The following is a 72,089-nucleotide window of genomic DNA, read 5'->3' on the forward strand; positions in this document are numbered from 1 at the left end:
TCCGGTATGCCCATAATGCCTCGTTTAACTTTAAATGCCACATCCCAAGCCTCTCTCTTACCGTTTTCTCGAGAATGCCGATTAATACTTTATTGCTTGCTTTGGCCAGCCCGTTTGCCTGTGGGTAATATGGCGTAGACTGCTCAAGTCGGATATTCAGACTTGCCGTGTATTCCCTAAACCTATCGGCCGTGAAGATTGTGCCATTGTCAGTTATGATCGTTTCTGACACGCCGAATCTGGTCACAATATGTTTCTCTACGAAACTGCAGACTTCTTTGGCTGTTAATTCGGCGTATGACTTTGCCTTGACCCACTTAGTGAAGTAATCGGTTGCTACTATTATCCACGCATGTTTTGTCGCTCCCGACGATGGTGTGATTTTGCCGATTACGTCCATTGCCCATCCCTTGAACAGCCAGGGTTTAGTAATTAAATGGAGTAATTCGGCCGGGGCTTTCTGCATTGGTCCATGAATCTGGCATGGTATGCATTCCCGTGCGTATTCGATGCAATCCTTTAATATACTTGGCCAGAAGTAACCGTGTCGTCGGAGCAACCAACACATTTTGCGTCCTGATTGGTGAGCTCCACAAATTCCTTCATGTACCTCGGCCATCACTTGGGCAGCCTCCTGTGGGCCAAGGCACAATAGTAGTAACCCATCCTCACCCTTTCGGTATAATTCATTTTGGTATGACACGTAATTCGTGGCGAGGACCTTCGTTCTCCGATCGTGTTTCCCATCGGGGTTATTGAGGTATCATAAAATCATCTTAATCCAATCGTCTGGTTGTACCTCGACGACACATACTTCTAAGGGGTCTCCCTGTTCCAGTAATGATGGTAGTGACATCACCCTTGTGTGTATTACGTGATTACGCTGGAGAGTTTGCTGATTGACCAAGGTTGGGTATGATCACAGAACTGTGGGTGTTACCCGGCTTAGCTTGCCCTCCGTGAGTTGTGCTCCGGAGGTGATTTAGGCGAGTTCTTCAGCGTCCGTGTTCTGAATACGCGAAATATGCTCAAATGTGATTCGTTCAAACGACTCGGCCAAATAGGTGGCAACCATGTGATAGGGCGCCAAAGTACAACTCATGCAACGGAACACTCCGTTGAGTTGGTTAATCACGAGTTCAGAATCACTGAGGACGAGAACGCGAGATGGTCGTAAATTGTGTAAAACGTGGAGGCCGATGATAAGAGCTTCATACTCGGCCTGATTATTTGTACAGCTGAAATCCAACTTGAGAGAAAATACCAGCGGCAGTGGTCGGGTGACTGAATGGCAATACCAACACTAGCCAAGGTCGAAGTACTGGAACCATCGAAATGCATAGTCCAATGGTTATTGCGTGTTGTGACTAAGCTGATTTCGATGTCGCTACCCCCAAAACCATACGGAGAAGGGTGTTGGGCCAAAAAATCGGCGAGAGCTTGGCCTTTGACGACCTTTTAGGGTACGTACTGTAGATTGAACTCGGATAACGCGAGTCCATTTCCCAATTCGGCTTTTGACGATAGGCTGAGTGAACATGTAACAAATCACATCTATTTGGGCAATGACATACGTAACAGATGAGAGCATGTAGTGCCGAAGTTTTGATGCGGCGAAAAACAAAGCTAAGCAAAGTTTTTCGACGGGTGAATAATTGAGCTCCGGCGGATTCAGATTACGGCTGGGATAAAAGATAGCTTGTTCACGCCCCACATTGTTATCTTGCGCGAGGAAACAACCAATGGATTCAGCGGCTGTCGAAATGTACAGTTTAAGAGGTTTGTCGCGACAAGGTGGAACTAGTACGGATGGTGTGAAAAGGGATACCTTGATTTGCATAAATGCCGTTTGATGTTCTTCGCGCCATTCAAACTTGTCGGAATCCTTAAGTTTGAGGAGCGTAGAGAATGCCTTCATTTTGCCGGTCGAATTGGCGATGAAGCGGCCGAGAAAATTTATCTTCCCGAGCAATGACTGGAGCTGCTTCTTTGTTGTCGGGGGTGGAGCGCTAATGATTGCGCGAGCTTTATTTTCGTCGACTTCAATGACGAGATGATGCACCGAAAACCCCAAGAAATTCCCGACCGATACACCAAATGCGCACTTGGTCGGGTTCATTTTTAGATTATTCTTACGCATGCGAAAGAACGCTTGCCACAGATCATCTAGGTGCGTTTGGCGGCGTTTTGATTTTACCACCACATCATCGATATAAACTTCTACAATTGTACCGATTAAGTCGTGGAATATCGTATTCATGGTTCGTTGGTATGTGGTGCCAGCGTTCTTAAGGCCGAATGACATGACTACCCATTCGTAGGTGCTGAGTGCCCCTGGGCAGCCAAAGGTGGTCTTTTGGACGTCGGCTTCAGCGATAAAGATCTGGTTGTAACTGGTATGGCCGTCCATGAAATATAGTAGTTCATGATTGGCTGCAGCATCAATTAGCAAGTCTGAGATTGGAATCGTGTATTCATCCTTGGGAGTGGCCAGATTTAGATTACGGAAATCGATGCAAATGCAGAGAGCTCCACTTTTCTTCAACACCGGGACGATATTGGCCAACCATTCGACGTACCGAGCAGTCCTAATGAACCTGACTTTTAGAAATCGAACTAATTCGTCCTTGATGCCAAGTTGTACTTCGGTCGAGAACCGACGTGGGGGTTATCGAAAAGGCTTACACTCGTCCTTGATGCGTAGCTCATGTTCGACAAGGTTTCAGTCAAGGCCTGGCATCTCATGATCATTCCACGCGAAACAATCTTTAAACTCATGAAGCAATTTACAAAGCTCGACCTTCATAGGAGGTGGTAGTGACGCGCTGATAAACAATGGTCGAGGATCATCGACTGTGCCAACATTGATTTCTTCCAATGGGTCCTTAACCTGGGGCCGATTGTCTTCGAGTTCGACTGGTGCGGCCTGAACTTTGTCAAAAGATAGAACGAGACCGTCATCTGTTTCGACCAAAAATTCGATTAAGTTTATGCCGGAATGTGGCTGCTTGGCAATGGCGTACCAATGGGCCAGTAGATGTTCCATTGTCGATGAAACCGCGGCCTGACGCCTTTCTTGTTTGGTGGCGTCAATCATCAGTATCAGTAATTAAATCTGCCAAGCCGAGTCTCGCCAAGTCCTATTGGACGGTCTCGACGCCTACCTCGATAGCTTTCTGTATTGAAATTCTTGTCGGTCGTCCATCCTCGTTAAAACCCTAGAGGGTGATATAGCCGACGTGAGCGTCGTAATAGCGAGCCTGAATCATGTTGGTTTCAAATGGTTGATTGTCGGATGGGTGCACTACGACCGATTTGTCGTCCCAAAAGATGAGAACTTGGTATAGTGATGAAGGAATGGAACTGGTTTGGTGGATCCAATCGTGGCCGAGCAATGCATTATAGTCGGTCTTAGAGTCAATTATAAAGAATGCCGTATGTGGTGACGACCAGCAACGCTGACTTCCAACGAGAGCACTCCTTTGTTCTGAGACTTGTCGCCGATGAAGCTGGTCATTGTTATTCCTGATGGGATAAGCTCGTCATCAGAACGGCGTAATGCCTTCATGACGGTCATAGACATAATGTTGACTGTGGCTCCGTAATCGACAAACACCTTAGAAATGAGAAATCCTTCAATATGAGCTGTGACGTATAACGGCTTTAGATGTTGGAGATTAACCAAGGGGGAACGGGGGAATAGTTCGGCCAAAGCTGCCTTAAGGTTGTCACCTTGTCGGACTTCCTCATCGTCGTCGTTTGCGACGAAATCTACTTGTGTTGCTTCTTCCGCAACAACGTCTCCATCCAACAAATTTAACTGATGGGTGCTTGGCTAGAACTCCGCTGGTAGGACGTGGACCATATTGATCTCCATATGTTCGAGGACCGAGGGACCTATCGGGTCGTGGTCGTCGTCTCCCATAGAAGTAATCATAGTATAAGTCGTTGGAGCATCTTCAATTGAATTTTTTAGTGGCTCGGCATGAATCGGCTCCTGAAGCGTATTGACCGAGTCTATCTTATTCTGGCTATCTTCCTCGATCATGTTTACTGCCGAAGACTTATTTCGTTCTTGTACTTTACGGGCTCGTTCTTCGTAGGCGATGCGGGCGTTCCTTGTGTCCAGATACGCATCTAAACACGCCACCCATTTTTCTTCATCGGCCGTAAAGCCGAAGAGAGATACAGCTGAGAAAACTTCAAAATGATATCGCAAATGCCGAAGGTCTTCGAGTGAAAAAGGTAATTCGACGGTGTCGATATCCATGTAGGGATCGACCTCTAAACCGAGGACCCGGGCCTCCCGTATATGCTGGAATCTAGCTTTTATTGCAGGGTCGGAGGTTTTCTGGATAATTTGCTCAGCATCAGGGCACGTCAGTGCTAGGTCGAGGGCTTCCTGACACGCCTTAGGTAGTCTGTACAAGTCATTGGCGGAATACTTCTTATGAAATTCCCGCATGTACTCCAAGGATTCACTGAGGAATGGAGGGTGTAGATTGCGTCGTATCTTGATTACCGATCCTAGCGGTGGTAGCGGAAAAAGTTTCCTTTCGGCTTCTTGTTTAAAATGTTTGAGACGAGCTCTCGTCTCCTCAAGCCGAAGAAGGAGCTTGATGCGTTTCTCGGACTCTTCAACGGTGATCTCAAAGTCACGAGCAGCTGCCTTTTTTCCTCCGAGTAATTCGGTCATGATAGTCGGGGTCGGCCGATCGTCAACACCTCTTACGGCCTCTTTTGGTCGCCACCGGGTAGCAACATTGGCCTGCGCTTCTTGTCATCGAGCCATGCAATCTATTCGATGGCGACGACGTTTCTGAGATTTGGACAACGCTGTATATAGGCCGGTGAAAGAGTTGTAACTGTACCAACGTTGGTCTCGGGGCCTGGGCGGTTTGAAAGTTTTTCGATCGACTAACGAGCCCGAACTGCTGGCATTGCGCGAGTAATAATCTTCATTATAGAATGGTGCATCAAAGTCAAGACGTCACCTGACCGGGGTCTCCTTTTTTGTTTGTACATGTGGGCCGAGTTTCTCAAACACTTGGCGTCAAGGACCATTACTGAGTTCCTATGGCGATTTTGTATAGGTCATGGATGCTGGGCCTAAAGTTGGTGCTGAAGATGTCCTATTTTTAGGTTCAACTGGTGTTTTACAATGGCTGCATAAAACCATTGATTCAGGATCTTCTTCGGAACTCGAACCTAACATAGGTTCATTGATGGCCGGCCCCAAGGGCTCCGAAGGTGGCGCATTTGAAAATAAATCTATCTTTAGTCTTGTTTGACCATTCTGTTTACGGATATGCTGCACTGGGACGTATTCGGCCTTCCCTTTTCCTTTGTTTTAGAGAGATGAGCATCCACCATACCAATTGTTGTTGAGGGGAAGGGATTGACGTCGACCGCCATCTGTTTCTCCGGGAATTTTAGTTTTCCCTTCTCGATCCAATTCTGAATCGTGTCTCGGAATACAACACAATTATTGGTGGCATGCTTGTTGGAATTATGATACTTGCAATATATTTTGCCCTTCAATTCTTCGGCCTTGGGGATGTTGTGTCCTGGCCGAAGTTTGATGATTTTTGCCACCAACAATTGGTCGAAAATTGCGTCAGCCTTGGTGATATCGAAAATGTAAACTTTCGATGTTTTACTTATCTCTTCGACGGCCGAGCAGGTCTTGGCGTCTTTAGGATTAACTTGAGCTAATGCCTTGCAGACGTAAGGTTTATCTATCACTATCTCGACCGCATCCACACTGGCATACTGGGTGTCCTCGCTTTCGACTAACGCATAGCTAACCTTGGGATTCTTATATAATGTTCCTCGGGATGGTGACTTCGAAATCTTCTCTTCTCGGAGTAAATAATCATATTGTTCAACGTGTTGAGCAAGTTCGTACATATCTCGAATATTTGCCCCCAAGAACTTCTTTTTATATTCCATGTCTAAACCATTTAGGGTAATTCTGACGAATTCAACTTCTGGGAGAGGTACTCGGCACCAATTCCTGGCCGACTTAAACCTTGTTAAGTATTCCATTAGAGATTCATCAGACGCTTGAGCCATCCTAGCCAACGATGAGACGGACATTTCCATCCCTGGTCGATAGAATTGTTCATGGAATTTCTCGACCAATTCCTTCCAACTCTGGACGGAGTTTGGTGGAAGATTAATGTACCAAGCGAAAGCTGAACCTGTCAGTGAAAAGTTGAACATCCGTAGTTTATGGAAGTCATTATTGACATTTCCACACTGCGCCGTGCCGAGCCACATGTTCTAATGAGGATAAGGACGATTATATAGCGAACTGACTGAAATCAGGGATCTTGAAGCCTCGCGGGTATTCGAACCTTTCTACATAAACCGGGTATGGATGGATGAATTTTGAAAACTTCGGTCCCTTTTTAAGGGCTGAGTCGATCATTCTTTGGACCTCGGTCACATTGACGGATGCTCTTCTTCTCCCTGGCTTGGTCCATCAGATCTATTGCCTGGTCCGCCTCTTTTCTCTAAGTCGATTGGTTGTAGCCGAGCGAACCCTTTCTCGGCTTGTAATGGAACATTTGTAAAAGAAGGCTGCCGAGGTTGGCCGACCTGGCCATCTTCAAAGGCTTTACTAACCAATAGTTTAAGCATTCTGGTCTTTGTGTCGCTGTTGCTTCGTATTGCGTCTAGTAAATCATTCATCTTTTGACCAATCAACTGCTTGACCTGTCGATATTGTTCATCGAGTCGTCTTCGAAGAAACGACCTAATTGGTGGATTAGAACCCTCCCCATCATCTTCGTCGCAATCTTCCACTATTCCTTCAACGAAAATGTCTGCTATTTGGTTAGGGACTTTTGGGTTGTGAGGTTGTCCGCCGAGACAGATTTTATTCTCTCGGTGCGTTGCACTTGTAGCCTTGGACGGCGCAACAATGATCGAATTTTTCGCCGGATGCAAATCCTGCCCAAGGCCTTGCGTTGGTAAGTCAGTCGTTGACTTTCCCATGATTGTTTTCTTTTTTACAGACCGTGTCTCAGTGGTCATGAACTCCGAAGGTCTAACACAATGGTCCCACTAGGCGTGCCAAAATGTTGACCCTAAAAATTACAAAGCCTACGCGGCGTGCAGGCCGAATAACTAATAAGCTAACTAAGTCATTCGATTGAATGCGGGGTGTGCCAACTCGTCAGCCGAGGAGTAAAATTTGTTGATGTTGCGTTGAGCACGTTGCTGACTTCTTTATCTTGCTACTGCGGCCGAGGAAGGAACACTCTCGGTCTTTGGGTTCTAGAGCCTGAAGACGAGGCTGCTAGTTCTGCGAAGTTCACAAGTCGTCGGTGCCTGATTCGGTCACCGTGATTATATTCGTAAGAGTATAAGCACGTCGAATCGACATCAAACTATATGGACACAAATATTCAAAGGTGATGTATGTCTTGATGGTGAACGTCAAAATGCCGAACTCTAAAACTCACTTGTGAATATCCAATCATAAAATCACTCGGCGTCCGATATGCCAAATGTCGTAACTCGTAACACCTTACTTCGCCGAGACGGCTGATAAGATGACCCCTGCCAATAAGGATTCGAAAATCCTTCTCGGCCAAGACTTGGATGGATAACCAGTCGGCCTCGACGCGGTGCTGTTTATCCAAACTGAAGATGCTCATCAGTCAGCTGATTTTACGGCAACAGTGCTATTTATCCAAACTAAAGGTGTTCGCCGGTTGCCTCCACAGTGCTGTTTATCCAAACTGAAGGTTTGTTGGCGGAAAAAGAAAAGGAAAAATCTCAAGGTATTTGAGAGGTTTTGCGCAGGGCAATTGTATGTTGAATTAAAGGTCCTTCCTTGTTGCATGATTTCTTGTATTTATAGCACCAACTCCTTGAGACCGAATTAAACCCCTATCTGAATTGGGAGTCCTTACCTCGTTCTAACTTTGCTTCGAACAACCTTACTCCCATCAGGACTTTGAACTCACCATTCTTCGGGGCTTTATTCATCGCTGGCTCGAGAATCCTAGTTGTACCAGGATTTCCTCGGCCCTCCTTGCTTATTTGGACTATTCCTTCTTGTGATAGGACTCGACCATCCCTGCTAAACGGCCCGGAATCAATCAGGCAGCCCATAGTATTTGACACAGATTTGGGGCGAGCACAACCCTACACTCGGCCCAACAATATTATTTTGGGCCCAAACACACATATAAGGGTAAATGTTTTTTTTACCATTTGAGATAAAGACCTCTAGCACATACAACTTTGGTTTTGAAAAGAAAATTATACAAAGATTTAAGCGTAATCACATTGACTAAAACATGTATGTTCTTTATGCACTTAGTCACATTGACTAAAACATGTACGTTCTTTATGCACTTGAATTTCGTAACTGAGGCTTGAGGTTGAGTCCAACTTATTGTATTGGGTTGGGGTCGGATAGGTGGGCCTGCTTTATGTCAATTTTTCACAGCCTTCACTCACAAAATCCCAATTTTGAACCTTTTCCCAAAACCGCTCCCTCTCTTTATTCTCTCTCCGAAGCTTGGGAGCTCCAATGGCTACTAAACCCTAAAACCCACCCGCTTCAACCTCACTTCACAATTCATTCTCTCCATCGTTTCGTACGGATTCAACTCTCGCAGTCTCGGAGAAATGGATAGGAGATCAAACGGACCAACAGGACCTTCGAGCTCCGTTAATGGCGGCCCGGCCACAAGATCCGGTTGTCATGCTCCGCAACCCAACTACAATAGTCCAGCTGTTCAGGTTCGTTCTCTATTTATTTTCATTTTCCTTTAACATAGCTACTGCCTAAAACCCTAGGTTTTTTTATAGCCACGGTTTGGTTCCTGTTATCTGCGTTTTGTTCAAAATCCGTACAGGTATTTGTATAGGGCTATTCCGGTGACGTTTTGGTGGGTTTTGAAGAATTTCATCGGTGAATTATACAGGGAGTTTGGGTAGGAAAATATTGGTAATTTTGATTTATGTTTTTTTAACTGAGTGCAATGGAAAAGTTGTTGAGAAGGTAACCCTCATGTATTTAGCTGCATCGTATGAATAGGGTTTTAGAAGTGTTAAAAGGGAGTGTATGTGGGGAGTGGATTGAGGCGATAACCGATTGATGGGAAATGTCCGGTTTTAGGATTGCAACGTAGCACAAAATTGGGAGGTGAAGTAAAAGTGTTAAATTTAAAGCACTACCTTTTCATTATTTTTTGACAATTATTTTGATTCGCTAGGTTTGTTTGTTCGTAATATTCACCTTATTGAACGATCTGTAACGTTTGGAGTTATATGTAGTACTTTGTGGTTAAATAAGATCAGAAGTCATTTGTATGTTGCTTTAATTTTAATTTCAGGAAGCATTGGAACAGTTGGCATCTATTGATCTGATTGACTTATGCAATGAATCTAAAGTTGAGTGCTGTCGGGCAACACGAGACTTGAGGAGTTGTGGACGACAAGTAAAGGATGTGCTCATCTCATGTGGACATGCTTCATTATGTGCAGAGTGTAGCCAGCGCTGTGATGTGTGTCCGATTTGTAGAATTCCAATACCAAAGAGTGGCGCAAAATTATGCCGGCGCCTTTATGATCAGTGTCTAGAAGCTCATCTTATACCCAAAAGAGGTGATAAGAGACTTCAAGAGAAGGAAGATGGGGAGGAGCAAATATCTGCTGATGTCCAACGCCTGTATTCTTTATTTGATGTTGCCATGGAGAATAACCTAGTTTCTTTGATATGCCACTGTATCCTTTAATGATCTTTTGATTCTTTACCTTTTCTTCTTTGTTTTGTTTTATTTGTTCACGTGATAGAGAGTTTAGTTTTAAAAAAATCACCACAGCTTTTAATATCTTACAATTAAAGGGGAGTACATAATAAAAAGGTAAAATTATTGTTCATCAGGAGGTAAATTATTCTAAGGAGTAATTTGAGAAAACTGAAAAATCAACTGCTAAACAGATAACTAGGATCCGTGTGCGTCATAGGACATTCTGTCTTTCGTGAAACTTTATTGCCGTTTCTGTTAATTGTTCATATTTGTGTTGATCATTTCATGTTTTCTTTGACATAGAATAAACAGATGTTACAGATGTTTGTTTGGATGAAAGTGCAGTGTCCAGCGATCCTGTTATTGCCTTTTTGTTGGATGAAGTAGTTGTTAAGGATTGGTGCAAGCGAACATTCCAGAACATCATCACAGAACTTCAAGGCATTTGTATCCTTTTATCTTTCTCAATCCCCTAGTTATTTTTTGTTCATTTGTAATTTGCATAATTTGAATAATTTGTATTTCCTAATCTACTATCCTAAGATAATCTTGAAGCGGAACGGATGAAATCTATGTTGAGTTTACTTCTTAAGTTTTCTGCACAGTTGGCTGGCATATGTAATGTGATTGAAGTTTTGGATTCATCTTTTGAAGGGTCTCTTTCAGCTCAGCTTCATGACTTACACCAGCTTCAAGAGAGCATATTAAAGACAAAGCAGGTTGTAGCTATGTTTGTTTACATTTTTGTTTATCATGATCTTGTTGCCTGATTTTTATTTGTGAATATTGTGTCTGATATCATATTATACATGCTTCAGTTCTCTAAAGAACTAATAGTTTGTACTCCTCTATCCTTAAACTCTCAAAGAACTAATAATTTATTTACCTACTAATTCTGAAGCTATGGAAACACAAGAAGTGACATTCTGTTGGACTTTGTTTCATGGATCTTTAACTGTTTCTTTTGTTGCATCTATTACTTGTGCCTAAAACTTCCTTGCAGCAAGATCACTGCCTTATCAGTTTGGTCAAATGTTACATTTTTCTTCTAAACCGTTATCATTATGGATTTTCAAAGAGACTGGGTTTCCAATAGAAATCCGTATTGTCTGCAAACAATTTGTAATTGTTCTTTGAAATTTGGTTTTTGGTTTCAGCATATGGAGGTTATGATATGGTGTGTAAGACATGAGTTCCTTGAGAAAGTGAGGCCTCGTTATACAGATTTCACATCATGGCATTCTCTTGTTTGCGAAAGGAAATCTGCTGCAATTAAGCGTTCTTGGCCTGATTCAGTAAATAACTCAGAAGAGTCCAGTGGACAGGAAGGTACCCTATTTATTGAAGATGCCCTGGTAAATCTGGAGATTGAGCAGGGAAATACAGAGAAATTGGTGGAGGGATTAAAACTAGGATCTCTGCAGAAGGATGGAGTTTCATCAATTCTCAGGTCCAAGATAGAGGGGGTTGCAGGATGCTATCCATTTGAAAATGTTCGAGCAGCTGTTGATATACTTTTTCTGTGTGGTAGTTCAGATTTGGTGGTTGCGAAGCAAGCTATTGTATCCTTTGTTTTTATTTAAACTTTCGATATTTCTTAATTCTGCATATCCTGAATTGGGCATAAATCCTACCTCCCCTACCTCTAGGGATATCTGTATTTCCTTAATTTATAACAGTTTCTATATTACCTATTTGATCGGCACTGGACAATGCCTGATGAGCAATGGAGACACCTTCTAGAGGATTTTGGAGCTACCTTTGGCATACCCAGGCAATTATTACTGGAATCCTTAGTCTTTTATCTCCTGGATGATCACACAGATGAAGCACTGCAGGCAAGTTCTTTTTTTATTTTTTTCAGATGGTTAATGCTTTTGAATGCCTATTTTTCTTTTATTTAGTGACGTTAGTTTCATGATTAACCAATTGTATCAAGGTTTTTAATGCTGTTTATTTTTATATTTTAGGCATGGTTCACATGTCTATGGTCAGGTTGTGGCATTTCTTAAAAAAGGGTTTCTCTCCAGTCCTTGCTACTCTAGAAGGCGAGATTCCAACTTAAGAATCTCAATAAGCTTTTGCGTCAAATGAATTGACTTGTTTAACAATAAAATAAAAAAATGGATTTTTTTACTACAGCTGTTGTTCTACTGCTCGTTCATGTTCCAAGTAAACCACTTTTTATTTTTGTCGTTAAGATAATTAAGATGAATTGGTTCATGGAACGATGTTTATGATCCAAGAATACATGAAACTTTTGAAATGGTTATTGTTTATGCTTTTAAACTTGCATGAAGTGTCTAGTATTGCATCTTTTATTTATACTGGACAGTTCAAAATTTGTTCTTTTAATATCAGTATTAGATTATTTAGTCTCAAAGTATCATTTTACATAATTATTCTTCATAATAAATTTCTCAGGAAGCTTGTCACCTTCTTCCAGAGATCTCTGGTCCGGCAACTCATCCTAAGATTGCACAAGTACTTTTAGCAAGGGGAAATCCTGATACAGCTCTTTTGGTTTTACGATGGTCCGGGCGTGATGGTACCTCAAAGTCAATATCACTTACTGAGGCTGTTACTGCAGTTCGGGTGAGGGTAGAGTGTGGACTTTTTACCGAAGCATTTATACATCAAAGAATGCTGTGTACCAAAGTCAAGGAGAAGAAGTTGAAGCTTGGAGAATTGGGGGATGCAACAGATGATTCAAAAAGCAAATATAGGAGTTGGGAGGACTGGGTGGAGATATTGGTTAATGAAATTTGTTTCCTCTGTATACGAAGGAACATGGTAGACCGAGTGATAGAGTTGCCTTGGAACTCTGATGAAGAGAAACATCTCCACAAGTGCCTTTTAGATTATACTATTGATGATCCTTCCTCAACTATTGGAAGTCTTCTTGTCGTATTCTACATTCAGGTAATTCTTGTCCATGTTTATTGTTGGCTTCGGTTCAAATTGGAGTAGTTGTGATCAACATCTTGGTATTGCTATGTTCACTTGCATCTTTAGGAAAATCAACATGAATTTTATTGGTAGTTTCTATAGCTCATAATGCATCCGAAGCTTGAGATTAGTTGCTTATTTACTGTGTGGCTAGTGTTGGTGTGAGAGTTGAAGATGGCCTGCAAATGAAGGGATCACAGGGCATTTTTATTAGCTATGTGGCATTTTAGCAGGAGTCTCACTAACTGTTTTCAAAACTATTTTCTGGTTTTCTTATAGGAAAATGATAAATGCACACCTTTTTCTTCTCTAACACACCCCTGTTTAATCATGGTTATTGTTTTTGTTTGATTTATTCAACCCGATAGCCAGAAATACAGGGTGTGTGTGAAAATCAGTACCCTTCTTATATTATTAGTTTGTAGATTAGCGTATCTACTTATTTATCCAAGCTATATTTCAGTACTTATTCTGTTGAAAAAGTGAGCTTTGTGATCAGACATGCTGACATAAATTGCCCATTTCCCCCCTAACATTTCAGCGGTACCGGTACTTTGAAGCTTACCAAGTTGATCAAATACTTAAAAACCTGGAGGAGGAGTTCATTTCAAAGAATTCTGTCAGTGAAGAAGTTTTATCTAGAATGAGATCAATGAGCGGATGGAGAGCTGGATTAATAGTAAGTGGTTTACGTGTTAAGACTGTATGAGGACATTTTTGTCCCTTAATATACCCTAATTGGTGGAGTATTTGGTCATCAACTTTGTGAATTGCTTCGCTTATATTCTTAATTTTGATATTTAGAAATATTTTGTAATTCAATGTATGATTGAACTAAACAAAAGTAGGAGCCAATGTTAGCAATCTATATGACAACCTACTGGTCTTTTTGTGGTTAAACGTTTCTTCCTGCATTTGCGTTGATTCTAGTTGTCTTTCTTAGGGGAAAACATGTTTCCATTGATTGAAGCATGGTGGAGGTCTATTTGTGGGTGCATGGTACTCCTTGTTTTTCTTTTGTAATGCTTTGCTTTTGATGAACAGGATAAAAGCATGGAGTTGCTACCAGAAGTCCAACGACAGGAAGTAAAGTCTGGAAAGTTTCCTGAGGTAGCTGTTACCACCTCTAGTGAAGTTGAAATGGCACCAGCATCACTTCCTGAAGTGCAAGAATCACAATCAACTAGTATGCTGATTCCTTCGTCCATTGATTCTTCTCTTGCTTTATGGTCGGATCGTATGAATCCTTCCTGGAAACCGTCAATATCTGAAACGCCCAAAAAAAGATTTGGGTTGGTTGACAGTTATCGCTCTGAACTTGGTAACAATGGTTCTTCAGTTCTTCATGAGAAGTTACTTAGCAATTCTGAAACGCAATGGAAGCCTGATGATAGCATAAACAAGACTTTCAACTTTGAGGATGCATCAACTCCTGGAATTCATTGGGCTACTCCCCCCTCAGCAGTTAAGGACGGGAACAGAAGTTCATCAAAAGTACGTTCAAATAGCCATCTCCAAGACAATCAATATGCTAGAATGTCACCAGAAACGGAACGGAACAAGCTGTTCAATCCATTCCAAAATGCAAGTCCTTCAAAATTTTACAGCGCTGATTCTAATCCAGTAACTACACCCAGCAGCAACCATGGCCTGTTTAAAGATTCTGCAACAAACCTGCATCGGAGTGTGAACAGTAAGGGGTTCCAACCAGCTAGGGATGACCGAACTTGGAATATGGTTTCCAAGGATGACCCAATGGACGTTTCTTTGAGGTAAGAATTCAACAATTTTTGCACCTCTTGCCCCACTAAAGTTGGTTTGCTTGCTTTGTTTTAACCACTGTTGGAGAAGATTTATATTGATAGTGTAGAACTAATAATTTTGTTAGTTAAATCTCTATTTAATACAAATTATTTTTCTAATCTTCAGCTATGGAGAAAAGGGTCATGTAATTGAGGATGAAAACTTGAACAATGGATCGAGATGGAGGTCTGATGAAACTAGTGATGAGGAACAGGAGCATAGTCCAGAGAAAGCCATTGGGATCAGACATCATGCTGCTACCGCGAGGCGTTTACAAAGAAGGAGGTTTTCCAAGCGATGAAGATTATCCACCTGTCACTTTTTCTTTTAACTTAAAATGGAACTGTTGTCCAGCAATGGTCCTTCCTCAGTATGATTTGCAGACGAGGTAACCTTCGAGGGCTATACAGAACAAAAGTGGCTTTGTTGTACATGCCGGTTGAAGTTGAACCCTTTGAAAGGCAAGTAATTATAATGTACACAAAACTGTTTTATAGTTGTGCCGTGCAGCTAAGATGCATCTAATCGGATCGTCTAATTCGACGGGCCATTTCTTCTTTCTTCCTGAATTTGTTTCCATCAAGTTGATCAGATGGGACAGAGATCCCAGCCGGATCTCCCCCGCCAAGTCCTAAGGATCCGGAGATCCGGAACCTTGAAATTTGATTCAATGGTTAGAATTATTATCACTTTTAGAAGGGTCTCCTGTATGTAGCCGTTGGATCAAATTTTAAGGATCCGGATCTCTGGATCCTTAGGATTTGGTGGGGTGAGATCCGGCTGGGATCTCTGTCCGATCAGATGAAGTTGTAGTTTTTAAGCTGCTACGAATTGTGCAGGAGTGGGGATATTTTTGAATTCCTTGTTGAAATAATTTGATTGCTGAGAGCTTGAGGCAAAAAGGATTTGTAGTTTCTAACCTTACATATTAGTCGCGGGAATTAAATTCTAGTCTACAGAAGAAATACTTTAAAATAATTTGTTATATTATTCATCCTCATAGGTTTACAATATACAGGGACATACATCTTATTCTACACGGCCCCAATAACATTTACAATTAAGACATAAATCAACATATATTGCAACGGTGAGTCTTGTATAAATATGTATAAGTTTTTGTCCAACTTTTTATTTTACTTTATACAAAAAGTCACGTAACGGTGTATGTGGGTCGTAAGTAATTTTCGATTCTAAAACTCAATTAGGAACTTATGGTGCTCTGATTATTAAATTGGTAGGAGTGCTAAGATAAAAGTTAATAGATAAATCAATGTTAAACTTTATAAGCCAAGTAGAAGTAGGAAAGGTGGATGTGTTGCAGTCGATTGAAATTATGGTAATCATTAGCTTTCTTGAGTTTACTAAAACAGGAGAATTTATTTCATTTATTGACTTTCTGCGTGTTTATTAACACAAATAAAATAAAACAAATGCAAATTCTACGTTAAAATCTATAATCCTGTTCTTAAAAAGGCAAGAATCAAATCAACCAAAGTAAGCTAGTTGATCCAACAGATAGGGAGACAAACTTTGGAACCTTTCATGTTGATGCGTCAAACTAGTCGAATAAACATATCTCAAGCTTGGTGGGGCACCGAAATTGCCAACAACGACAAAAAGGTTTAGATAAGAAAAAACAAGATTGGATTATGTAATGCTGGATTCTCGATGAAATTCTTCTCTCCTAAATAGTTTCGTAGTTAATTTGTCTACATAAAGCATACATGTGCAACGAGCTGTAAACTTCGACATTTCAAAGCCTTGTGTAGATGCGGAAGTACATAACTTGTTGTAAAATCTTGTATTAACACGTCGAAGTTAACCATGACAAATTTTTCATGGTGATATTAACTCTAATTGTTTCTTATTTATGTTGGTATGTGAGTTTGGATAATGTAATGACTAATCTCAACTCATTAACTTTGTACTTGATTTGAGTCAAGTTGTGATATTGTTGAAAAAAAAAATAAAAAAAAAACAAAGCAATATTATAAACTATTCATCTATTAAATTAGAGATCCAACTCAATGGTATTACTAACTGAAAAAAGTTGAGATTTTACAGTAAAATTAATGGCAGAGTCATCCTAAAGTTAGGGTAGGCTCATGCCCATCCTGAAATTGTTTTTCAGTCTGGTACCATTAATCAAATTTATAATACCACTATTATATTTGAAATTGTAATCGTATTGGTTAGTCAAATTAACTTCAATCCAACAAATACAAAGCCTTCAATTTTTTACATCTAAGATTCCAAACTATAGTTATATAATAACATTAGTTAATCATATTCTCCGTTTCTTGCTTATAGACAAATTTTTTATTTTATTTTATCTTTGTTTACAGACTATTATTTTGGTTAGTTTCTCATTTCCCTCTATTATATCATCTATGAAATCAAGAAGAGAAAAAGATTTCAATGTGTCCAAATTAGCACAAAGAAACCCCTTCAAATTCTCTTATGCCTAATGTTTTCACGAAAATGTTCTCTTGGTCAATGGTTACCATGAAAAAAGAAATGTATGATCACTCACTTTTGAATTATCATCAAGAGTGAAGAATAAATGGATGTGCTTTTAATGTTTTATTTTCAACTATTGATACAGTTTCCACTTAGTACTAAGGTTTAATGGTATTCCACTTCACTTGTAAGGGAGAGGTCTTAGGTTTGATTCTCGCTAAAGGTAAATTTGAACCACAACCGTTGTGAGGTTAAGTTTACCCCCTCCCCAAGAAAAAATGCATGGTCACTCACCTTTGAATTTGATACCAAGGTGACCTAAAGAACATGACATTTTCTATATATATTACATCCATTTTAGTTTAAAGTGTGCCCTTCCTAACATAGATTTCTGGCTCCACCATTGCATAAAATCAATTGGCAAAATAGGAAATAGCCCAACTCCTTATAAACCTTTATAAGGCTTTTATTTTACCAATATAAGACACTTTTACGTTCACATCCTCACACACACTAATTGCTTTGAGCCATCTTTACTCAATGGTACTCGTTTTATATAAGATTTAATTGCTACAAAGATCTATTAGATCTCTATATGCAAGATTGGACTGTTAATTTTCCGAAAATTGCAAAACGGCAACTAATTAACAAGCAAATGTTTTCTTCCAAAACTATCATGCGACAAACCAAATGAAAATATGAAAATTTTATTTGAACCCATAACTTTTATGTCTACTATCAACTTACTCTTTAGACTCATATTTTTTTTTTTTACCTATCAATATCTCTTAACCATCATGGGGGTGAATTCCATACCCGTATTTCAGACGGCACGTATTGAGTTCGATTTTTAGCGCTGATGAATCATACGATGGTGGCCAGGGAAAGGCCGAAATGGCTATGTGAGTCTTCTCGGCCCCTGAAAGAGTGAATTATCGTGACGAAGCTACCAAATTGTCCCATTTTTCAAAAGAAAAAAGATAAAAAAAAATATCCTTAAACCCAACTTTGGTTCCTAAACTACCCTCACTCAACTTAATTTTCTAACTTTACAACTTTTTTTTTCTTCTTTAAAGTTTGTTGAAGTTCATCCTCAAAAACAAAAAATACAAACAGGAAATACGAAGGGAGGGAAGAAAAGGGGATGGCAAGCTTTGGATTATTTGATTCCCACAAATATCAATTATCTACATCCTATGTCCCTTTTATAATAAAGAACCCTAAAATGAATCAGATTATCCATGAAAAATGAACAAAAACAAAATCATGAGTACAATATTGTTTTGAGCCACACAATGCTTTTTTGGGTTGAATTCCTTGTGAAAAGCACATAATGCTTCGGCTTTGCCGACGAAGATGATTGAAAGCTCTACCCTCTAGTCGGCAGGAAAGGAGGAGATTGGGGCTCACCGTCTGGTTGTGTGGGGACCGTGGGGTGGGCGTGGAGATGTTGATGAATTATTATTTTTTATTTTAAACTTTTACATTATTTTCAACTCTTAGGTTAAAATCTAAAACTTTTAATCCAAAAAATTTAAGTTTTTAACATAGAAACAGATTTTTTCCTTCAAAATTTTTAGTCCAAGATTATTAAAGAATGAATTTAGGATAATTTTTTTTTCTTAAAGTAACTTTTTTAAAAATTAAAAATAAATTATGTATACTATTCTAATTTAATTTTATGAACATTTTAACCTAAAAATATTCAGAGATAAATATTGAAAAATCACTAAACAGATACCATGAAACTTGTGGAACACTATGAAAGAATATGAAACATATAAAATAATTTTTTTTAATTATTTTAGTTGTTGGATTTAAATTTGGACCGTTATATTTTTTTTTACTGTTGAATTTGATCAGATTAGATCTTAATCGTTGGATTTAATGAATTTATAAACATAAAACTAAAAAAAATATACATATATATGGTGGGGCAGCCCCACTAACTCAGGGGAGGGGAATCCTGTGCTAAATTTATCCTAGAAATGAGTTTTAAGTTTTAACTCACATTTGCCCAAGGGTTGAGGTAAGTTCGGGTAAGTGTAAAATCTAAAATTTGAGTTTTATTCCAAGAGTTGGAGTATGTCTTATCTTTCTAGCCTAGGAAAAAAATATAGATTGAATTATTTATTTACTTTTTACAAATTATATTATCTACACTAAAGGGTAGGGTTTAATCTCACAAATGTTAGCAATAATATGATTCAAATTTGCTCTAGACGAAAATAGAACATAAAACTTTTCTTTTCTTTTGTTTTTAAACAAACGATATTATCTATACTAAGAGGGAGAATGTTTGACTTTGTCTCATAATGAACTAGTAATAATATAATTTAAATTTATCTTTAATAAAAATCAAATTTAAAATCCCACACCTGAACAAGAATACAAAAAAAAAAAAAAAAAAAAAAAATCCCACTGACCCATAGTAAAATCTGTCGCACATATATTCTCATATTTATCCACCCCACGATACACATGGATAGTGTTTTTGACTCATCAGTATACTTGTTCTTTGTCTCTCTCTCTCTCTCTCTCTCTCTCTCCCCCCCTCCCTGTCTCTCTCTCTCTCTGTATCTCTCTCCTCTGCTCTGCGAAAGAGAAGAAGAAGCAAATAAATTCAGACACGAAACCAAACTCTAAATCCTCGCGCAGACCCACAACCCACCCACCACACCCACTTCTCTGTTTTCGGGTCACGTGATCCGGATCCTCCGATCTGACCAACCCAACTCGCCCGATCCGATTCCATTTTCCGCATTACCGATGACTCGGAGGTGCTCGCATTGCAGCCACAATGGCCACAACTCCCGGACGTGTCCGAACCGAGGGGTCAAGCTCTTCGGCGTTCGCTTGACCGACGGCTCCATCAGGAAGAGCGCTAGTATGGGCAATCTGACCCACTATGCGGGGTCGGGTTCGGGTCTCCTCCCCAACAATCCGGATTCTCCTGGCGACACCACCAACGACCATGCTGCTGCCGACGGCTACGCCTCTGAGGACTGCGTGCCCGGATCGTCTTCGAGCCGCGAACGCAAAAAAGGTTGTGTTTTTTTTACTTTTTATTTTCATTTTTTAATCCGTAATCTTTGAATATATCACTTTTTTTGGCTTAATTTTAGATTTTGAATAATTTGGGTTTGTGCTTTTATGCTTGGATTTCTGATTTGATATGTGTTTTGGTTAATTATATGGGGTTTATCGGTGGAATTGAATTAGTTTAAACATAAAAAGGTTATGCTTTTCGGGCAAATATTTGATTACGATTCTGTATAATTATGTTCGATTAATGTTATTTTTGGTATCACTGTAATTGTAGTTTTGGAGTTTACTGTTTTATTATTACTGTTTAAATTAGCAAAAATGGATTATTCTTTTTGCTAATAATATTGTTGGGTGTTTGCATAAGTAGCTCTCTGAATTTTGGTTCTCTAGAGGCGGCGAAAGGCCGGCGAAGCTACTTATGGTAGTTAGTTAAGTTATATGCAAGTTTGCAGCACGAACAGCGACAGAAACCAAAGGCTTTTAAGAAGTTCTCCCAACTGCGAGGGTGCTACCATTGCCATATTTATAGTCATTAAGCTTAAGGGCTATAGATACATTGAATTTCCTTACGCGGATATTTTGGATTTCATTTAGTAGAATGCCTGGTTAAATCATCTCATAGGTCACCCTCATTCAGTATGAGAGGTCACTTGATATGCAATAGAGGCATTGTTAACTTTCAGGTTTACTGCAATATCCTTTTCGGGATGTTCGGCCATGTGGTCTAAACCACCATTTGATTGTTCATACCGTTATTTATTTACCCTTCTTCTGTTCTTTTTTGTATGAAGATGATCTGTTTATAACACAAGAATTGTTGATAGTAGTTCTCAAAGTTATATGTTTACAAGAGAACCAAAGGATCATATTTAAGAAGTTGAACTATGCTTTCCTTTTTGTCTTGACTGATTTTGTTTTTCCTTTTTCTCCTTGTAGGCACTCCATGGACTGAAGAGGAACATAGGATGTTTTTACTCGGACTGCAGAAGCTTGGTAAAGGTGATTGGCGTGGAATCGCTCGCAATTACGTCATATCAAGAACACCTACTCAAGTGGCTAGCCATGCTCAGAAATATTTTATTAGGCAGACTAATGTGTCAAGGAGGAAAAGACGTTCCAGCCTCTTTGATATTGTAGCAGATGATGTAAGTATCTTTTCCGTCTTGCTTAACCAGTACGTACATTTGTTTCATACTCGAGTGCACAATATGAATCAGTTACTGCTTTGAGCTTCTTCCGTCCGCCCTATGGTTAACACTGTATGGTGTGCACACCAATTTGTGTTGACTGTTTATTTTGATTTGTTAAAAGGTCATGTCCATTGCATGTGTAGAAACAACCTATACTTCTCTCTTGAGTCTCTTGATAGTTGAGTGCAGTATTTGTCTGGTTTAAACAAGGTCCATAGTTTAATTAATTTTCGCATGGCATAATTCTCTCTCTTTTTTGTTGATACAATATTTACGTATGCTATCTTGATAAATTTTCTGCAGTCAGTTGAAACCCAAATGGAACCACTGGACTTCTTACATGGTAACTATCCAGAAGCTGAAACTCAAGGCAACAATCCATTGCCTGCTCCTCCGCCTTTGGATAAAGAATGCGAATCAATGGACTCCACCAACTCAGATGGAGAACAGGCCGCTCCAAATCCCGATAGCTCAGAGTCATATTACCCAATGGTATATCCTGCGTATTTCTCCCCTTTCCCAATTCCTTATCCCTTGTGGCCTGGATACACTACTGAGCCCACTATGATGGATAAACATGAGGTTCTGAAGCCAACGGCAATACATTCAAAAAGCCCGATAAATGTTGATGAGCTAGTAGGCATGTCAAAATTGAGTTTAGGGGAGCCTCTAGGTCGTTCTGGTCCGTCCTCGCTTACGCTTAAAATGGTTGAAGGGTCGTCTAGGCAGTCTGCTTTCCATGCAAATCCGGGTTCCGGCAGTTCAAGCATCAGTTCAGGTGGCAGTCCTATCCATGCAGTTTAGAGGGCCGCCGTGCTTTGGGATTTCACAGGTTAATGTTAATACAAGACTAGAAATGTGCAGTCCGGTTTGGATTTGAGTTATATCTCTGTGGGTTTACCTTAAAATCTTGTCAAAATTAATGAAATCTTTAGCATATTGTATTTTTGTCTTAATGTTGATTATGTTGACATTCTAGAGTTAAGCAACCCTTACCTATATAATAGGTTTTCACTTATAAATTTGAATATATTTTAAATATGTGGAGATTTTTAGTTCATTCAAGTTCGAAACCGTGGCCGAGTCTTGCAGTGTAAGCTTGTAACTAAGCAGAGTAATTGATGTAATTGGGATATATGGATGAATTAAGGGAATTTTAGAAAAATAGCCAAAATTTGGACCATGAATTGAATTTTAATCATTTATTATAAATATTTATAATTCTAACCAAAACTTGAAATGAGAATGTCAGAATGCCCTTTCCTGGAGGTTGACGGTTCCTTGTTCTCCGCCTTAACCCATTTTCAAGTAAAAACCCTTCCCCATTTTTCTCATTTCCTTATTTTCCTCGCTTTTTATGCAATTGCTTTGGAAAATTATGAACAAAAGGCAAAACTGAGTTAAAACACAGTTACAGAGAAAGAAAATGGCTTGTCACTTGTGCTCTTCACCCTCATCATTCTTCCACAACCCCCAAACTCCCTCCCGCTCTCTCCCTTCTTCCCCAACTAATTTCCGACTCAGAAGCTCTACAATTAACACCCCCAGACTCAGTTTTCCTTCGCTGCAATTTTAGTCGAGAACCTCTAAAGCAAATACACCATGTTTATTTTCAAAACCCATATTTTACTTCGAAGAGACCGGGCACGGTTGGTTGCTGCTGGATAAGTAGTCACAGACGAGCAAATGATCATTAGAAAACATGACTGTAGTTGCATCACGTTGTATAAGAAAAGCATACAATTGGAAAATTTAAAGACAACATCTTGGCGGGGGCAGGGGCTGGAGAGGAGGAAGGCAGTTCTTTGGCCCTGGGTAAGTTAAAACCATCCAAGCTGCGAGGGCGCCCAACGAACAATACCAATTCGTACAATAACTCGAAATAACACCCCCAAGACTCAGTTTCCTTCACTGCAATTTCAGTCGCAAACCTCTATGCAAATACACCATGTTTCTTTGCAAGACCCAGTCGCAGAAGCAGCACAGCACTCTAAAGCTCCAGAAATTGAAAATTTTCAGAGCTCCGTTGGAAATTCCGGCTCTATACGAAAAGCTAGATTTGGGTCAGAAGCCTTTAATAGTTGACAGCCTCACAAATGGTGCCACCTCTAGCAAAGCAAATGGGTGTGAACTACACACTAGAGGGCATTATAGTATTTTTATGTCAATTTTTGGTTAGAATTATAAAAATTTATAACGATTGGTTAAAATTCTATTCATAGTCAAAATTTTGACTATTTTTCCGAAGATCCCAATTGAATTAAGTCAAGAGGGTGAGAGATCATTATCATCTGATGCTGATGTCACATTAGGCATGCTCCAGGAACTCGACTTAGTGGATCATACCCACCTCTGATAGGTGTGTAGCAAATTAGAACTAAGTACGTTCATGAATCAAATTTAACGAGTAAAAGTTAATGAATCAAATTTAAATGGGTGAAAGTTTAGGGTTTTTTTGTTTGTTTTTGTTTTGAGTGCAACGATAAATTTTATACTAATGGGAGAGGAGAGTTCAGCTAAGTCACACAATTGGCAACGTAATTTGATATTGTATTCGTCATTTACGAGATTCGAACATAAGACCGTCACTTACAAGTAAAGGGGAATATCACCAAGCTATAGTACTGGGAAAGTTCATGAACCAATTGTGGGTTATGTTCCATCTAATTAGCCATAGTTTGATACTGAGGTGATTCTGAAAAAAATGGTAATAAAAAAAAAGTGTTTGGTAAACATTCAGCTTCAGTTTTTTTTCACAGTTTTGGGTGAAAAAAAGCCAAAAACACAAAGATGCAAAACCCAGTTTTGAAAAACCAGTTTTTTTTCACATCTGTTTTCCATAAAAGTTTATCAAACACTATAATATTGCTTTTGTTTTTTTAAAAGCATTTTTACAAAAAAAATTTACCAAACACTCTGCTGCTTTATTTCACCAGCTACTTATTCTCTCATCATAATAAAAACAGTTTTTTTTCAAAGCACAGTAATAACAAATAAGCCCTTAAACTGACTAAACATCTCAGATAGTAACCAATGGTGCATGTTTTGTTAAATACAAGAACATCAATAAACAAATGCGGAAAATCTCTCTTTGGGTGTCACAATGCTTCACCAAATTGGGAAGTAGCGGCAGATGTGCCAGATCCAATTCGGCCTCCAAGAAACTGAAGAACCAACTTCCAATTTGGTAGGTAGTAGTTGCAGAAAGGCGGCCATGAATCTCTTCACCAGAAACAGACCCACAACGAGACCATGGCCTCTCAGAAAACACTACCCCCTCCTCTACCTGACCCTCCTCTTCCCCCGCCTCTTCCTCTCCTACTTCTCTCTCACTTCCGATTCCCTCTTCCTCAAGACCTCACTTTCTACTTCCAAAATGCCCCTCCCTCGGAGGAGAGAAGTTCCTCTGGTACGCTCCCCACAGTGGCTTCAGCAACCAGCTTTCCGAGTTTAAGAACGCCCTTCTCATGCCCGCCATTCTGAACCGGACCTTGCTCGTCCCTCCGGTTCTTGATCACCACGCCGTTGCTCTCGGTAGTTGCCCAAAGTTTTGGGTTTTGAGTCCCATTGAGATCAGGATTTCGGTTTGGAATCACACGGTTGAGCTCATTCGGAGTGGGAGGTACGTGGGTTTTCCTCTGTTGACCTAATTTGGGGAAAAATTGTTGAATTTTGGTGGAATTGGAATGTGGGTTTAATTGGGTTTCCTTTTGTTTCTAAGTTAATTGCACCAAGTTGTGATTTTTGCTTGACCCATTTGTCTGGTTTGTGCTTGAATTTCCATGTGGGTTATTGGGTTTGTTCTAGTTTCCATGTTAATGGTTAAGCAGAGATTGTTGGGACTCAAAATATAATGTAATCATTTGATATACAATGTCTGCAAGCTTCTATTGATTTGTTAAATAATAAAACTATGCTTCTCGCTTGTTTCAGGAATGTTTCCATGGCTCACAATGTTGATATTTCATCATTAGTTTCTTCTTCGTTAGTTCGAGTAGTAGATTTCAGGGTTTTTATTTCCTCATGGTGCAGTGTGAATGTAGATTTTGCTTGCTACAATGAGTTGGCTGCACATGCCTCTGTGCTTTATAGACTAAAGCAATGTGAGTCTCTGCTATCTGGGATGGATGGGGATGCAAAGTGTTTATATGCTGTTAATGAAGACTGCAGAACTACCGTGTGGACGTACCAAAATGGTAATGAGGACGGGGCATTGGATTCTTTCCAGCTGATGAACAACTTAAGAAGAAAAATAAAATTTCATATGTTAGAAAATGCCGTGATGTATATAATGCTTTTGGACCCGGTTCTGAAGCTGAATCGGCTACTCTGCTGGCATTTGGGAGCCTTTTCACTGCACCTTACAAAGGTTCGGAGCTACACATCAGTATCCATGAAGCTCTGAGTGATCGAAGGATACAAACTCTGATTGACAAGATTGGATTCCTTCCTTTTAAACCGGAAATCATAAGTGCAGGAAAGAAGTTTGCTCATGATATTAGAAGGGCTCCTTTTCTTTGTGCACAGGTCAGATTGCTGGATGGAGAGCTCAAGAACCATTGGAAGGCTACTTTTTCGAAGCTAAAACAAACTTTGGATGGTTTGACACAGAGCCCTCTTCCTATTCCTATTTTTATGATGACTAATCTTCCTGAAAGTAACTGGACAGGAACTTATTTGGGGGAATTGGTTAAAGATTCGCATCAGTTTAAACTGTTTTTCCTGAAAGAAAAAGACAAGTTGATAATACAAACTGGCAAAAGAATTGTGGATGCAAGTCATGGCATGAAGTTTGGGACCTTTCTGAAGAATCATGATCGGACTGGTCAGGTTAAGAGGGGTTGCCCTCCAGGATTACCTGATGTTCATCTATATATAGAGAAAAATATTTGTAGTTGTGCTTCTCTTGGATTTGTTGGGACTGCAGGGTCAACTATTGCAGAAATTATAGAGTCGATGAGGAAGTTTGGTGCATGTTATAGCTAATTTCTTATTGTGAAATCCCTCACAACACGAGAAATTCTAATTTAATCAAGCTTTTCCTTTATACAAAAGCAATTATGGTTCAGAAGCATGCCGGAAACTGGTCCTTTTCTTCCACCATGAATGCTTGAATTCTGAGCATGTACCTGAGTCACAACTTAACGACACCAGCAGGCTGTCTCGACAGTCTAGGCAGGGTGCTGTGGACAGCAAGGGATTTGTGTTGAACAAGGTGGAATTCAGAAACAGTTGCATTCTTGGTGAAGGTAATACATATCTCATGCTCCAGTTTCTCATCAAGATTTGAGAAGCAATTTTGCAATCATCACGTTCACATCTTTAATGGTTCAGTTTTGAGTCTTGACTTGATAATGTTCTTCTTTGCCTTGTCGATTGGTGCATGGTGGTTCTTTGAGTCCAATTTTTGGTGATGCCATTGATTATAAAGACTGTTTAGATGCATATTTGATTCTCTAATTCAATTTAAATTTTTTATATGAACCTGCTGTAATGTATAAATTTCTTGTTAACAGTATTGTAATCTGTATATCAATTCCAAGGTGCTTAAAAACGGTTCTTCATTTCTTCTCTCACTTCAGTTATTTTATTTATTTTACTGTTTTTTATTTACATTAACTAAACTTGGCTGGCGGAATATAGAAAGTGGACTGTTGCTGCAACCCAACCATCCTCCATTCGATTACTTCGTTGGCAGCCTCCTGCTTCTGGGTGGATAAAATGCAATTTTGATGCTGCATGGGATGAAAATGGTTCAATTGGAGGTTTTGGCTTGTTATTTCGTGATGGGGAGGGTGGCTTTCTAGCGGCGCAGGTGGGTAGGGAGGCAGTAGTGCGATCTGCACTACATGCGGAAGCTGCTGCTGCAAGGGCAGCAGCATTGTTCTTGCGCAGGTGGAGTATGGAGCAAGTCCAGGTGGAAGGGGATGCGTTATTGGTGACTTCCGCAATTCAGAATGCAGGTGCAGCATATAGTGGTCATTACGGGCATTTGTTCGAAGATACCAGGAAGCTACTAAAAGAGTTCAGACAATGGAAAATTACGTTTGGTTGAAAAGAGACGAATAAGTGGCTCACCGCCTTGCGAGGTTTAGTCTAAATTTAGATCACCCAGTCTCTTGGTTCAAAGAGCCCCATGTAATTTCTTAATTATTATTGGAGGATAGTATTAGTAGTTAATTGGTGCGGGATACTTTTTTTCCCTTCGATAGGGTTGAAAGCCTTGACAAGGTTTTTATTGAGGCCCACTGTAAGCATCCTATCCTCGTTTTGTACGAATTTCAATGTTCAACGAATATCATACTTTCTTCATAAAAAAGTTGTTGCTTGGTATTAATAGTATTAGCTACGACTGACACTAGTACTACGATTTAGTGGTATTCCTTTACGTGAGGGTTATTAGGTTCGATTCTCGCTAAAGCCGAAGTTGAACCATATTATTATGGCAAGTCCATTATAAGGTTTAACCCACTCCCCCACCCTCTCTTAGTGTAGATACTATCGTAAGTTAAAAAAAAAAAAAAAATAGTATTAGTTACGACTACAAAAAAGATAACATCCCAAGGCTTATTGGACCAAAACTTCTCGTTAACAACATATCTGCTTATGACTAAAGCTTGACCAAAATCCTTGACCTTGACCAAACTTAATTAAGAAGTTTTGGTGAAACTTTCAAAATATGGACAAAATACTTCTTGGAAGCCGTTTGATTTCATAAATTAGAAAGTTGAAAATGCAGTACCTATTTACTTGATTATGCTTTTGCCATGGAGAGGGGGAAATTAATTTGCTTTTCTCAAACATTGAGAAGGCACTTATTTCATCATGACTTAACTAATATTAAATCTCACTCTATCTTCTTTTAACCATTGTTTTTGTAGGGCACTGTGAGCATTCAGCCTTATCATTTGAGAGAAGTATTTTCGCCTCACGTGGATATAAGATCTCGTTCAATCGGCTGAATAGGGTCGGATTGGAATCTTGATATGTCATATGAACTTCGTCGTTTTAGCATTGAGTCCCATTGAGCGTGCTAAAATGCTACTTAGCCAACGTGGTGCACAGGTCCAATAGTTGATGAGCTAACTACGTCCTCCTGGTGAACAGGGGCTTGCCAACTTGCCACCGAGCTTTGTCAGTGACTAGAATGAATGTGGTGATGGTGTTGAATGCGTTGCTGACTTCTATATTTGAGCAATCACGGCCGATGAAGGAACTTGTCTCGGCCTCTGAGTTCTAGAACCTGAAGACAAGGTTGCTTAATCCATTGTGAAGTTTAGAATCCCCTGCATTGAGTGTGGTTGCCTCAACTCGGTGCCAAACTATATGAACACAAGTACTCGAAGAAGATACATGTCTTGATTGTAAACGTGGTTTAGCCGTCAAAATGCCAAACTCTGAAATGTAATTGAGAATATCCAATCTAGAAGGCTTGGCTTTCAATATGCTGAACACTAGGTAACTTGGTAACACTTCAATTCGTCGAGAGGCTAATGAGATGACTTTTTTCGACAAAGACTCCAAGACTTCTTGTTGGTAGAGACTTGGATAAATAGTTAGCTGAACTTGAAGCATTGCTGTTATTCCAAATTGAAGGTGCTCCTCGGTCACCTGATTCTACGGCTCTAATGCTGTTAATCCAAACTGAAGGTGTCTTTGATTATCAACACATGACTATTAATCCAAACTGAACATGCGTTGAAGAAGTTAAGAAGGTTAGTGTTTTGTCAAATATCACCATTCGTCTTCACGGCCGCACTTTGCTCCATTTACTGCAAGCGTTACATTGCAAATGGAATCCAATTTGCTACCTATCCTATGCATGCATGAAGACCATCATGACCAATTCACCATCTAATCATGTTAATCTTCCCTTTTTGCTAATTTCCACGTGCTCTATACTATCTTTCCATCACAAAGGCATAGTCTTCCATCAATATCTTTTCAAACTTGTTTTTGTTTTACCTGACCACTTACTTATCCCTAAAAAGGACCATTGTAGTTTGACCTTTTGAATTATCACTTCAGTTGAAATTGATCTTTTAAACTATTTTTTTGGTAAATTAACCTAATGAACTATTTAAAATTAATCAATTAACCCCTTGTCGTTAGATTGTGTAATCAATTTCGTCAAATTCAAGGGTAAATTAGTCATTTCATTGCCAATTGTTACTTGTCAACTCTAATCACCAATAAAATTTTGACACATGGACACATAATAATTAAAAAAACATATAGCATAATGTGAAAACATAAAAAAAACCAAACATTTACATAATGGATCATCTCACATTGTCATTACACATTATTTGTTTTCAAATGTCATAAGTTCATTGGTGGTTATAGTTGACAAGTAAGAATTGATGAAAGAAAGGCTAATTTTCCCTTGAATTTGACGAAGTTATGGACAAAATCTATTGACAAGGGATCAATTGGCTGATTTTAAATAGTTCCGGAGGATAACTTACCAAAAAGAAAACTATCACCTTATCAAACCATCGAATGGGTTCGCATGGATTTGACCAGAAGGAAAAATCCAAGTTCACATGGACTATTTCTTCATCATCACCGCCATCCAAACCCACGTGCAGCTTTTATTTTAAAACAGAAGCCGGATTAGCAGTTGGCTAAAGATAAGCCATGCAAACCCATTAGTCCATTGAATACCATGTCTTGTCTTCAATTCAATTCAATGTCTCCATGCTCATAAAATATTTTCACAAGATAATTACTTAAAAAATCAATAGTACTATCCAGGAAAATGTTAAAATCCAACGGCCTCAATTAAATAGGCCTATGATGCAAAATCAGGTATAAATAGTTCTTTGTTCGAAAATTTTTCATCATGTAAATTATTATAATAGTTTGGAACTCTCATCCTTTTTTAATAATAATTGTTGGGGCAAAAAAATGTCACACACTAATCCAACCAAGTCTCAAGGCCCAATTGTCATGCAAAGTCTACATTCAAGTCCAAACACATGCCAAGGCAGGGGATCAACAAGGAACATGTTTGAGAGCCCAAAGACTATGGGCCTATGTGAAATCGGGATCATGGAAGACTTCGGGTTGCTTGAGAGCCCAAAGATCCAGGTCGATACCCTTTGTATTTCATGCAGGCATCATTGAGAGAAAATTAGCCTAGTTTACCTTTTTCCCTAACAGGCCAACTCCCTTGTGGCACGTTTACGTATCCGTAATTGGAATCAATTTACGGAATTGGATTTCGATTACGGCATACACCTTTGTTTACATAATCTTGGGGAATCAAAATACATGTGGGGTCCACACGCATTAAGGAATCCAACTCCTAATTTTGGAGGAATTGGACTCCTTACATAAGGGAGGTATTTCAATTCCTTGTGACTTGAGGAATCCGAAATGGATTTTATTTACCAATTATGCCCTCACTTGTTTCTAATTATCCTAACATTGCCCTTCATTTGACACTCATTATGCCATCTTTTAATAAATAAATAAAACCTATTTATATATTTTTATATAGATGAATTTTATTATATAAATTTAATTAAGAATTTAATTTAATTAATTAGTGTGAAAATAATTTATTTATGTAAGGGCAATATAGTAATCAACTGAGTTTTCATTCCGATTGAAGTGAATTAGTAAACAACTTATATGGACTCAACATCATTCCTACTCCGATTCCAGACAGTTTTAGTAAACAACTTCAACAAGAATCCGATTCTGATTCCACCTCATTTCAATTCCTTCTCAATCCAATTCCTCCTCAATTCAATTCCTTTCAATTTGATTACAGATTAGTAAACGCGCCCTTAGTTAGGATTAAACTAGATTCCTGCATTAAATGCATGATATGCCCAGCAAGTCAGGCATTTAATGCTGACTTTCCCTTCCCAGCCTGCACAGACAGCCAACACGTAAAAGCTGCGAGGCGTGCTACTAGAATTAATGTTTGTGGAAGGCTACCCTGGGAAAGGTGCTTTTCGGGAAGAAGCAAACTGCAGGTCTTAACAGTGCAACTATCTTACACCAAAATAGAAATAGTAGGAAAGTTAGGGAGAAATGAGGGGAAGACCAAGCCACAAAGGGAGGTCCTCTTAAAGCCTATAGAGAAATCCTTCACTTACATAAAGAGGAGCAAGCCGTTACAGGGGGGAATATTCAGATGCACACAAAGGGAGAAATAGAGAAAACATAGTAAGAGGGAACCACCTAGGAAAAAGCCCATAGAAGCATACTCCAAGTCTCAGGCATCACCATCCATGCAACCTTACTAATTCCCACAACCTTCCATCAAACATCTTAACCATTAGAAGCTTACTATCACCCTAGGAAAACCCAAATCATGCAGCTAAGAATGCTGTGCAACCATGCAAACCTTTTCTCTCATGTAAACTAATAATCTTCTAGCTTCCACATCATGCTTCACTTGAGCAAGTCATCTTGATCTTTCATGTTATCTTTGAGTTGTTGATGTTACTGGGGTATTTCCAAAGACAAGCTATCTCTTTCGAGATATCTTGGGACTTGTTGCGAACCCGCACCAAGGGAGACAAGAGGACATTCTCAAAGACTAAGTCCACCTCGACTTAAAAGTTCCCCAACATAAATTAGCGACTCCACTGGGGACATGTTGCAATCTTCATTCAATGGCTCCAAGATCCAGAAGAAACACTACTAGGAGTGGCAATGCCTGAAACATAGGCGAGGCTGCTTCCTGACTTGACGAGTCTCAACGCGTAGGCCAGCACCGGGAGAGCCAGGAAAACCTGGACGAATATGACATGCCAGACATTCATGCCTTGGGTGAAGCCCAAAAAGAAAGTGCTAGGTCTGTGAAAGAGTTGAAAAACTCAATCCCAAAGCTAAGCGAGAAGGCCAGTAACAAGGACTGCACACCCAGGGAAAAGGCTTCTTAGGAGGAGTTAACTGTTGCTGCTGGCAAAGGTCCTGAGAAAACACCATTATTTGTCACTTAGGAAGACGTCATAGCCATGATCGAAAATGAGCTGCACAGGAGTTCGGAGGATTGGAAATATGTTCCTGAGCAACCATATCCAACCAGCGTTCTCCACATGCCATATCCTAAGAGATACAAGACTTCTAACCTTGTTCACTTTGACGGAAGGAAGGGTAGCCTAAGGAACATATAAGCCATTTCATTGACGCTTTGGGTCCTCATTCATTGACGCTTTGGGTTCTCATGCTGGCAATTGCAACCTACGTCTTAGGGAGTTCTCGAAAAGCCTAACTGATCGTGCCTATACTTGGTACACCACCCTCGCACCAAGTTCCATCCTGACCTGGGAAGAGCTGGCAGGCAAGTTCTGTAAAAAATACTTCTAGCATAAGGAAAGGGTCACAACAACTCAACTCAACAATAAACGCCAAAAACACGGGGAAGATCCAGTGACTTTTGTCAAATGTTTTCGGGACCTCGCCCTTGACTGCTATGACGAGAAGGACGAGGAAGCTCTTATGGAGACCTGCATCAACAACATTATAGCTGACTACAGGGTGTACTTGGAAAACATCGGTACCATCTAGTTCTCGAGGCTCCTAGAAGAAGTATGGAAGACCAGCTTATCAGTCAAGCTTTCCACGGGGAAATCTTGGAGGACTGAGAAGAATGAAGCTATCCTCCACTACAACTCATAGAAAAAGAAGGAAAGTGAGAGTGATAAAGAAACCTATCCACCACTAGCATGCAGTGATGAGGAATTCTAAGCCATCCTCGATACCATGCTCACAGATAGGGCTATTAAGCTGCCTCGACCGTATAAAACCCCTTCCAAGGGAAGATAGAAAGGATCCCAGGTATTGTCGCTACCATTAGTATGTGAGACATCCCACTATTGCATGCCAAGCTTTGCGAAAAATTCTCCATGCAAAATTCTGTGAACGAACGATAGAGCTGCCATGCATGATGCAAGCCATAGACATTGACCTTCTGCTAAAGCGCCGAGAAAAAGAGATAGTAGCTGTCGTCGTATGCTTCGGAGATGACGATGTCTACCAACCATGGTTCAAAAACCCCAAGCCATCGCAAGCCATTTGGGAACCTTATTGGAACATGGAGAAGGCTTACTACTGCAAATACTCCAAGTCACAGAGCTATGATACTCTATGGCCTCAAGCTGAAGGATGGGGAGATGAGGATGCAAATCTCATGGATTTTGCCCTGAGCCTAAGTGACGAGGTCTTCACCATCGACATACTAGAAGAACACAACGAGGAAGCCTCGGAAGGGCAATTGTTTAGCCAAGAAATGATGGCTGTGACTTTGTACAGCCTTCCCGACATGGAAGCTGACACGGTTGAGCGTTAGCTTTCCCAAGGGCAAGGGCCTATTGAAGCGCAGGTACTCTAGGAAAATCTGAAATTCAAATCCCTTTTCGACCAGCAAGGACTGTTGTTGCTAAGGCTCTTATGCATGTTTCCAAGGACTATAACCTTAATGCTATGCTGCCCAACCACAAAGGGCATTTCTTGAGAACAACAACACCATCATCTTCACTGACGAAGACATGGAAGTGGCTTTCCCTGACCACCGAAGGCCACTGTACCTGGAGGGACAGATCAATGACATCTTTATCAGGCGAGCTTTGGTTGACACTGGTTCTTTCGTCAACATTCTGCCCTTGGTAGTGCTTGTTGCAGCAGGCTTCCCAACATCAAAGGTGGTAAGGTCTCAAATCTCTATCAATGGGTTTGTGAATATCGGTGAAGAAACTATTGGATATATCGAGATTGACTTGAAGATCAGCCTTATCAGATCCTTTACTAAGTTTTATGTGATGGACATCAATGTGGCTTGCCATGCTCTGCTAAGAAGGCCATGGATAAACAAGCATAAACTCGTAGTCTCCATTTACCACCAATATGTTAAAAGAAGGATTGGTTTGAGGCCTATTCGCATCCCAGGAAACCAGATGCCATTTAACCTAGATGAAGTTCACTATTCTGATGCTGAGTTTTATAATGATTTCTTAAGTACCGAAAGTGGGATATCACAGGCCTCAGGGATACCTTTACCTCATTGGGAAGAAGTCTGAGATCTCAGTGACCAAGAATTCCTAGCTATTATGGGAAAAGGAAAACGCATACAACCAGAGGCTAATGTTCTTGCCTGCAATCCACGACAATGCTCCAAGGTTGTGCTTCCCAATGGTTGCGTCGTCTACCGCTTATGACGGGTTAAGGGGCCTAACCACATTGTGTGGGAAAACCCTGAGTATAGAGGTGTTGCATGCCAAACAAGTGAAGTTCCCAAGGAAACTGAAGGCATGCTTGCACCTATTACCAAAGACGAACCCCTACAGAAAATCATGCCTGCGCCAAAATGCATGCAGGATGGATCTATTGCAGTGGCGGAAAAGCTTGAAAAGGTAAACCTAAGTGATGATCCCTCTGTGCGAAAATTGGTTTCTATTAGTGATTACTTAATTGTTGAGGAAAATAAAGAACTAGTCAGCCTGCTAAAGGAGTTCAAAGACGTCTTTGCCTGAAGCTATGAAGAGATACCATGCCTTGATCGAACTTAGTGTGCCACATGCTAAGCACACAACCTGGGATCAAGCCTATCGTACAACAAAAGAGGAATTTCCATCCAGAAATAGAGGCTAAAATCAAAGTTAGGTAGAAAAGCTCATGGCGGCCAGATTTACCAAGCCTATCAAGCACCCTCTTTGGTTGGCCAACATTGTCCCAGTAAAGAAGAACACTGTTGAAATCAAGATTTGCATCAATTACTGAGATCTTAATGCAACATGCCCAAAAGGCGAGTTTCCACTGCCCAACATGGACATCATGATCGATTCAACCTCAGGGCAAAGCTTGATGTCATTCATGGATGGCTTCAGTGGTATAATCAAATCAAGATGTCTGCCAAAGATGCTGAGAAAATAACTTTTCACACGCCATTTGGAAACTTTTACTACATGGTCATGCCATTTGGACTAAAAAACGCAAGTTCCACCTATTAGCGATCAATGACAGTAGTCTTTCACAACATGATAGGGAATGAAGTGGAAGACTATGTGGACAATCTCGTCGTGAAATCCAAGACCAGGGAAGGGCACTGGGAAGTGCTAAGGAAAGTGTTGGGAAAATGCTAAGGTGAACCCTAGAAATACGCTTTTGGTGTTTCCTCAGGCAAGTTCTTAGGCTTCTTAGTACATTAGTGTGTCATCAATGTAGATCCAGACAAGGTACGCACCATCGGAACGCTCATGCCCCCTGACAAACACAAAGAAGCTGAAAAACTTGATGGGGAAGCTGTTCTACATTCGGCGCTTCATCATAGGATTAACAGCAACAACATGAACATTTCGCCCTATTACTCTGGAAAGGGAAGGAATTTGTGTGGACCAAGGAATGAAGTGAAGCCTATCAATAGGTCCAGCAGCTAGTCACCAACCTCCCTATCATGAAGGCACTAATCCTAGTTATTTTGCTCAAGCTCTACCTAGCCGTAACAAGCACTGCCCCCCGGCAACTAAGAGGCGTCGAAATGCCCTATGAGAAGACATAACGCCTCTTCTTAGCTTTTGTCTACATATCACAACGGCTACGACAATTTTTCTAGCCCACAAGTTGCACCTTATGATAAAGTCTGACCCAGTAAAGTACTTGCTCACTAGACCTATACTATATGGCTGTTTGGCTCGTTGGTTGCTCCAATTTTTTGAATTCGATATTATATGTGTGACGCCGAAGGCTATCAAAGGCCAATATGTGGAAAATATGCTAGCAGTTCCCTGAAGAAAAAGAGGCCACCATTTCCAAGGAAGTCTTTGGTGTGCTGCCAGAGATAACTGTAACCGTTGTGGAAAAGAAGCCATGGGTCATGCATTTTGATGGTTCTTCTACAACCACAGGAGGAGGAGCTGGCATGGTATTTGTCAATCCAGAGGGCCAAGCTACTGCCTTATCCTTCAAGCTAAGCTTTCCATGAACAAACAACGTATCAGGGTATGAAGCTTTCATCATGGGCTTTTCCATAGCTAGGGAAGTGGGTGCAAGGAAAATACGAGTTGTAGGGGCTCGAATTTGGTCTTGAGCCAGGTGTAGGTAAGCTTCGCAGTGAAGGAAATAACCTTGGCACCATATCGCACTATGGCTGAGAAAATTATGGCAAACTTCAAGCAGGTGGTGTTGGAACACATTCCCGGCACAACCAACAAATATGTAAATGGCTTAGCCACAATTGTCTCCAAGCTTACCTTTGTCGAAGAGCAACCTAACATTGCTATAAGCAGAAGGGAGGCCCCAACCATTGATGCACCTTTCCCGGAGGAAGCTCCAAAAGGTGACGACTGGAGGGAAACAGTTAGAAGAGAGCTTTCCAAGCCAAGCAGAGAGCTCAACATCCAATGTCTTAAGGAGTACATCAATGTTACTGGAACACTTTATAAGCGTCTGCCCGGAGGAATGCTAACCCAATGCCTCAGATCAAAAGAAGCATAAAAGTAGTTGCACGAGATCCATGAAACTACATGCAGAGTTGATCAAGTTGTGAGTCTGTACCACCGACTACAAAGAAAATGGTACTACTGGCCAGAGATAAAGCAATAAGCCACATGCATCCAAGCCGACTGTCCAAAATGCAGCAGAACACTTTCCCAAGAGGAGGCATTTGCAATTTCCATCACTGATGATTGGAGGTCCCTATACTTGACCTTATTTATTGATGGAACACTGCCAAACAATGTTAGGGACACACGCAAGTTGAAAGGGACAACCAATAGGTACTTCGTGGATAGGGCAACTCTATATTGGAAGGGATTCAATGGGGAACCATTAAGATGCTTTGGGCCATCTGAGTCATCACAAGTCATAGAAGAGGTACATGCTTGAGAATGAGGTGAGCACTGAGGAAGAAAGAAACTACATAAGTAGCTGCTGAGCTTAGGATATTATTGGCCAACCATGAGGGATGACATTAACAACATGGTCAAGCGATGTCAAGCGATGTCAAGCATGCTAAGTTCATGGAAACTTAATCCATAAGACTCCAACGCTACTACATGACATGGGTACTCCGTGGCCATTCCACACTTGGGGGCTTGATTTGATAAGAACAATCAATCCAGCTTCTGAATACCACATATGGATCTTAGTAGCCACCGAGTACTTCATAAAATGGGTAGAGGCAATCTCTTTCAGGAAAGCAACAAGAGTAGTAGTGTCCAATTTCATCGGGGAATGCATCGTTTGTAGATTTGGGATACCTTACAAGATAGTGAACGACAACGGCACACCTTTTGTGAACAAACAAGTAAGCGCCGCACTTGATGCTTACGGGATCAAGCACCACTGCTCCATGCCGTACTATCCTCAAGGATATGGTCAAGTTGAAGCCACAAACAAGACACTGTTGAGAATCTTAAGCAAAATGGTACATAGCTACTCTGGGGGCTGGAGCACGAATCTTTTAGATGTCCTATAGGCCTATTGCACATCTCTAAGGAACGTTATCAGTTTCTCTCCATATTCCTTGGTGTATGGGTTTGAAGCTATTTCCTTTGTGGAAATGATGATGCCCACGGTAAGAGTTTCAGCATTCAATGATTTGGAATGAGATGCTGCAGTATGCACAAGCTGGAGGTGGAAGAACCTTGAGCTACTCGAGGAAAAAAGAGCAAAAACAGCTATGAAACAGGTTACCAGATCCTACAACCGCACAGTCAAGCCACGCAACTTCAAGGAATGAGATCTTGTCCTCAAGACAGCCGAGCATATAAGGAGGCAGATCTCTGGATCTTCGAAGTTCGCCCCACACTAGGAAATACCTTTTATGATCAAGGAAGCCTATTAAAGTGGTTACTACTACTTGACTTCGGTCAAGGAAGGTATGCTAACGGAACCTGTCAATGTAGAGTGGCTAAAGCCGTATTACTGCTAGAACGCTCACATTTATTTTAGAAAAACAAGCTCATTCTATGCAATGATCATTTTGCTTACTCTATTAGGCATTGTAGAGCCATGCAATGATTGATGTATCCCAAATTTTAGTGAAATGAAGGAGCATTTTGTCAAAATATTTGGTACATACGTTTCTTTACATTGGCAAAAGTAACTAGAATGATTTCTTCTAAACAAGTTATAATAGTAATCATGCCAAGGCTATAATAAAAGCCCACACCAAGCCTATCAATGTCATGCAAACTGCTTAATGGTTCAATTCTCATGCAACATGCCATGCAAAACCATTGAGTCAAGCAAATAAAGCTTTTTCAAAGCTATACTTATGCAACATGCCAATCCTATCAACGCCATGCAAGCTGCTTAATGGTTTTATGCTCATGCAACATGCCAAGCAAACACGCCATGCAAAACCATTGAGTCAAGCAAATAAACCTTTTTCAAAGCTATACTTAAGCAACATGCAAGCTGCTCAAGGGTTCAATACTCATGCAACAAGCCAAGCCAACACACCATGCAAAACCATTAAGTCATGCAACTAAAGCTTGTCCAAAAGCTATACTTATGCAACATGCCAAAGCCCATTAATGCAAAATTAATGCCAAGCTTAACATTGCAAAACCTAATGCAACATGCTCAAGGGGTCAATGCTCATGCAACATGCCAAGCCAACACGCCATGCAAAACCATTAAGTCAAGCAACTAAAGCTTGTCCAAAAGCTATACTTATGCAACATGCCAAAGCCTATCAATGCAAAATTAATGCCAAGCTTAACATTGCAAAACCCAATGCTAAGCAAGTCGGGCTTTCCTGACTTGTTTTGCTTCCTTATGGAAGCTACGACATCTTTTCATTTTTCCTCAGGGAAGTTTGCTGACAAAATGCCTAGCTACAGGATTAGCTATTTCCCTAAGGAAAGCAAGCAAAAGCTCAAACCCATGTGTCAGAAGCTCTAAATAGAAATCCATTTAACAAATCTTCATGCAAGAAAAAGCCAATATCATGGCAAGAAGAGTAAAAACATCGCAAGCATTATGATAAGATCGACATCAGCATCCAACGCCAAAGGAAAAAGTCGAAGGCAAATAAGCAAAATACAAAGTAGAGCGGCCCAATGGCCATTGTTCAAAAAACAATAAGCTAGCTGTCCAAACAGAAATTACAAATAAAAGTAAAAATGGAGTAAGGAAAGTAATCTTCTTCATAGTCTGCTACAGTAACATCCTAAGGTTTATGCTCTACCAAGAAAAAGAAGCCGAAGGTTAGAAAAATGCAAATAGTCAGGCAAATCATGCAGTGATAGGAAGGTGAGAAGTTAAGCTTAGAGCACCACTTCTCGGAGGAACTGCTAGAGGTGCCAGCATGCAACTGATCCGTTGTAAGTTGAAGGCATGCTGCTATTTTCTTGGAGCTCCCTTAGACCATCTTTTTCAATTTGAGCTTCTCAACCTCTAGTTCCTTACGCAGCAGTTCGAGAGCACACATCAATTTGTTTACTTTGATGAATTGATCCAAGACACCTTTCTCATTTTCAAGTTGAAGTCCAAACATGGTATCGCGTAACTCTCCCAGCCTCTTAACTAGAGAACCCACTGGCACGCCCAAAGTGGCTACATCGTTGATCATGTCATGCTAACATAATAGTCTGTGCTCGGTGAGTTATAATGAGGAAGTGTGCTCCATACCGTAAAGCAGAAGCCCAAACTCTTCAAAGATCATCCCACGCACAAATGGAGATAAACATATCAAGCTCACATTTGTGTCATCAGCACGCTTAAAGAACTTGCGTAACACCTCAGCTGGTCTAGAATGAACCTTCACTCCCCTAAAGTCTACCTGAGAAGAGAAAGCCTTACTGGAAGGAATCAGTTCCTCAATCGAACTTAGCACCCTAGCTTCATTAGTAATACTATGCTTGAGCTTATCGAGAACTTCATGCCACGATGCCAACTCTTTAACCGAAGCCTGCTTCTCAGGGGAAAGAACCTTTTTAGGAAAAACTGTAAGCTCGGGAAGAACGCAACCGGGGGCTTGAACATCTTTTGTAGCCCTTACAACACCATCATTCACTTACAATGAAATCAAAGAAAATATGCACAAGTAAGGAAGCATATCAATAAGCAGAGACACAAAGTAGCATGACTCACAAGAGGTATCCAAGGCAGAATTCCAACAGATCAACATGCTTGTACATGCACATGCAAAACACGAAGAAAATATTTTAGGCGAAGTTTAGTTACTTTTTACATGCACATGTAAAGCCTGAGCAAAATTCAAAGACTTAAGGAGAAGGTTGACAGTAGCAAATTCATGCGAGGGCAAGCATCCACGAAGAATAGGAAGACATACCTCTATATTTTCCGCTTCCACCAAAATGTCATCATTTAAAAACCCATCAACTTCATCGAGATCAACATCCTCTGCTGCCTTGCTACCATCCTTGCTACTTGGTTCTCTGCAGCTGTTTTCATCATTCTCTAGAGAAACCTTAGGATGTTCCCCACTATCAGGGTCGGACTCGGCACTTGTATTACTGCTTTCTTCGGTGGCCAAACCCTTTCTAGCCGCCTCATCGCCTTCAGTTTCCCTAGCGATTCGCTTTTCGTCACTTGCCTCAATAATATCAAGGAACTCAGGAGACTTAAGAGTGCAGGAAGAGGCAGATGCTCGGGCACCCTTGGTCCTACGTACAGGGCTAGGGGGAGTTATTTCCTTGGCAGGAGTTTTGGCTATAACAAAAATTATAATCAGCACACAACCACAAAGCAGTGGAAGTAAGAAACAAGGGAATAAGACTCATTACCAAGCTTTGGCTTCCCCGAGAAACTTTCATTCCTTGATTTCTTTGGAGTAGGGGAAACATCAAGTTTACTGCTGGGAGGACCGTCATTTACCATGCGAGGCCTAAAGTGTTTCACTGCACCATATGAAGCATAACATATAAAGTACTTAGGAAAAGCGTGCAAGAGAAGTCAAGCCAAGAAATATACCTGAAACTGCCTTCTTCCTTTGACTTGCAGGCTTTCCTTCGCCATCACCTGATGAGCTACTCTTCTTGGTGCTTTGGGAAGAGTCACCTGAAGCATTGCTTTTCTCTACTGTAGTAACGCATCGACGTTTTGAACTGGAAGCAGCAGTCATAGGCTCTAACACTAGCCTGGAATGGCTGATAACGCTGGGAGACAACTACAGCTGCTTGTTACCATGAAACTTAACGATAGAAGAAAAACACTTCAACCAATAAGCGGCATAGCTTTTAGAGATGCCACCTACCTGGGTCCGGTTGGTAACGTACTGGAAAGGGCAAAAATATTTCGGAGGTGCATACACAGAACTCTAATACAAATTATTGAAGGATGCCTCAATTTCCGTAGGGAAAGATAACTGGACCCTTTCGTCAAAACCCAGTTGACGTCACATCTAGAAATGACAGTAAACTACACTTATTTCTTCACTATCCTCCCCTTGGAAATGGATTGAATGAGCCATCACAGTCAACGATTTTTCGGTAAACGAAGGGAAATCCAGATTCTTAAAGAGAGGAATTGACATCACACTTGGATCATCATCACAAGAAACATCAGTAAAAAACATCACGGAGGTAAAACCTTTGGGGAATGACATGTATGGACAAAAAACAAAGTTGTTCACGTCATTTAGAAGCTCTAGGAAGTCCTGTTTCTTTGCTGGAATCTTCCCAAACCAGTGACAAGCTAGAGGGAGCTTCTCAGGCAGATAAGATGAGGAGTCAATAACATAACGGGTATTTGTCACGCCAGATGGGTAATAAGTTATCTTTAAATCTTTGATATGCTCTCACAAGAAAATTTGCAGGAAGCTAGCACAGAGAAAACTTTTCAATAGGGCACTACTCGTGACCTGCTTCTCTAGAGTGCGAAGTTGGTCCAGTTCGTGGTAGAGGAGCTCGAGAAAAAAATAAAGCCAACAGAATCACTTGGCTACGTGTGATTGTCATGGCCCTAGGAATCACTTGACGACTGAAGGTATCCTTGCTATCACAGGCCTAGCCATAAACACAACATGGCCTTGAACCTATAGTTTGGCACTTGTTTATTCTGCTAAAAGTGTTTTATCCATTCATGAAAGCAAAAAACCTTGCTTGGAGAGGTAGGAGCATCTGTCTTCAAAACATAAAAAATGTCGGTGTGTGTAGAAAGAATGATGTTACGAAAGAGGTCCGCATTACTCGTAATTGGAAGATGCATAATATTGGCAGCATCTTCCAGAGTAGGGGTAAATTCTCCGTAAGCACAAACAAAAGTATGGGTCTCTGTACTCTACCGCCTAACCACGTGGCAAAGAAATTTGGGCTCGAGATGAACAACCTACTTCTTGGTTATGAAGACAGCATCCAAAACCTTGGCCCTTGTCAATGTCGCGCACTGGTTCGTAAAGCTGAGCTTAGTATCTACCCAATTTGCCTAACCAGTAGCCTCACCATAGGAGAACTCGAAATGGATCGGCATGGCGGAAAATAACCCTCTCTTGATGCAGCATCAAGAAATACGTCTGGGATCAATATGAGGGGCCAAGTCTAAGGAAGGCTTTTCATCCTTGAAGGCCTTGCTCTAAAAACTAAGAGGAGGCGGTGGCCTACCTTGTCGAAGATGGTATTCAGTAGTAAAGGACCCATCAACGGCAGTAAAACACTTCAGTGATTCCGTAGCCATAATGCACTTATGGAAAGAAAGCGTCAAACCATAGACATTATGAGCTAGTGCTGCATACAAGAAGGAACATGCAAACATACAAAGCAAAATGCGACAAGAAATCTACCCCGGGAAAGAAAAAGAGTTATATGCAATCAAGCTAATCATGCCAAGTAGATTAGTGCAATTGATTTATCGATCCTGCTCAAGTGCGCACCAACATGAATAAAGGCTAGGCTAAATTACAATTGCATATCATACATGGAAAGCAAGAGAGAAACCGCATAGGGCAAACACACATAATTTTGAAGTAGCAAGGCTACCTAAGGAGTGGAGTTCGATTTCCCGAAGGAAAGATCCTCACCCCTTGCGCGTCCATGTTGAAACCCCAAAATCTTTGGTACGCATAATCAAGAAGGAAGGATGCACGCCTAATTTCATTACCATGGCAAACACAGAAGACAAAATAGAGAAGAAAAATTCGAAAAATGGGTTAAGGGAAGAGTTTCCTTACCTAAACAAGGCCTTATATTAGAACTTGAAGAAGTATGATAAGGAGAACATAACCCAGCTCAGAAAGCAGAGAAGAATTTGGAGAGAAAAATAGTTATGAAAAAATTTGAAGAAGAAGGGAGAATTAAAGGAAGAGAGGAAGCGCAAGGATAAATTAAATACTTGTCCTAGTGAGAAGAGCAGTTTGTAACGGTTACCAAGTAGAGGTGGGAGAATACCCAGAGTTTCTCTGTATGTTTGGACATGCAAGGGAAGCAAGGGAGCACAACAACACAGAGTGATCAGTTGCCATGCGGGAAGAGGAAGAGTCCTATCGGGAAGCCCAAGTTCCAAAAAGAAAAGAAAAAAAAAGGTCTTGGGCCTGGGGTTGATTATTTAGCCCACTTAAGATATCTCATAGCCCAAATAATCAAGGGGGCTGCTGAAAGGGCCCAAAAATGTCACACACCAATCCAACCGAGTCTCAAGGCCCAATTGTCATGTAAAGCCTACATTCAAGCCCAAACACAGGCCAAGGCATAAAATCGGCGAGGAATATATATACAAACAGGCCATGCCATGGTAGTTAAACTGGATATTCATGCCATGCTCAAGCTTATTCATCACACCATGCTCCTTAGCCACAATTCATGCTAAACCCAAATCACATATTCGGGGCTTGCCAAGTGGATTGTGGAGTGGATGGTTATGGAAGGTTATCAGGCCTATGTGAAATCGGGGTCATGGAAGACTTTGGGTTGCTTGGGAGCCCAAAGATCTAAGCCTATACCCTTTGTATTTCATGCAGGCATTATTGAGAGAAAATTAGCTAGTTTACCCCTGTCCTTCCCAAGCCAACTCCCTTAGTTAGGATTAAACTAGATTCTTGTATTAAATGCATGATAAGCCCAACAAGTCAGGCATTTAATGCTGACTTCCCTTCCTAGCTTGCAAAAACAGCTAACACGACAAATCCATGAGGCATGCTACTAGAACTAGTGTTTGCGAAAAGCCGCCTTGGGAAAGGTACATCTAGGGAAGAAGCAAATTGCAGGTCTCAAAAGTGTAGTTATCTTACACCAAAATCAGAACAGTAGGAGAGCTAGGGAGAAAGGAGAGGAAGACCAAGCCACAAAAGGAGGTTCTCTTGAAGCCTATAAAGAAATCCTTCACTTACATAAAGAGGAGGAAACCGTTATAGAGGGGGTGAATACTCAGATGAACATAGAGGGAGAAATAGAGAAAATGTAGTGAGGGGGAACCACCCAGGAAGAAGCCTTTATGTTTCCATTTAGTCCAGAAACATACTCCAAGTCCCAAGCATTACCATCCATGCAAACTTAGTAATTCCCACAGCCTTCCATCAAACATCTCAACCATTAGAAGCCTTACTATCACCTTAGGAAAGCCTAGATCATGTAGCTAAGAATTCCATGCAACCATGCAAACCTTCTATCTCATGTAAGCTGATAATCCTCTAGCTTCCACACCACGCTTCACTTGAGCCAGTCATTATCTTGATCTTTCATGCTATCTTCGAGTTGTCGATGTTACCAGGGTATTTCCTAAGACAAGCTATCTCTTTTGAAATATCTCGGGACTTGTTGCGAACCCGCACCAAGGGAAACATGAGGGCGTTCTCAAAGCCCAAGTCCACCTCGACCTAAAAGTCCCCCAACAATAATAAAATAAAAAAAATAAAAAAAAAGTTTAGAGTATTATGTATTTGCATGTGTTAAAAATTTCAAATAAAAGAAAAGTAATAAATAAATAAAAAAGAAAGAAAGAAAAAAAGTAATCCATTTTCCAATATGAAATTTGAGAAAGACAGATGGTAAGTACATCAAGAGACACTTACCACAATTAATAATTAGAAACCAAAACCATTCATCTCGTTTTTTTTCTTGTATGTATATTGGATTGAGTTTCCTCTTACAATTTACAGACTAGAAGTGGGAGGAGATAGAACAGAAAGCTGACTGTTGAGTTTCCAATTGCCATAATCGTTTGCTTGTTGGGGTTTTAGATTGTATGAAAATGGAGGGGGTGGATCATTTGGCGTAGGAATAGAGCACGACACAGTTCGATGTCGACCAAATGAACGTTGTCTGGGCTTGCTCTCGCCACTCCTTAGAGGTAAATGATCAAATGGCTCACCTCGTCACTAGCTGTTGGAAGTTGGAGGCTATTGGGAATCTCATTGAAGCAATCATAGTCAGTTAGGATCAATTGTGTATCCAGTGTATGACTCTTGGTTAAGGTTAAGGGTTTTATCCTAGATACTTATTCATGGTGTACTTTCCCTTCAATTAAGGGTCCTTGCTTTTCTTGTTATTGTAAATAGATTAGGAGTGTTTCAAGAAGAGATTAAGGGGATTGATTGAAGTTTATTGTCTCACTCTCATTCCTCCTATATATGTTTAGTCCCTGTAAACATTCCATGCATGAAATATACAACTCTAAAATCAACATAGTATCAAAGCAGGAAACTTAAATTCTTGACTTTGTTGTTTCCGCTGTGTTTTTTCTTTTCTCTTCACGCCAAGATGGTTGAAGAAAATTCATATGAAGTTGAAAGCTCTTTGGCTGCTTCAGCTCAATCTGATGTTGAAGTTAATCCCAATCAACGTCTCATTCCCATTTTGTTGAATGAACTCAACTACCTTCCCTGGGCTTGTGATATTTCTCTCGCATTGGGAGGAAGATTCAAGCTAGGTTATGTCAATGGTGCTATTGAGGCACCTGAAACCGCCTTTCTTGCCAATGAGTCATGGTTGTGTAAGGACCAGTTGGTCATGTCTTTATTACTTAACTCCATGGAGTGTATAATTGCTGAAATATTTATTCAGAATCATCTTTGCACCTATGGAAGCAAGTCAAAGAAATGTATTGAAGGAATAATTTATGAAAACAAGTTCATTTGAGAAACATCTGTGCATGCAATTAACAATTAAAGGCGGAATCATGCTTGTATGCACTAAAAAACAAAACTTTACCTATGAAATTCAAGGCCTAGTAGTTGTGGTGAACCAAGACTCAACTCAAATCTTAAAGAAAATAGTTGATAAGCTTTTATACCTTTGAACACCTCTGTGCTTAGCAAAGGATATTCACCCATGTTAGGGCCTTCTTTCCTTAGTCTCCTTGCTCCTTGGCTCCATAGATGTGGATGGAGGAACTTTTCTTCTTGGCTCCATGACTTCTTGATATGGATGAAGGAATGAATTCTCTAAGTTCCCAAGAAAGGGAACCTCTAAGTTTCCACACCAAGGAGAGCATTGAGGAAGAGATGAGTGACCTAGGAAGAAATGGATGTTAGTCCATTCTTCATAGGGTGGCCAGCCTTCTAAGAGAAGAGAGAGCTTTTTGTGTTTTTCTCTTTTATCCCTAGAAAACCCTTATGAGGGAATGGGTTATAATTTCCTTTCTATAGCCACTTACATTGAGTGACATAATGGAAATTAAAACCAATTCTCCCTCACACTCTCTATGGCCGGCCATTTGGGTTCAATGGGCTTTCATGCCCTTTGTGTTTTCAAGTTGTCATACAACTTGAGTTATTGGACTTGACGTTCGAAACCCATTGGGCCTTGAGGCCCAAAACTAACCCGAGGTCTAAAACGAACTTATTTGTTTGATTAATTAACATATTAATTAATCCTAGCTATAAATAATTAAACCATTTAATTATCCTTACTCATCTCCGTTGTTTCTTCAATCTCTACCTTACACAGTGTACGATCCATTAGGTTCCTTTTAACGAGGCAGTGGGCGATTAGAATTCTTCAAATCGATTGTGAATTGAAACTTACTTTTCAATTATCCCTTTAGTGATTATACACCTTTAGGGCTTCAACAAACCATGAGTGACACCTAGCAGTATGTCATGGCTACCCAAGCTAATTAGAAGAGGTGGAGAACCTATTCAGTTTGGGATTACAATGCAATACAGTCTTTCTCTAATACAATACTCTTCGACCACATTGTTTGATTTGATAGTTTATTCATGTCTACTATCCAATGTGATTCTCTTACTTATATGATTACCTTGAATATGATTTGGAACGAATTCCAAAATCTTATTCATACTCTGGCCAGAGATTCTTAATCATATCATAGAGTATTCTCCCTCAAACGGTTTGAAGGTTAGAGATCCTTTGTTGTCACTTGCCTCCATGGCTAAGTGGCTTAACCCCAACTATGCCATGGACACCCTTTGACGAAGTGACTTTGACATAGTCAAAGATTAATGACCTAACCATAAGAAAACTATGATGCCTCAGGTCAAATGACTACTTTGCATTATCCCAACCATGAGTTTTCATGTGACATGAGTATGAGAACTTCTTGTTGATCGCGTTTAGTGGACTCATTCTCTATTGAGCACTTACATGCTTGTCTTGGTGTTAGTCACACCAATGACTCGAGACCAGTCACCGTTTCTAAAAGAAGACATAACACGTACTGACCTTAACGAACTGTCAATGCCCAATTGCAATCCCATGATCAGGAACATTTAGGATATGTATACGAAAGAGAATGGTCTCATGAATCTAACTTCTTTGGATCACATTCTCCCAATTACATATTCCTTGGACTTACGTTTAAGCATATAACATTTATATAAGACTGCTTTAAACAATAATCTTTGCCCTTTATATTAAACTAGATTAGTTTAAAATGTGAAATGTCTGTAAACTATCATCATATGATTGGCATTAGGGCACATTTCCAGCATGTATGGCAACCAAAACAATGATGCATGTGTCTTCCAGCTCAAGCAAGACATCTCAGGTTTATAAAAAGTAGGGAAGCCCTTTGTTCAACACCTTAGCAGTCCAATAAGCATGTGGAGTGAGCTCGATGTTTATTGTCCTCATACCATTGATGCTATTACTTTAATCAAGAGAGCTGAGAAAGGCATAACATCTTACAAGATGTTTGATGTAAGATTTTAATTAGAAGTCACATTTTGATGAACTTTGAGCTTCCTTCCTTTATTGGAGTCTATGCTATCATTCAAAGGGAAGAAGAGAGGAAGAAAGTGATGAGTCTAGAGACTAAGATTAGTATACTTGAAACTAGGTCTTATGTCTCTAGCAACAATCGAGTTGAAGTAAGGGCTTATAAGGGAAAAAGACCTGATTTAAAGTGCAATTATTGTGATATTATGGGGCATACTAGAGATAGGTGATGGATCGTTCATCTTGAGCTAAAACCCAAGTTCTTAAAGGAGAATAAGGGTCCTCAAAAGGGTTCGAATCACTCTCCTTACAAGGCCAATCATGCAACTACCTTTTCAACTAAGGGAATGTCAAACTTCACAGCCAATCCTGTTGTGCTGATCAATCAGTTTGCTGTTTATCTTCATAACAAGCAATTGCATAATGAGTGTGAGGAAGCTCTTATGCCTGAAGAAAAGAATCACATTGCCTTGCTGGGAAAATTTGCTGGTTTTCTAGCTAAGAATGATAATGTCCCACATGGAGGTGTTCCAAGTATAATGAGTGCATTCTTAATTTTCCTTAATGATAGTAGTGAGCATGATTATTGGATTGTAAATTCAGGTACCATATATCACATGACCAACCAAATTACTAACCTGCATGATTTTAAAAGATTGTCAAATTCATCTCAAGTGTCATTAGCCAATGGAAAAGGTGCTCCAGTTGTATGAAGGGAAAAATCAAATTGTTTCCATACTTTATTGAGTTTGTAGCTCTTTATGTTCCTTATTTTCCCTTTCAGTTGTTATCAGTTGTAACCATCACAAACTCTCTAAATTGCCTAGCCATTTTCTCCCATCATAATGTTGTTTTTCAGGACATCACCACCAAGGGGAAAATTGGTAAAGGTTTTTTTTTGAATGGACTATATTATCTAGCTAACGACTTCAAGAAACCCAAGGTTTTTCAAGTTAGTTCCTGTGTATCTCAAGACCAACACCTTTGGCACCAAAGATTGGCATATCCTTATGAGAAAGTGATGTCTTTTTTGTTCCCAAAACTTTGTAAAGACAAGTTATAATGTGATGTATGTCACTTGTCTAAGTCTGCTAGGTTATTGTTTGATCACTTTATGTCTAGGGCTAGTAATCCTTTTGAAATCATTCACTCAGATATTTGGGGTCCAATCCTTGCGTCTTTTGATGGATATAAGTATTTTGTAACCTTTGTTGATGATTTTACAAGGATCACTTGGTTGTATCTTTTGAAATTCAAGAGTGAGATTACATATGTCGTCCAAGATTTTCATAAACTTATTGGTACTCAATTTTCATCTAGAACTCACATATTAAGGTCCAACAATGGCACTGAATATATGTCTCATAAGATGTCTCAATACCTAAGCACTCATGGAATCTTACATCAAACATCTTGTGTTGGCACACCACAACAAAATGAGGTTGCCGATATAAAAAATTGAGACCTTCTTGAGAAGACAAGGACTCTTATGTTTCATATGCATGTACCTAAAAAATTTCTGGTCATAAGGAGTGCTTACAACCACCTATCTTATTAATAGACTTCCCTGTAAAATGCTAGTCTTTAAATCCACATATGAAGTATTGAAGGATAGAAAGGTTGACCTTTCTCACTTAAGGGTGTTTGGTTCCACATGTTTTGTTCACACGCAATCACTTCACCATGACAAGCTTGATCCTAGAGCAACTAAGTGTGTTTTTATGGGTTATTCCTCTACCAAAAAAGGGTACAAATGCTACAATTTACACAATTTACTTGTTGTTTACTTGTTGCACTTGTGGAATTTTGGCTTGCCCTTGAACTAACACTCTAAAAATGGAGTTTATCATAATGTTTGCACAACTATTTAGTTTTGGGACCTTCAATGGTGTTACTATTGTAATTAGGTTTTGGGGTTTTGATAGCCCTTTCCTTCCCATTTCTTAAACTTGTCATCCACTACGATTTCTGTTTGCTTGCACCAACTTGAGCAGAACAACATTGAGAGGCTGAAAAACTTTCTTAGTGGCAGTGTCAGCATACCTTTAAAGCCTTTGGTCCAAAGCTCTCAAGGATGCCATAACATCCTGCACACTAAGACTATCTTTGTCCTTTGTTTCTTCAACCACACTCACTTGAATCATAGGGTTTAGTTAAACTAATCAATAGCTTTTGGACAACTCTCTCATTTGGTAGTCCTTCACCATAGATTTTCATTTGATTTACAACATCGAACATCTAGAGAAATATTCTTTCAAAGGTTCATTTTCCCTCATTCTTGTATATTCGAAATCTTTTCTAAGGGATTGAAGTTTTACCTTTATCACTTTGGTGTCTCCTCCGTATTCTTGTTATAGAACATCCCAAACATCTTTTATAGTTTCTTCATTTGCTATTCTAGGAAAAATGAGATATGAGACAGATTCTTGGATGATTCCAAGAGCTCTAGCATCATTCATCATGTTTTCCTTTAGTTTGGTAGCTTGTTTTTCTATGAGGTCATCCTCTAGAGCATCAACCTCCAACTCTGGTAGCTCATACCCATAATGAACTATAACCCAAAGGTCATATGACTTGAAGATAGTAGTCATCCTTATCCTCCAAAAATCATAGTTTTCCCCCATCAAATACAGGAGCCTTTAGCTCACTGTTGCTGGATCCCTTCATTTGTAGGCTTGATGTTTGATTTCTAGGGTTTCAAACACTATATGAGTGTTCCCAAGGATACCAAAAATGCACAGCAATGCCTAAAAATAAAGAAAGATCAGAAACTAAGGGTTTGAGGCCATGATGAACTTTGTTAGTTTAGTGTATTTTGATTTACTGTTTGATTGATTTCTAGGGATTTGGAAATGAACAGAGAAATAAGAAATGTTGTAGGTTTGTGATGGCTACAAGGTTGTGCAAATGCATGCATCAGCCATATATATATATATATATAATGTTTGTAGGGTTTTGGTACATTGCCAACTTACAAACTTATCTCTAAATATGTTAGGAGATAAACTTGTACTATGAAATGCACCTACCATTCTCCAAATTTAATCCTTGGTCATCATTGGGGGTTTAAGTGATCAAATCTGGAGTGTACACTTGTCACTCAATTACATAATCAAAAGCTCTAAACAAACTAGCCATTAGGATAAAAACCCTTGGTTCTTCTTATTCCTTCTTTGATTCTACAGCAACACTTCACTTGCTACCTTCGATTCTTGGAACCAGAATCAATTTAGGTTCCAACACTTACCTCCACCGTGCGGATGATTGATTAGGTTCATCACCACTCCTCGAACCTTGGGCCGCCACCCTAACCACCAACTTTGTCCAACCATATTTCATGGATTTGGTCGTCCCATTTTTCATCGACACTTGGAATCAATCCACTTCTCAACATGGGAAGGCAACTTTACTAGGCATCCTGCTGATGAGGGTTCTTCCAAAACTATTGCACAAGTTCCCAGTGCTCGAACCAACTTGCCCTGGTTACATCTTGATGTTGTCTTTGGCCCCAATGTGCAAAGCACTAAAGTGACATGCAACATCCCAATGGAAATTGATGTCAAAGTTAAATTGATTTTCTTTTCTAGTGCTTGATGGATGAGGAGTTTTGCCGACAGTGAAAAGAGTGCGATAGGAAGTGGTGATGTTGGTGTTGACGGAGTGGCGAAGGAGACGACTGAAGAGGGTGGATGATGCTGCTCGAGCTCTCCAAAAAGCGATTTAGTTCACTTCTAGGGTTTTTCTTTTTCTCCTTTCTTTACTAAGATTTTTACCACCTACAAAAGTAAGGATCATAACACTTAAAAATAAGAAGATAATTATAGTATAAGCGGCTCAAGCAAAGTCTTTCTTCATAGGAATTGATATGAATATGTTGTATTTAAACCAATTGTTAGCTAACTATTTAAAACAAAATTGGAAAAGATATGTAATTGTGAATTTAAAAGATAAAACAAGAAAGTTAAAATAATTGAAATTTGGTTTTTGTAAAACACGGTAACAAAAAGAAAATAAAATATTTTTAAAGAAAAATCAAATGTAAAAGGCACTAGGGTTTAGCCATTGCCATTAACAATTCTACGTAATTCTACCAATTACTTATGAATTACACATACATGTTTTGAAGGTTAGATTTTCCTAATGCATATTCCCTCATGATGTTCAACCAAGATTGTATATTTAAGATGCAATTCGTATTGATGTTCAGATCAAATGTAAACGTGCAAGGCTCATTAAGCTTTATGAAAACCTTTTGAAAAACTATACAATCCCTAAGAGTGTAATGTTCACCTTAAGTGAAATTACAATTATCAATCACAAGAAACTCTCCTCAATTTTAGGGTGATATTCCAATTGAAATTGCATCAAATTACTTGTCTAAATATCCTAATGGTAGCTAAGCATTAAGGTATATAGATTGACACATCCCGACCCAGAAAGTCCACTTGGACCTTAAATCGAGTTGTGCTGGCCGACACTTGAAAGGTGACGAAGCCATAAAATGTGATAGAGTGTAGAAACATGTGAATAATTTGAACCTAAAACTTATAAATACCAGAGTGCGTTGTGAGCGGGAGCGAACCCATTTCACACACAACGTCAGAGCATAAGTAAGGTACAGAAGTGTGGGTAAGAATCATACCCTCAGAAGTATCCATCAATACTAAGATTCGCCACATATCCTTGTTGATACAAACTCAGCAGCCAAAACCTGGAGGGCACCAAATAGAGAGTGTGAGTGAGCAATAAAACCAAGCTTCCCAAAGTTATTACCTCTCTAAAAGTAATGCCCCTCAATGTAAAACCCATATTGTTTTCCATAAGACAATACAACATATATACATATATCTAAACCATACTAAAAAATGGCCAAAACCACGTTTTGCCATGTCCATTAACTTCACCATGCATTAATAAGTAGGCCAAATGAACTTAATCAATACAAAATGATATATCAGTCGGAGTCATCTAATGTGACCTGTACGACTGCACCCATATCTCATCAATCAATGCAAGCACATAAGTTGGAGTCACTTCTAGTGACCTCTACGACTTATCCATATCTCATCAATCAATGCTAGCATATAAGTCGGAGTCACCTAATATGACCAGTACAACTGCACCCATATCTCATCAATCAATGCTAGCACATAAGTCGGAGTCAGCTCTAGTAACCTGTATGACTTATCCATATCTCATCAATCATGCTAGCCAATAACTCAATAACATGCTAGCCAATAGCTTAATAACATGCTAGCCAATAACTTAATAACATGTTAGCCAATAGCTCAATAAGTATACATGCACACGAGTTGGAACCACCTAAAGTGGTCTATACGACAAGACTGGGTGTAAATAAATACGCTTAAGTGCTATGATCACATGAAGACTGTACGAATAATCGCGGGTCACCTACGAGTTGCAACCACCTAAAGTGGTTTGTACGACAGGACTGTGCACCTACCTTGGATCCAAGGTGAGCGTAAAGTGCGGGAGGTGAACATCACGTGAAGGAATGTGCCCTGGCCACGGGCGGGAACACTAACACCGGGGTGCAGGTTTATGAGCTATAATATATCTGAACACAATCATACTCACTATCATTAACATGTACTCACCTCAAGCTTACTTGGGCGTCCACGGCGTCATTTAACACTTCAAAGCATTCACAATAGTTAGGTTCAGGTAATATCCATATGAATATGCCATGATGCAATCTAAACCCAAACATTTCATGACATTCCCAAAATATATAATACGGCGTAACATGTACAATCAATAACACCCTACTCCCAATCAATTTACTTTTAAGAGTAATCATCAGTGATAAGCCCAATTAGACACTAGTTAAATTAACTATCATTACTTACCTTTCCTTACTTCAATTTCTTGATTCTTCACGCATTGATTTATGATCAACATTTAATCACCAAATCATAAAGCTAAATCTCACACTTCCCACCAATGTCTCTCACGTTGCTCAATTCACTAAACAAGGCTATTGTCTCAATTATTAATCTCATTTATTATATGGCTGCATCTAACATCTTATTAGACTGCCTACGTACCCTAAACAGGGATTAAGCCATTCGTAGTTCGCAATGATTAATTGTAGGTAACAAGCATAGATCACTTTAGAAGTGCTTGTGGAACTATCAATTATATGCCTATGAAAGAAAAAGGCCTACTCACCTGGAGTCCATGCTATGATTATCTTACATGCACATCGAGACATCACGATATATCGTCGCCTGCCACAAAGTCCAAAAGTGGACGGAAGATTGTCAATTTTGCCCACGAAGTCGACGGGTGCCTAAAGCTTCCTGGTGTCGATTCGTCATATACGGTGGTCCAACGGGGTCAAGGTTGGTTGGGTTTTGCTCCTGGGAGGATGGGCTACAAAGCCCAGGTGGTGGCATCGGCCATCGCTTTGCCGATTTGCCGGAAAATCAAAAAGGGTGGCCGGAGCACAATGAGAACCGTCAACTTTCGTGGCCTCAAACCGCCACATACCGTGGTTAATCAAGGTGGTTCTTGGGTGGGTTTTGTAGAGGGGAATGAGAGCTTCAAGATGGTGTGGTGGCATTGAAAAACTCCACCGGAGTTGGCTGGAATCGGCCTTGGAAAATGGGTGGTCGCGAGTGGAAAAACCCACGGGAAAGTTGGGAGCTTTATTTATTTTATTTATTTCTTTTTTCTTTTCTTCTTTCTTTCTAATTTCTCATTGGTCCTCCATCCCTTTTAATTTGATTGGTCCATTTTTCTCTTTACTTAAGGCTGATTAGTTAGCCTTCCCACAAGGTGGGAGTTCAAATAATTTAACTACCTTTAAATAACCAACTTTAAACGTCCGTAATTATACTGTTATAATTCGGACTCGCAAATGGCTTTCGCCTATGCGTTTGTAATGGCAAGTACTATGAGGATATGCTAAAAGAATAAGTCATACGTCACTCTAACCGGTGATCAACGGAAGTCAAAGTCCTTGCCTCTAGGGCATTTTCGTAAATTCACGCTTCTAAAATTAATAAAAATGTAAAATTTGGGATGGATTGTCACAATCTACCCACCTTAAAAATTTCATCCTCGAAATTTAAAATCAACTAGAGATGTTGTATAAAAGAGAATGTGCTTCCGTTGTGATCAGAGTGCAGTAATTCCTCTTTCATGCTCAAAACTCAAACTTTCACTCTCTTTCAAAACAATACTACAGTATAAAATCTCTTACGAAAGCATCAAGTCAAAATGGATATATTTAAATCGAAATTGAACATTGAAAGTTTTCGCCCACAAACTCGAAGTTTTACCTATTCTGAAGGTAAGTGTATAATAACATGGGGTTAATCCCAACCATAAGTAAACGACTAAATGTAATCGAACGAGGGTGCAACATTACCATCTTGTCCCTCATTGGAGAAATACCGATACATTATCTGAACAAGCCTCAAACATGCTCACAAACTACTTTCCCAAGCAACGTCATCAATACTATATAATTTCCGTGTCACAATTTCCATCATTCTAATACCTACCCACAACTTTCTGCTGCAACTCACATATTGCTACCATATCTCAATTGATGTCGTACTCATAACCAGGAATGTAACCTCAGTTACACATAACTCTAACAAAGCTAAGTGTCTAACAATCATGTACCGAGCATAAAATCTCCATTTGTCGATTCCAATGGTATTATAACTAACTATGGATACAATCAACTAGAACAGAGATAGTGATATATTACAACCATAGTACTCGTGGGACGAACAAAGCGCAACATGTCCACTAAAGTCTGAGTAATTCGCTTCAATCAAATCTTTAGTTTATGGGTGGAAATATGATACTAAACAACATTTCATACTTACAACATTTTAAAAGACTTCCAAAGACTTGGAAGTGAAACACGTAACACGATGAAATATAATTACACCAAGATGATAATCTTGTTGGGTTTCTGATTTCCTGAACTTGTATAAAAATCTAGAAGCAGCTTTCTCATAATGCCATTATCCTCCGAAAGTAAATAGAGAAGAAACTGTGGTTATCCAGTTTGTTTGGACTTTATTTCCTCAACCTCCTTCTACTATAACCGAAGGCGAGGCGCCTAGACTGAAAATTTTCTTCAATCATCTCAAGTGGAGCCTCAATTTTAATTTCTGTTTTATTTCCACATTTGATCATATCACGAATGAGGACTTTTAGGTCACGTCCCACAGATAAATTAACAACATCTCACTTCTATCTTAGTTGTCTTCACACGTGTCTTGCTGTTGAAATTTCAACGCTCATTTTAAAGAAAGAAATCATCACCAATACCTTAAACTTTGAGGCTAAGAAAATACTACTTTCTACTTAAGAAAAACTACCACCAATTGGAACATCACATAAGCGTATCATTGGTTTAGCATCACAATTAATGAATTTCACATTCTCTACACGTACAACATATCTCGAACTGAGCATATAAAAGGATACTTCCTAACTCCATTCATATAACAAAATGATTAAAATCATTTGAACCATTACTTGATAGATTAAAGGTAACTCCATATCGATACTCATATTTTCCAACTAAATAGAATAGGACAGGCTGAAAGTGTGCGAGAGTATATACACAATAGTGCACTCATAGATGCTAATTTAATTCTGCTATTGCCTCTGACAGAACTTAGTTTGTTCCAAAAAAAAAGTAAATGTCATAAAAAATTCTAAGGTCAATGAAGATTTGGACACACCTTTCTACATAAGAATACCAATCGGTTTTCCAATAAAAATAGAAATTGTTAATTCTAGGTCATAAATATGATGGTTCATCTTTAGCGGTTCTACCACTAAGAAACATAAGCGTTAACATACTAAGAAAGTCTGAATCCGAATTGACTTGTCACATCAATCGACAATCACCATACATCATCAAAATCTCCACAGAGAAATGTCATCTAGCTTTCGAAATAAGGTGATGACTGTTGACTTTAGGTCATGAATAAGATGGTTCGTTTCAAACGGTTCAAACCGTTGGAAAATAAAAGCAATACTCCGTCATGTTGCCATACCAACTTAACAATGTGGTGGTATCCGAGGTAAGATTTTTGGGATATGACGCCAAAAGTATACATCCTCGAAATGAACAATAGTACTAACCAACTCTACGACACGAACTAAAAGGTCTTCACAGTTTCCTCAACACTCAAAACAATCTAACAGTGAGATATCATCCCGCATTTCGATTCTAATGTTTACCTATGGAAGTGATCGAGAGGTGGTTAGTCAAAGAGGTTTCGTTTACCTAGATAAGTGATAAGGTAAAAACAACAATCATGAGTTTACCGTCCTATTACAAAGCTTATTCCTAAGCTTCCACAATCCTAGTTTATTCAGCTTAAGCGAAGTAGTTCATTGATCCTAGGAGGATTTGATGACTGCTTTTCGGATTTCTACAACTCCCAGGATATGACAACTTACATTCGCAAGCCTATTCTCACCCATTTAATAAGTACAACTACGAAAGCAAAAATCTAGGAATAGCGTTGATTGAAAAATCTAAAGGCTAGAAAAAGACCTTGCTAAAGATCTACTTTCAAAAAGACTTTATTGAGAGTCGATCTTCCTCCTGAAGATCCAGCATGAACACAAGTACGCTTGAAGATATTAGTGCTAACAGGGACCAAAAGTAATTATCTCTCAGATGATTTTTCGCAAAATGCTACTAAGAAATCAAGACTCGCTAAGATTTCCAATCTCTAAAGGATCAATACTAACGGCAGTAGAACAATGATAGAATTATTTGGTAATATCTCTGGCGATACATGATTATCAATACATTAACTTAGGCCATCAACTTGCCTCAATTTTATACCTTTCCTCCACAAGGAAAATCTTCATTTTAATTCTAAGGACAAACGCCAAAATGATTTAATAAAATTTCATCAAGACCACAAAACTGCCCAAAACTGAAGAAAAGTTAACATATTTTTCCGTAATTGACGAGGCGGCAAAGTTCGAGCATTAGACACAAAACCAAGAATGCTCACATCACGCATGTGATGAACACAATACTGCCCAACTTATGCTCTGATACCAAACTGACACACCCTGATCCAGAAAGTCCACTTGGACCCTCAATCGAGCTGTGCTGGCCGACACCAGAAAGGTGACGAAGCCATAAAATGTGATAGAGTATAGAAAACTGTGAATAATTTGAACCTAAAAATTTTAAATACCAGAGTGCGTTGTGAACGGGAGCGAATCCATTTCACACACGACGTCAGAGAATAAGTAAGGTACAGAAGTGTGGGTAAGAATCATACCCTCAGAAGTATCTATCAATACTAAGATTCGCCACATATCCTTGTCGATACACACTCAGCAGCCAAAACCTAGAGGGCACCAAGCAGAGAGTGTGAGTGAGCAATAAAACCAAGCTTCCCAAAGTTATTACCTCTCTAAAAGTAATGCCCCTCAATGTAAAACCCGTATCGTTTTCCATAAGACAATACAACATATATACATATATCCAAACCATACTAAAAAATGGCCAAAACCACGTTTTGCCATGTCCATTAACTGCACCATGCATTAATAAGTAGGACAAATGAACTTAATCAATACAAAATGATATATTAGTCAGAGTCATCTAATGTGACCTGTACGACTGTACCCATATCTCATCAATCAATGCTAGCACATAAGTCGGAGTCACCTCTAGTGACCTGTACGACTTATCCATATCTCATCAATCAATGCTAGCATATAAGTCAGAGTCACCTAATGTGACCTGTACGACTGCACCCCTATCTCATTAATCAATGCTACCACATAAGTCGGAGTCAGCTCTAGTGGCCTGTATGACTTATCCATATCTCATCACATATCTCATCCATCATGCTAGCCAATAGCTCAATAACATGCTAGCCAATAACTCAATAACATGCTAGCCAATAACTCAAGAAGTATACCTGCACATGAGTTGGAACCACCTAAAGTGGTCTGTACGACAAGACTGGGTTTAAATAAATACGCTTAAGTGCTATGATCACGTGAAGATTGTGCGAGTAATCACAGGTCACCTACGAGTTGGAATCACCTAAAGTGGTCTGTACGACAAGACCGTGCACCTACCTTGGATCCAAGGTGAGCGTAAGGTGCGGGAGGTGAACATTACGTGAATGACTGTGCCTTGGCCACGGGCGGGAGCACTAACACCGGGGTGCAGGTTTATGAGCTATAATATATCTGAACACAATCATACTCACTACCATCACTATCATCAACATGTACTCACCTCAAGCTTACCTGGGCGTCCGCAGCGTCATTTAGCACTTCAAAGCATTCACAATAGTTAGGTTCAGGTAATATCCATATGAATATGCAATGATGCAATCTAAACCCCAAACATTTCATGATATTCCCAAAATATATAATACGGTGTAACATGTAAAATCAATAGCACCCTACTTCCAAACAATTTACTTTTGAGAGTAATCATCAGTGATAAGCCCAATTAGACACTAGTTAAATTAACTATCATTACTTACCTTTCCTTACTTCAATTTCTTGATTCTTCACGCATTGATTTATGATCAACATTTAATCACCAAATCATAAAGCTAAATCTCAAACTTCCCACCAATGTCCCTCACATTGCTCAATTCACTAAACAAGGCTATTGTCTCAATTATTTAATATCATTTATTATATGGCTGCATCTAATGTCTTGTTAGACTGCCTACGTACCCTAAACAGGGATCAAGCCATTCGTAGTTCGCAATGATTAATTGTAGGTAACAAGCATAGATCACTTTAGAAGTGTTTGTGGAACTATCAATTATATGCCTATGAAAGAAAAAGACCCACTCACCTGGAGTCCACGCTATGATTATCTTGCACGCACATCGAGACATCACGATCTATCGTCGTCTGCCACAAAGTCCAAAAGTGGACAAAAGATTGTCAATTTTGCCCACGAAGCCGGCAGGTGCCTAAAGCTTCATGGTGTCGATTCGTCGTCTACGATGGTCCAACGGGGTCAAGGTTGGTTGGGTTTTGCTCCTAGGAGGATGGGCTACAAAGCCCAAGTGGTGGCATCGGCCATTGCTTTGCCGATTTGTCGGAAAATCAAAAAGGGTGGCCGGAGCACCGTGAGAACCGTCAACTTGCGTGGCCTCAAACTACCACATACCGTGGTTAATCAAGGTGGTTCTTGGGTGGGTTTTGTAGAGGAGAATGAGAGCTTCAAGATGGTGGTGGTGGCGTCGAAAAACTCCACCGGAGTTGGCCGGAATCGGCCTTGGAAAATGGGTAGTCGCGACTGGAAAAACCCACGGGAAAGGTGGGAGCTTTCTTTTTTTTTTTTCTTTTCTTTTTTTTTTTTTTTTTTTTTTTTTTTTTTCTGATTTCTCATTGGTCCTCCATCCTTTTTAATTTGATTGGTCCCTTTTTCTCTTTACTTAAGGCTGATTAGTTAGCCTTCCCACAAGGTGAGAGTTCAAATAATTTAACTACCTTTAAATAACCAACTTCAAACATCCATAATTATATCCTTATAATTCGGACTCGCAAACGGCTTTTGCCTATGCGTTTGTAGTGGCAAGTATTACGAGGATATGCTAAAAGAATAAGTCATACGTCACTCTAACCGGTGATCAACGGAAGTCAAAATCCTTGCCTCTAGGGCATTTTCGTAAATTCACGCTTCTAAAATTAATAAAAATGTAAAATTTGGGACTGGTTGTCACATAGATAGTTTAAACGCGATGATTAATTTCAAAGTATGCATGCATAAAGTCATAAGCAAATTGATATGAAACTACATATTCATGCAAAGGCTCGTGGCCCTACTCTAGCAAAAGAAAAATTAATTACGCAATAATCATAATTAAAATCAAAAGAAATATTGTTGAGAAGAAAAGAATGGAAACACCTTGTAATTGAAATCTGCAATTCGCCAAGCCTATGCTAAGTTCTCTCTAAATGTCGCGTAGAAAAAAATCCCATGGCATGGCTTGGTACTTATAAATTGCTTCTTATCATAATCCTCCTAAATAAGTTCTTTTAGAAAATTAGGAAACAAAATAACAAAAGGATAGCTTAAAATCACAATCCTAATCTAACTAGGCAATCTACCCGGTAAGTAATTATTCACGTTTATGGACCAAACTAGATCCAAAATTGGCCCAAAAGGTCTTGTTTTAAAGGTCAAGCTTTTCCCTACAACTTTGTAGAAGGAACCATCTCCAGAAAACACCGTATCTAAAAAATCACAATTAAACTTGAAACATCAATCTGCTAGCACTGCGCATTGGACCTTAATTTGCCATGATCACATGCCTTGGAATTAAAATATGAAACTTTGACACAAACAATTTTGAAAGATTTGCAAACCCGCTTCATTACTCCAAAATTCATCTGTTTGATCATTTTTTGCTCAGATTAGATTCACATGTCCTACAATAAAAATATAACCTAAAGAATCAAAATTATTACAAAATAACCAATAAATTAATACTAAAATTGAAGTAAAAATATAAATTACTATCAACACATTATTGGTCCACCCAATAAATAAGTGAACGCTGAATACAAAAGCCTCACTTGACATAATAACCTTATGGGCCATGGCCTATTGAAAGTTATTGTATTGGGCTTAGGACTTCGAGTCGGATTTTTTTTTACGTGTACTGTTTCACATCGGCATATGTCATTTCATAACACTTGAGTCAAATACGTAACAACTCATATGCTTATTTTGATACATAAAAGAAGTTAAGGTTCACATTAAAACTTTTTGTCAAATACATTACTTTTCCGACGTGAGAAGACACCCGACATCCTTGCACAGGGTAAAGGACCTGGCTTCTTTGCCCTTCCACTTCTCATAGATTCTCATCCTCTTCTATTTTATACGGTCACGGTTAAATCATGTTAATATTTTATATTGATTTTTTATAAAAATAATATGACAAAAAATAATAGTAATAGAAAATATTAACATAATTTAACCGTAACTGCACAAATAAAAGAAAATGAGAATGTATAAGAAATAAAAGGGCAGAGAAGCCAAGTCCCTTCCACAATGGACCGAAAAGCTGTATATAAAATAAAATATAGAAATCAGACTCTTATGACAAAATTCCCGAGTTAATTGGGATCCAGAGTGCAGTACTGTGTTTAAGTGATGTGGCCTTCCACTGCTGCCCTGTCTCTTCATCATAATGCGAATGGTCCAGGCCTTTAAAAACAATTGTCCGACCTAGTTTCCTGGCTTATAATATATGAATTCACACGGCACGTAGCTCACCTGTGTAAGTCTTATTTCATAAATTAACCATGATCTGATATAAACTAACCATCTGGTCTGGAGAATGGACCATCTTATAAATCTCAATTCTCAACCACTAAAGTATTTGAAATGTTCACCATGTTTCAACTTTTTCCGCAATATCACAAAATCATAGCACTAGTTCACACCACCATCATAAGTCAATGTATATGATGACCAAATGTTGATACCAGACTTACAATTTTTACCTTGCAATTCTACGTCGGTGTCAGACTGTCATTGTTAGAGTAATGTATGTAGCACAATTTTTTTTTTAAATGATTTTCACACGCTCTTTTTATCTCTATATACAATCTTCTCTATTTGTGGTATTTGAATAATATAAATTAAAGGATAATCTAATGACAGAAATTAATATAAGTCTGCAAAAAGAAAAATGAAACATGGAATCAAAAGAGACAAATTAAAGGAAAATCAAATGAAAGAAAATCATACCCTTTCATTTTTTTTGTGGTCGTCATCTGAGAAGGTGCATAGAGTTCTGGTGTTTACACTTGCTCATGTGACTACACCACCTCCTTTTCCTTGTCTGCCGAATCTGGCAGTGTTGTTTGTGTTATCCCCACAAGCTTCTTCTATTTGGTGGTCATGTTTGTTGAGATGTTGTCTGTCAGCAAATGAGATCCATTATCTTTCCATCTCTGAGGTGCTGGTTAGGGGTATGGTTGGTGGTGAAGTTTCGAGATCGTCGGGGGAGCTCCGGCGAATTCGAAGAAGATGCTGGAAGAAGGTGTATAGGGTTAGGTGTCTGTATTCCAAAACTTTGTTTGGGATTTTGGTTTACTTTTGAGGTGCATCATTTTGTTTAAGTGAATAGTGTGTCTGGACCTCTAAAAATGTATTTGCTTGTTTTGTTAATGAAGTTTCCTTTGATCCAAATAAAAAAAAAAGAAAAAAAAAGAAAAAAAAAAACCTTAGTTGCACTAATGCCCAAGGATTGAAATGATGGACATTAAACTACGCTTAAACGCTAAACCCTATTGTTGTTGTAATTCCTCAAATTTGTCTCATTATATCGATACCAACTTGATTTGATGTCCATAATGTCGATATTATCTCATATAACAACAACAATAGTCTCAAGATAATTTAGATACGACAAAAATAAAGTATCAATATGTTGTCGATATTGTCAATTCACTGTAATAGTTGTATTATTTGAGAATATTTGTTACAATAATAGTGTTATTTGAGATACTTTCTCCCCAAAATTCAATAATTATAGGATAATTTATGTATACACATGTTATAATTTAAACCAACAAATTATAATTATCAAGAACTTCAGATCCCAACTAGTAAATGGCTAGAAGCCTGAAATGTTGGTAACTTTCACATTCTGGATCCTTATGAATTCGTTCACATTCCACTTTTGGTGATTGACTACTGGATCATCTGATCTGATGAATTCCATATAACATGTTCTATTTACTGCCAAACTATCAACCAAAATAGACTAGAGCAAGACAAAATTGCATCTAAGTGTATGGTTTATCAATTAAGAATTTTTTTTCCCTAGAAGGTGTGCGTGTAGTTTGAGTGTATTAAATATTTTTTTACGAGGCAAAACTACTCTAGTGTAGAGGAGGAATATTCAAACTTTAGTGCATAGGAATATATATATATATATATATATAAAAGTGCATGTGTATAAAAATTCTTCTTTTTTTTTTTTTTTGGCCGAAGAAACATTCCATTAATGTAAGGGAAATTACAATTTGTGAAAAAAGGGCCTGCATCCAAACAAAATACAAAGTCTTACATAAAACAAAGCTTGACATAAAAGATAAAACAGACCCAAGTAAAGTAGAGCACCAACCCAAAACACAAAGGGAGGCCCATACATCATTAGGCCCGTAGGCAGCAAAAGCAGAAAAGCAACATAAACCCTAATCTTCAGCATCCAAAAGATCGCCGCTACTTCCACCGTGGAAAAATCCTTCGCCCTAAAAGAAAAAGAGAACTCAAACCATAAACTAGATCTGAGAGTATTGTGCAAAATCCGTTCACAAAGAAACAAAGCCTCCACATCCACACCTGCGAGGAAGGTCACAAAACGGAACAGGAGGAGGGGGAGGGCAAAGGGGGTGTGTAAAACACCCTTGTTCCGAAGTGAATCGTTCCACACTTCGTCCAAATTTTCTGGCAAGCTAGTTCAGCAGTGGGCTGGGAGGGTTGGGTCTTATGTTAAGATAGAGCCCAAAACTCCAAGATCTAAATCATGATTATGGGTTGGAAAATAAGAGTTGGAGCAAGAGGAAGGACGAAAAAATGGGTGCAAAGATGAGGGGAAAAGGGGGAGGCAATGAGTAGCTTATGGGTGAGAAGTAGGGAGAAATCTGAGACAAGGGTATTGAATTATAAATACATGGCACCCTACATTATTAAGGGTATGCAAAACCATTGAATAAAACCTTGTTCATTGTTTTTAGTTTCCTGCGAGTTTCTACTTTTATAATCTTTTGTGATTCTCTAGTTCTTTATGGTACTCAAAGCCCTATAAGTCCAACAACAGAAGATAATTTTTTTTTTTCTACCCATCATGTCCCAGATTAACCCCCCCCCCCCCCCCCCCACCTACAGTCCCTACTGCAAATATGTCTTCTTACATGACTACTATTGTGAACATCAAACTAGATAGGACTAACTATTTGTTGTGGTTAGCCCAGATTCTAGTCGTGATCTTATGGGCTATGTCGATGGCATCATCCTAAAATTTAATTAAACAACAAAAATAGAAAAATCTTCTACCCCAACAACACTTGTGAGATTTCTACTGTTGGGTTTCTCTGCACATACTCAGAATGATCTATTCCACCAAAAAAAATTCTTTACCAGAGGTGGCCAACAGGGTCGACAAACCCAAATCCAAACAACCTGGTTGTACCCACTCTTCTCCAGTTGATCTTTAACTCTTCATATTCACCCTGTACACGAAGACAAATAACTTAGTCTATTATCATGGGAAACTAATTAACAACATATTTGATAGCAACGTCTTGCAGGCATGCATTTGATCATTTAATATAAAACAAAATGTTGAGAAATTCCAAAACTTCTACATTATATTCTCTCATATATGTAGCCTAAAATTGGAGACTTTGTACAAGGTGTTATGCTTAACAACTTTTTCAAAAAGTGTTTGGTACATTTACAACAAAAAAATTGTTTTAAAACATTACCAAAACATGTCCTATTTCTCTAAACTAAGAAAAATATACACTATGAACAAGTAGTGTAATAACCTCTCCAAAATATGTGATCCTCCAAATCATGAGATAAAGAAAGTGCAGCTACCAAACCTTTTCCCTAAACATGGAGAAAGACTTAAATGGAACGGGTTGACTGCCACTTACACATGGAATTGTATTATTGAACAGCATGCGACAGTGAACCTGCTCAATGTAAGTTACTCACAATGAACCATATCCTCTTGGAGCCACATTGGCCCCATTATTAAGCAACAGATCCGACACTTCTTGAAGATTAAAAAAACAACAGGCACAATGAAAGTCTTTTCAAATCCCATGGCAACAATTCAATAAACATTGACAGATGAAATAAAAAAAATACAGAGGTCATCCCAAGCATGAAAGCAATTCCACAAACACAGACACATAAACACAAGAACAAGAGCTAAAGAAGAAAGTAACCATTCTTCGAACAACGAAACGAGATATTTCAAATTTTTTGCAAGACACAAAGAAACTAAATAGGTGTTCCCCTGCATTTCTATAAACTGATGATATTTGTGTTTTCACATAATGCTCTTACAGATTCTATAAGTTCTACTTGAAAAATACTCTACTCCCATCCCCATGTTAACTTTAAAAGACAAATGTGTACTTGTGGAAATTTTAAGTTTGTTTGAATGTATTTTTCATAGATTGATTGAATGTACAAGAAGGGATATATAATGAGGTAGAAGGTTACAAGCAACCCTACCTTGGCAAATCCTACTAACCTGGTAAACCTTAAAGTTGTCACTTCTTAAATTAAGGGAGTGCAGCAAGTAGCTAGCACACAACTATCAACAAGTCATCTAGATGTCAATCTTCCTCAAATTAAGGGATTAGACTTACTAGAGAATCCCATGGAAAGAGGAAACATAAAATCTGGCAGCATCAGTCACCCCATATCATTTAATATCCATATGCAACATCAATATGCAGCATTAGTCACCCCATATCATCTAATATCCATATGCAGTATCAATATGCAGTATCAGTCATATGCAGCATTAGTTATCCCATATCGTCTAATAGTACTAATTAGCCAACATAAATCATGCTCTATGTGCTAAGTGCTCTCATAAATATCATTTTACATTTCAAGAACATACCATCAGACTCTTCCCTAACAAAGTTCATCAACTGGTCAATCTCTCTCACTTCAATAGCACTTGAATAAGAAGATTCTGGTTGGTCCCACACTAAGAGAAAAACCTACTCCATAACAATGCAAAAGAAACCTCAAGGCAATGCACCTAATATCAAGTAAGGACCTGTATATATAGTACTTCTTAAAAATTAAATTTGCATTGTGCTGATATTTCAAAAATTTGTTCATCATAACTTGTAAACATAGATAGAGTATCATTATTAACTTAACTAAAAGGCAAATCGATTCAAGAACTACTAAATATATGACCCTGTATCGCGGAACCCGCTTTGATTGATTCATCCTTAATACCATCTGGCAAAGGCCATCCCAAGCATGAAAGTAATTCCACAAACACAAACACAAACACATAAACACAAGAACAAGACCTAAATTATCAAATGTAGGAGAAAACAAGAGAGACCCATTTGGGAAAACAGTGAATAACATAGACCCATTTAAGCAAAATTTCAAATTTTCACAGTTGAGACAAATTTACAAGAGAGAAATCAAGAAAAGTGCAGTAATTTCAAGAGAAAAGGAAAGATTTGAGTACCTTTTGAGAAGAAATAGGGAGAAATGATAGATGAGAAACTAGGTCTCAAAGAAAGTAGAGTACGAGAGCAAGCAACTGAGGTTTAAGGAAGACGAAAGCGCGATGCAGTCATGGCTACCAACAATCCGTCATCGGCAAAGTTGAGAAACTAAGAGATGAAATGGGGGTGGAAATAGAATAGATGAGTTCTAATTGGGGCTTTGTTTTTATGTTTTTTTTTTTTTTTTTTTAATTTTTCCCTCTGCCTTTAGTAAAACAAATGGTGATGAATTGACTTTTCTCACATACCTAGGTCACCTAATCTTAGGTTATGTGAAGAACCCAATCTTTTCATCACCCAGTGAAAACAATAGGGTGGCAAAATTTGGCTCCAAAAAATTTGTGAGGAATTTAGGCTTCCTAAGTGACGAACAACATTCCAAAATTGTTTTGCATCCCACAGTAGTATGTATGTGACGCTTTTTTTTTTAATTCCTCACCTATTATACTAAAATGTGATGAATTTATAGGCGTCACATAAAATGTTGTCACCTAATCCATGTTTTCTTGTAGTGTTTGCAAGATTAGTAGTGTAAAAATTAGAAATCCATAATTAATCTCATTAAGTCTCAAATTTTAGTGCTCACAAATATACAAATCAAGTGATAGTATAACATATAAGCACGGATATCGTCCAACAGTGATTAAATTGATTTTAAAAGTCTTACTAGCTAAACTGAGACAAATTATAATTGAAAAGTTTTAATGGAAAAGATATGAGATCTTGAATTAAACTAAAAATTAAATAAAACATGCGATTAAATGCATGGAAATAAGACATTGAAAACATAAGAAAACAAGACTAAGCTCATCTGAGTTTACCGTAACCAATTATACTTAATCTCGTTTATATGTCATGAACAAGTAATTCCCTAGTATTGATGATCGAGTTTTCTTAAATTCTTCAATGGTCATGGTATTTGGTTGCATCAAAAGTATCCTTGATATGAACCCTCTATAACATCTAGAAGAATTTAAATAAGTAAGAATACATTAAGCTCTATGGAAATCGTTTACCACACAAAACCTAATTTGTAGACATCTATAAATAGGAATTCATAGTATTGTTTCCACGAAGCTAAAACCCAAGTTAAGTATGACATCTACTCTAACTTGCATCAAATGAATTCAATAAAACCTATACAGTGATCAATCTTCTATATAAAAATAAGCGCATTACGAATAGTAAAAGATACTCAATAAGAATAAAAAATTTGATAATGATAATACCAAAAGAAAATTAAATATTCATGATCAGGCTACATCTTTGCGGATAAAAACTTGATAATAACAATGCCCAAAAAAAAACAATTGAATGTAGATGATCAGGCTACATTGTAGCCCTAGCAAAGAAAAACCTAGAAAATCCTTGTTGTGCCGCAATCCTTGTAAAAAACTAGTGTCTATTTGGTGGCTGACTAATCTCACAAGGAGAAAGAATCTTCTTAAGAGCCTTCGAAAGCCTAACCAAGTACAGGGTTGGGATTGCTTAAATTTTTTAAAAACCAGTTACAAAAAAAATTTGGGGTCTAAAATGTGTTTGATAAATGTAAAAATTATTGTTTTTTTTTTTTTTTTGGCAAAATTTTGGTCAAAATAATCAGAAAAGTAGACGTGGTAAAACTTTGCTTCTCAAAACCTGCTTTTTTCAAAAGAGGTGGAGTGAACAATGGAGTTTAATAATGACAACCCTTTCTCCTCTCCCTTCTCCGTTTCTCCTTCTCAATGTTATTTCCCTTCATCACATCAAGACTTGAACCTAAAGACTATCAGAGACCTTCTCGTCCTTCAAATCGACAGTTGGGAGGTTCAGATTTCGGACATAGGACTTCGACGGTGGCCTTTCAAATTGAAGGCTGGTGTCGGCGAGGTTTGTGTTTCGGAGATAAGATCTCGTCGAGGCTGCCGTCAATAAGTATGTCTTGAATCTAACGAGATTCAGGAGTTGTAGGTTTGCTGAGAATCTATTGTAATTGCTGAGAGATAGGGAGAGTGTGTGGTGGTTGGCCTTGATGGTTAAAGAAATGCTAAGAGGACTCTCTTAAAACTAATTATATCTTGTGTGACTACTTTTTTTTAACAAACCAACAACACTTTTCTAGTCATGTCCTTTATGGTCAATGTACACAATCACCACACTTCTACATAAAAGTTGATCAAATCACTTTGACACTGCTTTGTAACTCACAACAGTTTTACAAAACAAATTTACCAAATACAAATTTGCTCTATTTCACAACTGATTATTCTCATAGCATAGCAAAAGTTTTCATTAAAGCACAGAAATACCAAAACTTAGAATCCCTAACCTAAATGACTTAGGTCTTATTAAAAACAAAAAGAAACGTAAAATAATAACATACTAGTAATTAGATCTCCCCTAGAATAACTTGGACAGCTTTCCCATTCTATCAAATTTCGATCCTCTCCAATCCTTTGCATTGCTTCAACACATCATCAATATTTTGCCATGTTGTTTGGACTCGGATCGTCAAATCCCTTTGCACGTGGAAATTACTCTAGGCACCGCAAAATCTCGTTTTTTCTTCTTTTATGTGTAACTTCGATATCGGATGCCTAGAAATTAAAACAATGAAATTTAGTGTATTTAACTCATTCGCAACTCCAAAATTGATGAGAAATATTCATTGAAAATATATTAAAATATAGACACATTAATCAATTTCAAAATTTTCTGTGCTTTGCAGTTTCAATATTTCTGCACTTCTACAAGATCAATTTTAAAATTCTTGCAATTATGTAAGATTAGTTTCAAACTTTCTTCACTTCTACAAGAACAGTTTCAAAATTCCAGCATTTATGCAAGATCAGTTGTAAAATTTAGCATTCTACAAGATTAGTTTCAAAATTCATGCCCTTCTAAAAGATCAATTTCCAAATTTCAACATTTCTGCAAAATCAGTTTCAAAATTCATTCATCCAAATCAACAAAACCTCAAAATCAAATAATTTTAGAAAATATTATGATCAAAAACCAAAAATAAAAAATCCCAATGGTTCTCATAAAAAAAATAAAAAAAAAACTCATAAATTTAGAGAACAAAACGAATAAGAAAAGGACGAGAAAAAAGTATGAAGAGAAGTAGGAGTGAGAGAGGGATGATGAAGGAGGAGAGAAAAAAGAGAAAGAGAAGGGAAAAAGAAGATAGAAACTATGGTAGACAATTTTCGCCGTCTTCAGTCTTGACGAGTTTTCTATATATAGAAAAGCTTACCAATATTTGATAGAGATTGTGGTATTTATAAGAGGATGTGGCCAACCTAGGAGTTAAAGTTTTTCCCTGCACATGGTGGCATCTTATTGGTCAAGGTATGTCATCCGTTGGATGAATGAGGTAAGAATATTCTCAAGATATTAATTAGGAGATAATATCTTGGGATAATGGTGGAAGTATCCCTAACTAGTTGAAATAGGAATTACTTACTCGATAGAGATGATTTTCAGTTGGGCATGTATTAAAAATATGATTAATTACTAAATCCTGCAATTAATACTTTTGACTTTTCCTTGCCACAAGCTGGGGAGCTTTAAGCAGTCGTAATCCATTGCTTGAACTTTTAGGGATGCTGAGCTGCGCGTGAGGACGCTTAAGAACCCTACCCATTTAATGAGGGCAATCTTGTCTTTCTTGAGTAAAAGTCCATGTGTTGCCTTGTGGATTTTTTGGATTATTTTTTGCTCCACAAAAACCTATCTTCAAACATAGAGGGGTTAAAATTGTAAATGTCAATGCAATCAAATACTTTCAAAAAATGCTAAAATAAAAAACTAAAAATCTAAAATCCCAATCATGCATAGAAAAGAAAAAACTCATAAATGTAGGGAACAATATGAAAAAGAGAGGAGGAGAGAGATAAGTATGAATAAGAAATAGAAGAGAAGGACAAAGAAGGAAGAGGAGAGCAAGAAAGAAAGAGAGTGACACGGGTAGAAGGACAAGGAGGAGATAGAGAAGCACGAAGAAGAGAGGAGAAATAAAGAAACAATACAAATAAGGAGATGGATACCTATTTTTCAATTACAGAGGAGAAAAATTGTAAATGCAAAAATAATTAAAAAAAAAAAACAACCATGACATTATCTGCCACATAGGTATGTTTTGTTCTTCTATTAAATAAATTTAAAAAAAAATTCTCTCCCCAAAATATAGTCTTAATTTGACTTTATGTGTAATTTCTTCTAGCTTGTACATTAAAAATAGGTACATCTTATATAAAAAAATAAAAAAAAAGTTAGTATATTTTACATATAACAAATTGGTATATTTTAATGAAAAATGGGTACATTATAGATATATGAATGGTACATTATAAATAAATTATGGAGGCCAACCAATGAAAAGCAAATCTTTGAATGGCCCACCTCCTTGAGTATTCTAAAGTTACAATCAATACAAATACAATAAGCACACGTAAATGCCCTACTCTTTCCCAATTAAGTTCTTCAATAAGACATAGGGGAGAGGGCCAAAGATACAAATCCACTAT

General features: G+C 38.8%; 3 protein-coding genes and 1 pseudogene across 5 annotated transcripts; all 4 read left to right on the forward strand.

The window, feature by feature from the left end:
- Positions 1-8,473: 8,473 nt before the first annotated feature.
- LOC137710532 (E3 ubiquitin-protein ligase HOS1) lies at positions 8,474-15,085 on the forward strand. Of its 2 annotated transcripts, none has more exons than XM_068449576.2 (10): positions 8,474-8,763; positions 9,360-9,750; positions 10,089-10,223; positions 10,320-10,495; positions 10,934-11,338; positions 11,456-11,614; positions 12,201-12,698; positions 13,267-13,404; positions 13,770-14,497; positions 14,655-15,085. In XM_068449576.2, the coding sequence occupies exons 1-10, from the start codon at positions 8,650-8,652 to the stop codon at positions 14,827-14,829; spliced, it is 2,919 nt and encodes a 972-aa protein (XP_068305677.2). In that variant the 5' UTR covers positions 8,474-8,649; the 3' UTR covers positions 14,830-15,085. The 2 variants fall into 2 exon arrangements, with proteins under 2 accessions (XP_068305677.2, XP_088552015.1); XM_088695889.1 differs by having other exon boundaries at positions 8,479-8,763; positions 11,456-11,618; positions 12,205-12,698.
- A 4,383-nt stretch (positions 15,086-19,468) lies between these two features.
- On the forward strand, positions 19,469-22,289 carry LOC137711110 (transcription factor KUA1). The gene is made up of 3 exons (XM_068450317.2): positions 19,469-20,037; positions 20,976-21,184; positions 21,533-22,289. The coding sequence occupies exons 1-3, from the start codon at positions 19,761-19,763 to the stop codon at positions 22,031-22,033; spliced, it is 987 nt and encodes a 328-aa protein (XP_068306418.2). The 5' UTR covers positions 19,469-19,760; the 3' UTR covers positions 22,034-22,289.
- A 1,988-nt stretch (positions 22,290-24,277) lies between these two features.
- Positions 24,278-27,409, forward strand: LOC137711305 (O-fucosyltransferase 30-like; annotated as a pseudogene). The gene is made up of 2 exons (XR_015963664.1): positions 24,278-24,851; positions 25,163-27,409. The product of XR_015963664.1 is annotated as an O-fucosyltransferase 30-like (transcript).
- Positions 26,723-27,284, forward strand: LOC137709955 (uncharacterized). Its single transcript, XM_068448932.2, has 2 exons — positions 26,723-26,772; positions 26,873-27,284. Exons 1-2 carry the CDS (start codon positions 26,723-26,725, stop codon positions 27,282-27,284), a joined length of 462 nt encoding a protein of 153 aa, XP_068305033.2.
- Positions 27,410-72,089: the final 44,680 nt, after the last annotated feature.

Source organism: Pyrus communis, chromosome 6 (genome assembly GCF_041283825.1).
Source record: "Pyrus communis isolate YQ-2024b chromosome 6, ASM4128382v1, whole genome shotgun sequence".
NCBI lineage: Eukaryota > Viridiplantae > Streptophyta > Magnoliopsida > Rosales > Rosaceae > Pyrus > Pyrus communis.

What these genes read in the sequence shown, in the direction of transcription:
- LOC137710532 (XM_068449576.2), top strand. Translation starts at nt 8,650, where the DNA reads ATGGATAGGAGATCAAACGGACCAACAGGACCTTCGAGCTCCGTTAAT. An exon ending in AGTTTCTTTGATATGCCACT is followed by an intron (nt 9,751 to 10,088) that starts GTATCCTTTAAT and finishes TAGAATAAACAG; the next exon opens with ATGTTACAGATGTTTGTTTG. An exon ending in CCAATGGACGTTTCTTTGAG is followed by an intron (nt 14,498 to 14,654) that starts GTAAGAATTCAA and finishes TCTAATCTTCAG; the next exon opens with CTATGGAGAAAAGGGTCATG.
- LOC137711110 (XM_068450317.2), top strand. Translation starts at nt 19,761, where the DNA reads ATGACTCGGAGGTGCTCGCATTGCAGCCACAATGGCCACAACTCCCGG. An exon ending in GAGCCGCGAACGCAAAAAAG is followed by an intron (nt 20,038 to 20,975) that starts GTTGTGTTTTTT and finishes TTCTCCTTGTAG; the next exon opens with GCACTCCATGGACTGAAGAG. An exon ending in TTGATATTGTAGCAGATGAT is followed by an intron (nt 21,185 to 21,532) that starts GTAAGTATCTTT and finishes AATTTTCTGCAG; the next exon opens with TCAGTTGAAACCCAAATGGA.
- LOC137709955 (XM_068448932.2), top strand. Translation starts at nt 26,723, where the DNA reads ATGTATAAATTTCTTGTTAACAGTATTGTAATCTGTATATCAATTCCA. An exon ending in ATCTGTATATCAATTCCAAG is followed by an intron (nt 26,773 to 26,872) that starts GTGCTTAAAAAC and finishes GGCGGAATATAG; the next exon opens with AAAGTGGACTGTTGCTGCAA.